The sequence below is a fragment of the Perognathus longimembris genome, chromosome 5 (genome assembly GCF_023159225.1).
Source record: "Perognathus longimembris pacificus isolate PPM17 chromosome 5, ASM2315922v1, whole genome shotgun sequence".
NCBI lineage: Eukaryota > Metazoa > Chordata > Mammalia > Rodentia > Heteromyidae > Perognathus > Perognathus longimembris.
The window spans coordinates 61,693,205-61,765,293 of record NC_063165.1 but is presented as its reverse complement, the minus strand read 5'-3'; positions in this window follow the sequence as shown (position 1 = coordinate 61,765,293).

Below are 72,089 nucleotides of genomic sequence, written 5' to 3'. Positions count from 1 at the left end.
TAACCACTGAAGCTTCTTGTGCAATGCAGGGACCATGAGGCATGTCCTTCAGAGGACATTCAGGTGCCCAAGGGAAGTGCACACACTTCACTCATTCAAGGAAGACCCTGAAGAGCTGTTGGCCAGAGAGAAAGGGGCTTTTGTAGAAGCTGCATTTAAAGTAGCCTTAGGTCTTAAGGAGGTTACTCATAGATTAGAAACAAGCTGAATTTCATGGGAAACAGAAAAATACAAAGAGAAAAGAGCCCAAATACAGACACTCTCTGGAGTTCAAGGGATGAGTTTCCACACAGCAAAACAGAAAGCTCAGATCTGCTCCCAGGCCCCATTATCAGTCAATTCAACTTCACACATCAACCTATCCCCAGGTCTCTGTAGGGCACAGGCCTTGAGGGAAACTTGGAACCTTCTCTAGTCATGGGCCACACAAGCCCTCCTCATACCTTCCAAATGGAAAATGTCAGGTAACCAAGCTAACACAAAATACGATGCACAAAATAATCTGACTTGGTCTTTCATTGATATCTGAACAGGAATAAAAGATATGTCTGCAACCAGGCTATAGGGGGCACGTTTGTGTCACATTTCTTCCAAGAAGGCAGCTTTCCATCATAGGAAAGAAACAGGAAGCTCCTTCCTGTAGGTAGTATCAGGCCAGGTCCTCTCCCTCTGAAAAGCAGAGTCAGGTGGGTTTGACCTCTTCTGAGCTATTAGGAGTGTCACTCTCACTCCATTCTCACTCCCTACTTGTTTCCTTTCCAGAGTCCCATCTCAACAGTTCCAGGAAATACTAAGGGGGAAAGCTAAGAGGAATGCAACTGACCAAGTTGGGGGTAAGTAGCCAAACTCTTCACCCAGAGGGACATTCTGAGATGCACTGCTCATGGCTTCTCAGTGGCCCCAGCAAGCTCAAGACTGAGTCATCTCTAACGGATCAGCTCACTAACACCTCCTGCACTCCTTTCTCTCCTCACTCCACTTAGTCACCAACCAGTTCAATAGCCCTGTGAAACCTGTGAAGGCTGTAGACCTAGAGTGACCCAATAAAATGCCCAATCCTAATCCAAATAACTTGTAATCATAGGTGACATGTCAAGTTAGGGAGAAAAGCAGGAAACAAGACTGTTTGTCCACTGATACAAAGTACAGAGTGTCTTTTACTGCCAGGAAGAGGGACAAATATATTCAGAAGGGAAACTAAGACAAGAAAGTTGGACAGAGAAAGAGAAGAGGATGGGCACTCAGAAATCTAGAGAGTTCCCATCTCTGAAGATCAAAAGCAGTCCAGAAAGATAGAGGCTGATAAATGTCAGCCATTCCCGGAAAGGCAAGCCTGGCTAGAAAAGGCAGAACAAGGCTGCCTACATTCTGTCACACGAGAACAATCTTACACTTCTGCTCTTCCCCACTGTAAGGGACCTGGGGTCTGGGGCCTGGGAAAACTGAGGCCTGGGGATGGGCTCGGTGGCCTGAGGCCTGGGAAAACTGAGACCTGTGGTCTGGGGCCTGGGTAATCTGAGGTCAGTGGCCTGGGGACTGGGGTCTGGGGCCTGAGGCCTGGGTAAACTGAGGCCTGGGGCATTGGGATGGGGAACTGAGAAACTGAGGCCTGGCTCCTGGGTTCTGAGTCTTGCTTCTTAATGAGGACATTCTGACCTGCCTTCCATGGAGCTTCATAGAGGGTTTCTGGTGACAGCAAGCCACTTTTGGCCTAATGGCGACCAACACAAGGCTATGCTCACATGTTGCCTTGCCATCATTCACCAGCCTCAGGCCCCAGACCCCAGGCCCTGGCCTCAGGTTACCCAGGCCACACACATCAAGCCTCAGTTTACCCAAGGCTCAGGCCCAAGACCCCAGACCCGAGGCCCCAGGCCTCAGGATACCCAGGCCCCAGAGCCCAGGCTTCAGTTTACGCAGACCCCAGGCCCCAGGCCTCAGTTTACCCAGGCCCCGGACACCAGGCCTTAGGCCCCAGAACCCAGGCATAAGGCCTCAGTTTATCCAGGTCTCAGGCCCCAAACCCAAGTAACAGGCCACAGGCATCAGTTTAACCAGACTGCAGATCCCACGCCCCAGGCCTCAGTTTACCCATGCCTCACGGCCAAGACCACAGACCCCATCGCCAAGGCCACAGTTTACCAGGCCCCAGACCCCAGACCCGAGGCCCCAGTCTGCAGACCCCAGGCCACACCCATCAGGCCCCAGAATCTAGACCCCAGGCCCCAGGCCTAAGTTTACTTGGCCTCTTGCTCAACGCCCAAGGCCTCAGGCCCCGATACCAGACCCCAGGCCCCAGGCCTGGGAATCACAATTTGTTGACCAGCTTAGGACACCCAGAGAAGACTGGAGGCAGAGCACAGAGTTCCCACCAGGCAAGCACAAAGCTGTGAGTTTAAACCCACCAAGTTTAAGCCCTGAGTTTAAACAAAAGGAGGTAAAGCTAATCTATTCTTTATTCACTGTTTCCAGTAGAGTAATAGTCTCTTTAGAAACATTCTTTGCGATTTAGGAATTCAGTGTTGGAAGTACTTTTTCCCTGAAGAATTACTGGTTTATGATATTTGCAAGTATCACTGGTGTGAAAACATTGGGAGAGCCCACCAGAGTAATAATATCATGTAGGTACAATGCAGTAATATCATGTTTATTGATGAGTTGTATGTATTTAGCTAATACTATATTTTAAATTTAAATTTTTGTAACTTTGTGTGTGTGTTGGTACTGGGGCTTGAACTCAGGGCCTGGGTGCTGTCCTTGAAAGCTGTGTGGTGGAGGTTAGAGGGAGGTGTCCCTCTGGAATGGCACAGCAGGCACGATGCTGTACTCCCAGCTGTGCTGCCAACCAGGGAGTCTACAAGGTGACAAGTCTTTGTCAAACTCTGCAGAAGGATCAGTGCACCTTAAACAGGAGGGGTGTCTCTCCCACTGTAGTAGGACCGGTCAGACTGAAGGCTGGCATCCTGCCACTTTGTCCAAGTGGAATGGGAAGTGACTGGAGAATGTCCTTGCACTATTAACTGCAGGGTTCCACTACTGCCAGAGGCTTTATGACAGAATGAGAGGGGTGGGATTCAGAAGGCATTCTTCTAGCAGGTGTCTAACTCTGATTTTTTTTTTTTTGTCTGCCCATATCCTACTAACCTGTGATAAACCTCCAAGTCAGTGATGTAGCTGACATCAGCAAAGGGCTTTTCTCTGACTTGCTTTGCCCTATGGAATGTTGAGCATAGGAAGCACACACCACTGAGTGAGTTTTCCTTATAAAATGGGAGGAGATTTAAAGTTGTTCCCTTAGTATCTCAGAAACTTCAGATTGGATACAGCATTTTCAATTCATCCTGCTTGAGGTGGAAGGCAGAAAGCATGGTGTATGAAACTGCTTTCTCCAAGTTCTGTTCCCTGACCACTGGCAGTACTGTGCAGAACTTGAGAAACAGAGCTGATCATGTTCTTTGCACTAACTTCCCCCTCACATTAGCCAGTGATGTGGGCCAGCCAGTGGGATAGCCAGTTTAAGAGGAAATCTTACATTTTACCAATCCTTTATCCCAAAGCAGTTCCACTTTTCCTGAAGAGCAGAGCGACTAGGCCAAGGCAGGAACTTTTAAGCAACATATTTTGATAGAAGAGATGGTCTTTCTTACACATGTATATATGACTAAAGTAGAATTCCTACATGTTTCATCTTTTTTTTTTTTTTTTTTTGCCACAGCTGGGCCTTGAACTCAGGGCCTGGGCACTGTCCCTGGCTTCTTTTTGCTCAAGGCTATCACTCTGCCACCTGAGCCACAGCGCCACTTCTGGCCATTTTCTATATATGTGGTGTTGAGGAATCAAACCTAGGGCCACTAGGCCATATTCCCATACCCTACATGTTTCATCTTTAAAAGTTGGTCAGAGAAGTTTATTTCCTTTCCAAAGCAGGAAAACAAAAGCGCTGCCACCTTCCTAAACATCCATCTGTGAATAATGTGTAAGCAAAAGAGCACTAGCATCATATATATATGTATATATATATATATGTATGTATGTATGTATGTATATCAAGTATATGTTCAACAGCTATTCGATTTTATATGTGTCCTATGATAGGAAAATTTTGCCTTTCAGGAGTTTTCATTGTATTTTTATATAAAAATTTGTAAACATAGACACCCCATAAAATTAGTTGCCGTGATTCAATTATTAATAGATCAAATACCACCATCTATCTGAATTCATCCATATCCACCCTCAACTTTAGAATCCCCTTTCTTTTTTTTTTTTTTTTTTTGTGTGTGTGTGTTCTTTTTTGGTACTGGGGACCGAACCCAGGACGTTGCACTTGCTAGGCAAGCGCTTTGCCACTGAGCTACATCCCAGCTAGAATCCCCTTTCAAGCCACTACTTTGAAAAGAAAACTGAGCGCAACTCGGGAGGCCCAGCAGCTGTGGGCCCTAGAGCCTGAGCAGATGCCGCCCCGGGCCACCTTGTCCACACCCCAGAAGTGATGCTTGGCTCCTGAGAGTGCAAAGGCCCAGGCAGCTCATGGCCTCTGGTGGGGCCTCCTGAGTCGCTCCCACCCTGTATCTTCCTTTTGCCGCTGACATTTGAGGGGTACCAGAGGCTTAGAAGCTACAGAAGGACCCCAGTGGCTTCCTCCCTGCTGGGTTCCTGCGGCTGGAGCTCCCTGTGTCCTCCGGGAGCAGAGCCATGGGTTTTCCATGGAGTGGGTGACCCTGGACTTATCTTCAAAGCCGGCCTCTGGTTTTTGCAAAAAAACAAGGACATCCTCCCCTCCATCCCCCTCACAAGCTTCCCTTCCCGAGAAGCCAAAGCTGTAGAAATAGGGTTTGCTGGGGGTGAGGGCTTCTGTCTTTCTCAAAACTTTCTCTGGAGAAAAGGAACCAAGAAGCAAAGGGCACGTAGGTGCTAAGAGAATGGGGTTGGAGGCTGCTAAGGAAGCTGCAAGGGTTCAGGAGAGGCTTCTCCCTCGGCAGGCCATGGCTCGGGGTGCACACCTCATCTTTCAGTGTGGGGAGAGGGGGCACCAAAATGAAGGCCTGTGAGAGACCCGTGGCTGGCTACCCAAATGGCTACTTGAAACCCAAACTAGGAAACCTGGGGTGGACTGGGGGAGGGTAGCCTCTGACGCTCTTTCCTCCACTATCCTGCCCAGAATATTCCATTGCCTCTACTTTCAAACTATATTTTTCAGGAATGTCCAATGTGCCTGACTTGTTCTCTTACAAATGCTGCCGGAAAAAGCCTCCCCTCTGCCTCTCCAGTGGCTCACCTGGGTTGTTGGTCACATGGTTCCTGTGGGCTACCTGGCTTATCTCAGTCTTAAAGGGGCAGGCCTGGTGGTTCTGTGGATTGTAGCTTAAAGCCTACATAAGGTCCAGGATGAATAAGGTAAAACCAGTTGTTAATATGTCCTTTAGGAGCTATGTGGTAGGCCTAGGCTGTCAGGTCAAACTTGCCTGCCCTCTATGCATAACCTCTCCTTTTTCATTCTGGCTTAGGAACAAAAAGGCCCCACACGTGGCTGCCTTCAGAGCCTCCATGAATTAATGCCTACCTAGTATTACAAAAATTGTCCTGACAAATGCAAAGATTCCTAAGTACTTCCTGGTTCTCAGTGAGATAGGTTGGTCATCTTTCCTAATCCCTGAAGGACTGGCCCCCATCCTATTGCTTCAGGCTCATACTGCAACCAGGTAGGAATCTCAATATGGGAACCTGCTTTGATATGCAGGCAGGACATATCACCACAACTAGGCCCAGTTGTAAGCAACTCTTTGTGGCCCAAACAGAAAAGCCCCAACTTCCTAGACCTAGTGGTGCTTTCAATAACCTGCCTCCTTGCTCAGACCCCATATAAGCCTGGTCCCCAATTCACCCCTCGCACAACCTCCAGTCCCGCAGGAAGGTCTTTGCCCCTTGCTCCTCAATAAACAGTCCTCTCCTGTTGATGATGGGAGTCCGGCCTATTCCTTTTCCGTTCTCCTCCATTTTCACAACATATGCCTACTGGTATTACAGAAAAACTGACCTGACAAATACAAAGTTTCCTAAGTACTTCTTATTTCTCAGTGAAGTTGGTCATCTTTCCTAATTCCCAACCTTGACTCTGAAACCTCTAGACACTTTCCTGTATTTCTGCTCAGCATTCCCACTTTTCTCTGAGATTTTACTTGCCTTTTGCCCTGAGCCTCAAAAGGATGAGACCACAACCCGTTCAAGAAATAACATGAATTTGCAACTGGAGGCTAGTAGCAAAAAGGTTACTTCACTAGAGAATAGGTCTACAAGCATGTATGGCGGGAGTGGGAAGTTATGTTTTCCACCACTCAGAAATGAGAACTTTAACCTCTTCACTGAGACTGTTAGAAAATAAGTGCTACTTCTACATCTGCTCTTGTGAGCAGAACTTTGGTGAGGAAACATAAGGCATCAGCTTCATATGGGTGCATAAAGCTTTGTTGGAGTTGATGTCAGAAGTGATTCCAAAAGACATATCTAAATCTCTGGTGGGATGCTGGGCTCTGTGGCTTTAACTTTCAGCTCAACTTAAGTTACACCTGCAGGGTACACAGTTTGGATGCTGTGGACGGTGTGTAGCTGTCAACAGTAAAAGAAAAAAAATCACATCTAATGTATTACTTACACCTAAAGAAAACAAACATAGCAGAATGCTTACAGAGAGTAAATGGAAAGCCTGCCAGCCCATTCCTGTGGCTCTGTCCTGAGGGTGATCTCATTTGAATTGTCTCATCTGTGGGGCTCGATAACACATGTAGTGGAGCCAGGTGTAGCCATCCAACCTTTGGTTCACTAGTCCCTCTCTAAGGCTTTAATCAACAGAGGCCTCCATATCATTGTCTCCACTGAATGACATTTTTCATAACCAGCTGTCTTCCAGGTGTCAGAGAGCCAACTGAAACCTGATAGTGTCTTCTTCTCCTCCCTTACTGCGGACTACCTTGAGATGGCCCTTTTCACAGTGCCTGGTGTTTTCATGTTTCAAATTGCACTGGCCAGAAACTTCACCTTTGATGTTACCCTTCTACTCCTAACTGCCCTGATATGTTCACATCTTTGGCAAATCCAGTCATGTTAAAAGTCCTAATTTCATGCTTAGCTTGAGATCAGTCATTGCCTGGCTCCCAGTTTCAACTCAACTGAGCGTTTAGTGTCCTGACAAGCTTTGTAACATCTACCCAGGTCCTCATTGTAGCCAGAGTGCTCTGAAACGTCTCCAGCTATATGTTGCAGAGCCCCTATCTGACCTTGAAGACCTCCAATGCTTGAGGTCTACTTGGTTCTGTCTCCTGTATTTTTTTCTGCCCAGCTAGTTCTAACATGCTAGTTTAAAGCTAGTCTTTTGTTCAACTAGTATCTGGAACTGTTTGCCACATGTTTGTTGCTAGGACTACAGTACCATTTACTCAGGCCTTGACTCCAAAGCAAAAGACTGCATGTGTTCCAACACAGCACAGAGTGCTCTAGATAACTTGAAGCTGCTGATGTGAATTCTTGTGAGGGAATTGTCAGTGTGTGCATCCCACAGATTTGCTTTAGATCTTCAAGTGTCTTTAAAACAACTCTTGACACAAATATTTCAGGGTCTTTCTGGCTAGCTTTGGGTATGCTGTCTGTAGTTACCTCAATTGGGTGATGAACTTGGCTTCAGGTGTGTTAGGGAGAATGAAGCTTCAAGTTAGAAGAGGGAAATGGGTTTCAAATGTACTCAAGTGCATCAAGTAATGAAAATGAGTACTTGATGTGTGGCTGTACAGCAACCTAACGTGTCCTCCGACCCTGTTCATGCCAATAAGATAGAGGAGAGTTGTGTGACAGATCTCTGGTCTTGCAGGCTTTATGTTGGAACAGAAAGGAGAACTAGATGGTTTTGAATGTTTATTCAAGGTCCATCCACCCACTTCCTCACTTTCAGCCCTCCCACTATGTTCCTAAGCTTCAAGGAAATAAGTTTTTCTGTTCTCTCACCTGATTCTCTCCATTCCCCCCATGTACGGTCCAGTGCCAGGTGCTAGCAAGGTCAACAGGGAGCAAGGTGTGGGTACTGCTCATTGGGAGCTGCAGGCTTGCTGTGTTGGCTGGTCCCTCTGGAAGGAATGCTGGTTTAGTATGGAGACTTTCTGTCACTGTCCTTTCAGAGCTGTTGGAAATTCATTTCCCCTCTCCTCCCCAGTTCATCTTTACTCCTTGTAAATGAACTCAGTTATAAATCACTCAGCCCCTGTCTCCATCTCCAGATGCTCTGATATGGGCTGCCTCTCCACAGCCTGTCTCTTGCTATAGAGGATGTCTAGCCTGTGGTGGAAAATGTCTACTCACTGACCAGAGTAACATGTACAAGGGCTTTTGTTTTCTTGGAAGATCTCCTTGGTAGCTCTCACTTTAGCCTAAATTGGATGGAGGGTCAATTCAATCTAAGTTGAGACAAAGGGTAGGGTGTGGAGTTACTCACCTGAGTCAAAATTAGTTTCAAGAAAATGGAAACAAGGATTGTCTTTTCTCCTGTTTTTTTTTCTTTCTTTTTTGTTGTGTATGTTTGTTTATAGGTCTTTGGGAGGGTAAAGGGAGGCACAGAAATGGAGGGACAGAGGGCGAACAAATGCAGCAATGGTACTCAGTGGACACTTTGAAAATGAACTATACAACTTATGGGTGGGATTAGAGGGAAAAACAGGGAGAGAGGGAGGGAAGGGGTGACATTGTTCAAAAGAAATCTTTGCCTGACTTAACTGTAACCCCTCTGCACATCACATTGATAACAAAAAAAATATTAAGGTTAAAAGATACCTGAGAATCTGGGGGGTGTGATTGCCTCCTCTAAGTGTAATGCTACTGAAGAGCTGAGCTCTGCTATTTGGCTTCCTGCCTGCCCTCATTGAAGGACTGGTTAGGAAACTCCTAACTTGTATAAATCTACCTAAAAGCATTACCCTTTGAGTTCTAAATTCCTTAGAGGAAACAATAGGTGACTTTTTGGAAAACTCAGTCTATAGTAACCAAAGGAAGTAATTTCACTGTGGTATTTCTATACATTCCTCAAGTATCTGAAATTCTTATTCTATTCTGAATCCCCCTTCCTAACCTGAGTACAATTCATTTATGACCCTTTTCCCCTCAATGCGCCAAATTTATCATTTTCTCCCTCTCACCCTGCATTTTCTCCTACCTCCTGCTGACTTCCAGTCCTCTTTCAGATTTGTAGATTTTGCAGAAGAAAAACTATGTGTCTGATTTCACTTTAGTGTTAACTACTTTTTGGAAATATTCCCTAGTCCTGACAGAAGTGGTTACTGCATCCTTCCTGGGGCTTCTCAGTAAACTTTTCAGTTGAGCAGCCCACTGTGGAATTGGCTCAGGAAAACATGTGAAGCTCCAACACCTGCAGACAGTGCTACACTGGCTTGTAATTCCCTGAGGGTTAAGGAGCCGCCCACGTAAGCTCCTTTTGAGTATGAGTGCACTTAGTGTAGCCCACGTAAGCTCCTTTTGAGTATGAGTGCACTTAGTGTAGTGAATCTACTTCTAAGAACATACTGCTGGCAATATCAAGACTGTCACACAGTGAAGGAAGCACAGCCTATTGAAGTTACTTACCTCTCTTTAACTGATCACTCCCTAGGCAGCTGAGTATTATCTGAAGATGGACACTGTGCATGATTTAGCAAAGAGCTAACCTGTTGGAGATGAAGTATCTTACTTAATAGGCTTTTGAGATCTAAGCCTGTATTCTATATTGGTTCATTCGAAACCTCTTCTACTACTACCAGGGGTATTTTGTTCCTGTCCCTACTCAATTCCTTTTGGACATTGAGCTCCCATGTGTGGGAGGTTGCAACAGCTTTTCCTATAGTCCCATGCACTGTGAGAGACTGCATGTTAGTGTGCCAAATCCAGGTACTAGCGTCCTGCTCTTGCCCACCTCTGCTGGTATTTATGTTTCATCCCTAAGAAGGTCAGAGTCTTCTGCCCTCAGGCCATTTGAGTACTTTTTTGGTTAGGTACTGGCTGTGTGTTCTTGGTCCTCTTTACATTAGAGGCCTGGGATGGGTTCAAAAGCCATTAGGTACAATCAGGATTCGAGCTTGGGTCTTCCACCTTCATAGCCCAAGCCACTTACAACCCTTGGGTGTGTTAGTAGAATAGTCATTACCTTCCACTGAGTGGAAGCCAGAGGGGCTTTTCCTAACCAAATACAAGGATGGGCTCAGAAGTCCCCCAATTGAAAAGCTTTGTTTGGACAAATATTCAAATAACCTCTGTTTCATATTCTCTTCCACAACCAAGCCAAAAACATTCATAGTGTGCTGTCCTACTTTGTGTGGCCAGTGTGATCTCGGCTATGGACACATTGGGTTCTGGCCTATGTGTCCATGGTGTGGAGTCTTGGCTCTCTGGTGACCTGTGTTGCAGGAGGCTCTGCTCTGATGTTCATGCTAGAGTCCATTACTGATGACAGTCTCCATTCAATGGGAGTTCTGCCTTTCAGGCTCCTTGTATACACCTCTGGTCTCTGCTCATTGTTCTCATCAGCCCTTGGCTCCCTTGCCTAGCCCTGGTGCTTGAAGAGCCTCTAATCCATAGCTCATGTGCTTAGGCTTAAGTCTTTAGAACTAGATCCAGTTCTTATTCCCAAGTACTAGAGGGAATTATGAGGTTTCAGGGAGAAGATCCTGAACCATCTAAGAATCCCCTAGCCTCAGCCAGCACCTGTCACCATAGAACGCTGCCCTGGGCTCCTTAAAGCCATTAGGGCTGCTTCGGACATTCTGTTTTTTTGCCCTCCCCATAGTCTGTATCTGTGAATGTGGATAGAGGCCTAGCAACTTGCAAAAGCAGAGCATGTAGAGATTGGCAGTGTGTCTTGTTGTTCCCATGAGAAGGAGGCCAAGTAGCTGAACACTTTATTTCTTTTTTTCTTTTCCTCCTGAGAAATTGGGTGGAGTGAACTGGTCCCCAGGTGGGCCTACCATGAAAAGACCTCACAAATGTGTAGGCTTGTGGAGTCAAGAAGTATTAAGAGACAGGGAAGTCTTTCAAAATATTTAAGATGTCTTCAAAGAAGCAGGGAAATTTGCAAGGTTCAGGTGCCATCTTAATTTCCAGCCTTTTAAGCCTGATAGAGGCCAAACATCTGCTAAGCTTAGTATGCATTTAAAAAGTCTTTCCTGGCAGCTTGGAGTGAGGCTTAGTGGTTGAGTACTTGACTAGCATGCATAAAGCCCTGTGTTTGATTCCCCATTACCACATAAACAGAAAAAAGTGGAAGTAACTCTGTGGATCAAATGGTAGAGCACTAGCTTGATCACAGAGAGGCTCAGCAACAGAACCCAGACCCTCAGTTCAAGTCCCAGTACTGGCCAAAAATCTTTCCTAGTAGTCACAAAAGTGCTCAATCAGGCACCAAGCCAATATAGTTGTCACAAGGACTAAAGGTGGTTCAGTACAATCTTGGCTGCTTGAACTAAAATATTCTCTCTCTACAGAAGGTCATGATTCTCCTATCAAGTGAAATTAAAACCCTGTGGGAGCTACTAAATACATATTTTGAGAACTTCAGTTCACAAGCCCTTCCCCATCCTTCAATTGCTGGTCACGTTGAAGACTAGAGCCTCAGACCAGAACACAGGAAATTGAGGGCCACATTTCCCCCTTGCTAGTAGAACAGTGGCCTAGTTGTTTGTGGCCTGAACAGGGTCATGGTCAAGGGACAGGTTCACAGGGAGCTTGAGAATTCAGTGGAGTGCATGATACAGGTCTAGCAGGTCTGTTAGCCTAATGTCCGAGTCCCTGCCCCTGCCTCTAGGAATTCATAGGAGCCTATTACATGGATCTGCAGGTGGAGTTTCACCTCTATGAGTTTTCACAGCAAGATGCCAAAGATGACACCAGTTAGCCTCAGTATCCATTGTTCAAGAGCAACAAGCGAGAGCCTATACTCTTGTGTTGGCCCAAAGGTTCACTAAAGGAATGATTGTGGGATGGCACTCCAGGGCATTTCCTGACTTCAGAGAGAAATAGAAGTTCTCAGCACCCATGGTGGCCATTTGAACATGCCTACAATGTTCAAACACAGCACCTCACAGTAAAGGGCATCCTGTAAAATAGCCACAGGAGCCTTCACTTCATTTCCAGTTACTTGGCATTTTCTCTGACCTTGGACACTGGATGGACTGATGCAGTACTGTGTAGCCAGAGGATGGTATAGATTCTATGCGGTGCTGCTGTCTCCATGCACCTTAGGGTGGAGCCTCGTTCTGGGTGAGGAGCCTAGTTCAGGCTGCTTGTGCCCGATTCTGTACAGGGAAAACAAGTCTTGTTCTCAGGTTTGTTTTCAAAATAGTGGCTGGAAAGGGGATTCTCAATTTGAGGGTGGAGACAGATGAATTCAGATGGTGGTTCTTGATCAACTAACATTGGGAATATGGTATCTAATTTTTGGTTGTGGCCTATATTTACAAATATTAGAAAAAATACAATGAACTTTCTCAATTCAGAGAAACCTTTTCTTATAAGACATGTATGACATCACACATCTTTTGAATATATAATTGATACGTATATACAATAAAGCATACATTATTTCTATTATACATTCTCACGTGGAAAATTAGCAAAGTGGGCGGTGCCCTTTCTTTCCTGCCTTGGAAGGTAAATTTCTATGAACAGCTTATAAAGATGAAACACATAGAAGTGCTACAGAACCTACTGTATACCTATGTACATGGGTGAGAAAAACCTCTTTTCTATCAAGGTATATTGCTTAAAAGTTCCTGCTTTGGCTTGGTGCCTTGGGTCTTTAGGAAAACTGGAACAGGTTTGGGATAAATGATTTGTAAAATATAAGGTTTTATGTTAAACTGGGTTTTCAAGATGAAGTTATGCCACACCCTAGACTCTTGAAGAAATAACAGGGCTTGGGCATATTTTGAGATTATTTGTGAATTGTTCATCTTACTTGAAAATCCACCTCAGGCACATTTTATCCTATTTAAACTAGCCAGTCATAAGCAGAGCAGATTGTAAACCTGAGCTCAACCAATCTGAGCAGAGGGGCAGTGCCTGCTTCTGTGTGAGGGACAAATATCAGGAAGAACACTTGCTCTGTGGCCAATTTTTGGCTAGTGTGAACCCTTCTGTGTGGAAGTAAATTTTGCTTGGCTGAGAATTTATTTTTGTCTCAATACATGTGACTGCAATAGTTCGTGGAGAATGTATGGTAGAATAAAGGAAGGCCTCTGTAACATAGGTGATAGTTCACAAAAGGAGCTACTGATTGAATAAAAATGCAGATGATGAAAGCTGCATGTGTGCACCAAGGAGAAATCTGGGATTCTCATAGGAGACGGATCTACAAATATCTCAGCCTTTCCATTAAATTGGCACCCTTGATAGTAGCTATAACCTTGTATTGAAGCAGACAAACTTACCCTCCAGATGAAAGGATTTTCCTGCATCCAGTTCCTGGAATGTGGATCTGGTGCAAACTAGGTGGGTCTAGTGGAATTGCTAGCAGGCAGCTCACAAAGCATTACTTTAAATGATGCAGAATTGGTAGTAGGATTCTTGTGACTGCAAAGGGAGGGCATTGCCTAGCTCGAGGGGCCCTGGTGATCTAAGAGGCTCTGCTGTAAGAGGATGAGGCATGGCTGCTATGCAATAGCACTCTAGTTTCTTCCTTCTACTGGGGTGCTGCCTGTGCCACTCCACTGTGGAGTAAACAGCTTTGAAGTTGAATTGCTACTAGATTCCATAAGCAGTCTTCTAGTTGGGGGTCTGTTAATGCATAATAAATCTCTTGGTTCAAAGAAAGGGTTTGTGAGCCCAATATGAGTGCTGATAGCCAGGGAACAAGAATTCAGGTTAGTCTGAAAATGTTCCATTGACGTCATTAGTACAGTGATGGAGACATCAAGTGGGTGAGTTATAGCAGAGGGAAAATATCTTCTATAGATTTTAGATGGTACACTAGACTAGGTTTTAGGTTGCAAAAGCTGCTTCACCTCCACAAAGATAATTAGCTCAGATAGAGGTCTGGTGGTAAAGTGGCCATTGAAGAGTATACAGATGAGTCAGGATAACTTCAGCTGCCAGATCTGTAACATTCCACTCTCAGGAACTTCTAACCTGTCCACAGGATCCTCCCAAATGTGAAGACAGAAAGCCACTCCCTTTAAAATCAGGAGCAAGACAGGGATGTCTGCTCACTCCTCTCCTCTACAACATAGTACTAGAACTCCTAGCCAGAGCAATTAGACAAGAAGAAAACATAAAGGGGATTCAAATAGGAAAAGATGAAGCTAAACTTTCTTTCTTCGCAGATGACATGATCCTATAACTAAAGAACCCCATAGACTCTACTCCCAAGCTACTAGAGCTGACCCAAAACTTTGGCAAAGTAGCAGGACATAAAATAAACCCTCAAAAACCAGTGGCCTTTCTATATACCAATGACCAGAAGACCGAGGCCAAAATCAAGAAAGCAACTCCTTTTGCAATAGCCTGAGAAAAAAATAAAATACATAGGAATAACTTTAACCACAGAAGTGAAAGACCTCTATGATGAGACCTTTATAAACAAAATTTAGAACTAAGAAAATGGAAAAACCTCCTATGCTCCTGGATTGGGTAGATTAATATAGTTGAAATGCCAATATTGCCAAAGGCTATCTACAAATTCATTGCAATACCCATTAATATCCCAACACTATTTTTTAACGAAATAGAGGAAGCAATCCAGAAATTCATATGGAATAGTAAAAGACCGTGAATGGCAAATACAATCCTAAGCAGAAAGAACAATGCTGGAGGAATTAAATACCAAACTTCAAGCTCTATTATAAAGCTATAGTAATAAAAACAGTTTAGTATTGGCACAGGTACAGGCCTGAAGACCAATGGAACAGAACTGAAGACCCAGAAATGAACCTGCAGATCTATGCCTACTTAATCTTTGATAAAGGAGCTAAAAAAAAAAGGATGGAAGAAAGATAGTCTCTTTAACAAAAGGTGCTGGCAAAACTGGCTCCACACCTGCAATAAACTAAAACTAGATCCTGATATATCACCCTGCACCAAAGACAGAACTTCTGTTTCAAGGGAAGTGCTTCCAGTCTGCATTTCACTGGTGTTCTACATCATGGCCACCAGGTGGTACCAAAGGGCTCCCTTCAGCTAGCGGCCAAACAGCAAGGAAGGAATGGGCTAAGGGCTCTGAGGGACTGTCTTTTGGATGGATTTGAGGAGGACAGGAGGGAGGCTTGATATACTTTGCTTTTCCTTTCTGTAGGAGAGTCTTTATTCTGGGTGAATTACAATATTCCGTTTCCTAACCTCAGATAATTTAGAACCACAGGTGACTCCTGTCTCTTGGTGGGAGCCTGGCTAATGAGCAGGGCAGTCTACTCACAGTAACCTCGGCACATCACTTGGGCCACTCTCTGCCCCAAGTCTGGTGTTGTACACTCAGCAGACAAACTGTCCACTCCGTGTCATTAAGAAGTTTGTGTTGGTTAGTTGTGACCTTAAGAACAATTCTGTCTTTGAATTTATAATACTTGAAACTCTCAAAGTTTCTCTTAGGAACTATAATTTCAAAACCTCAATGGGTCAAAAGCAAAGGTAAATTAAGGGAAGGGAGGATGCACTCTGAAGGTGCTTGCCATGCACCTCGATCACATCTCCCTCGAGTTCCTTGGAGAAAATTCCTTCCCAGCCACCTTGACAGAGAACTTGTCCTTCTCCATTGGTATCCACTCAACTGGGTGTGTGCTGCTGCTGTTCTTTCTTGTCTCTTCTCAAAGATCCATCCTTGTAGACCACATAGGCACCAAAGCATGTCTAGCTTGGTACAATATTTCCCTGTACTTGACTCTTCACTAAATTCCAAGGCTACAAAATCCTACCCAGGAAAAGCTTAGGCAACAAGCTGGAAGGATGGGACTTCCGGGATGTCATCTCTGTCTGCACTGCTGGGCAGAATTGGCAGGAAAAAGAGCAAGGAAGTGAACTGAGCAAAGCAGCGGTGGAAGGTGGAGGTGCTTTGCAAAGAATTGAGACTTCCATCCTGTTTATTCATACCCTTAACCACCTTTGCCAGTGTGAAAACTTGGGTTCTCTAGTTATGAGACTCTCACCCCACCTGTGACTGTATCTTAGGGAATGACATGAAAAACCCAAACCACTCACACAACTGAATCCCAGGAAATCATCTTGGCTCATAATGAACTGACTCTTTTTTGGCAACTTCACTTCAACGGAGTATAGTCATTAAATGGGGAAATGTTTGTCTGCTTACCTTCTTGTTTTAGAATAACCCAAGACTCTCCAGTCTTACCTAAAAACATTTTGAGAAAGCACTATCTTGATCGAGAATGCCTTGTTAATTTGAGAGACTGACATACATGAATATTTCCCTCATTTTAAAGCTGACACTCAGGAAAGCTATGTCAACATTCTGTGCCCTGGCAGAAGGAGTTGGCTGTCATTGCTGAAGGGATAGGTATCCCTGGTGACTGCTATTGAAATGCTGTACCATAGTATTTTCAGGACACCATCGTGGGGGTTGGCTATAGGTACACCACACTGTTGGTGTCAGGACTTTTGTGTCCTTGCATTTGTCCTGTACAATTAATCTGTATGTCTGTTGTCACTAAAGCTAAGTTCTGGAAAATTTCATGGGCATCTCTGAATTCAGACTCTATGCAGTATAATCCTGACCGGAGGCCTCTTGGTTAAATGCTTCTGTCCTCTTTGTATTCTTTCCAGTAATATTGCAGACCAGCTCTGCCAAAAGCTGTGTACTTGCGGATTCAGAATCTAAGCTTCAGTTGTGTTTTCCTACCAGGGGACAGACATAATCTGTAAGTGATGGAAAGGTTAAACCTGAAAGTATTGTCTCGATGAAAACCCGTTCTTGCTTCTGGAGCAAAAATTGTTTAAGAATCAAAATTTCGGGGCTGGGGATATAGCCTAGTGGCAAGAGTGCCTGCCTCGGATACACGAGGCCCTAGGTTCGATTCCCCAGCACCACATATACAGAAAACGGCCAGAAGCGGCGCTGTGGCTCAAGTGGCAGAGTGCTAGCCTTGAGCGGGAAGAAGCCAGGGACAGTGCTCAGGCCCTGAGTCCAAGCCCCAGGACTGGCCAAAAAAAAAAAAAAAAAAAAAAAGAATCAAAATTTCATTGGAAACTGAAGGTGGATAGTGTTTAATACTGCAGTGGTTGAGAACACCAAGGATGTTCAGGACATTGATCAAAAGGATCCACCTTGCATGAGAGTGAATGTGGGCAGATGAGATGACCAGAAAGGAGAGGCTCCATCAGATTTGTGTTTCTACAGAAAATGCCTAAAAATGGGCTACAGGATTTTGGTCATGGTATCCTAATTGTCTACAGACTTGGCCTTGTTGAAGGAAGAGCTGGTGAATCTGGAGAAGTTGACTTGGAAGTCATATACTGAATACTCTATTTGAGCAAGTAAGTGGGGTGGGCTGTCCTAAAATAGACCCAGTTCCCTTGACTTGGACCTCTTGGGTTCAATCTCATCCCTCATGCCCATCTGTGATCAAGCAATTTCTGCGGAGACAAATGGGTTTAGGCCTTCTTAAGGTCTGGATTTTCTGTGCTTGCTGTCCTGCATTATTCCTTCCTCTCATCTTCAGCTGGTGAGCAGGTTCTATTTCTATTCTCTAATTAGAAATGGTAGGCCACTGCATACCTTGGGAATGGCATAGGTCAAGCTGGAAAGCAGAGTAGTGTTTCACAAAAACAGTATGGAGAAACACAGTATCTAGATCTTCATGTGATCTAGGAAATAACATGGGTGGTTTGGGAGATTGCTGACATCATTGAAACAGAATCACCCCTAAATCCATCAAAGCTGAAAATCAACCTACCTATGTGTTATGAACACCTCTGTTCCTCTGGTTGGTACCAGATTTTTTTTGCCTCTTTTTTATATTTGGAAAAGTAGAGGCAAGAAGCCAGAGAATGTGGCTGGATATCTTAACTCATTTTTCCCCAGACTTTTTTAAAACTAGAGATAAATTGGGCTTGTTTAGCATTTTCCTTTCACTTTCTTCCTGTTAGGGGTATGGCTACTGGCAGCCCTGAGATATTGCTGTAGGGCACTTAGGAGTTTCATGGAACTTCTTACCTTCAGAAGACTATTGCTAGGTAATGTTGTGGCTCTTCTGACCTCAGAGTCAGACGACCTTTGTCCATTTGGCCTAAGATCTGTTTGGGACATTGTATAGAGTAAAAACCTGCTATAGCATTTTTCAGGACCCTGTCCAGTGTGTACAGATTGCAAAGAGGCTTGCAGGATTCTAAGGTAAGGACCCAGGAATAGCTTAGTAATCCCAGAGGAAGCAAGTTTTCCCACACATAGCTATTGAAGGCAACTTATGTGCAGTTTTGGGTTCCTGGAACTACTGAAGAATAGAATCTGACTTCATACTGTAAAGTTCTTTCCCCTGCTGCTCTGCTTAGTTTGGGAGGAAATGCCAACTAAGCGGAGCAAGGTATATTTGGCAGAACCATAGGGTGGTGCCATGGGAGCTGACATGTAGGCACAGGTCGAATACAGTGGAGTAGGTTCCCCAAGTTGGTTGCAAGATGTTGAAATATGGACACTCTCCAGTGGAAAATAAACACCATCCCACTTCCTGTTAAATTCTCATATGTTTGAATTACAGGAAGTAGCATTGCTCAGCAGAGGCCAGGGTGTTGAGCAAAACTTGGCAGGAATGGGTACAATAGCTGAGTCCCTCAGCCTTGGGATGCTTCAGCCCCTAAGGTAGTAATTGCCTCTTGTCTGCCTTTGGCACGCAATCTGAGAAATCTAGGTGGCATTACATGTGCACTTGTGCATCCTACATATGCTTCAGGATGTTTAAAACTTGTTTATTGCCATCAAGGTTGTAAGTACTGATTCATGATCATGAAGTGACAGGGGCGGGGGGGGGTGGCGTTGTCTTCTGCATTGTTGACTGACTATTCCTACTAGACCACATTTCCTGACTGTGAGAGGACAAGAAATGTCTGCTGCCATTGCCATAATTGAGAGGCATTTTGATCTGATTTGAGCTAAGCTCCCACTGATACCTAATAATCTTGGCAGCTATTTTCTCACAGTGCCATATGGATGGAGTGCTAGATGCTTGTACATTTTTCTTAAAGTTGAGAGGAGGATATTTTTGAATACAACTCTTAGAAATTTCTCCTGAAAGAATCCCTTCCTCAATTTTTAGGTGCTAGGCCAGGGATGTCATTGACTTGGTGACTGTACAGGAATTTTGTGGTAAAACTCACAGCTCACAGATGACTTTGGCACATCTCCATATGGATGTCTTATTCTTGGGTCTGAATCTAACTCTTGTTTTGGTCCTCTTGAGACTCACTTTGTGTCTTAACTAGAATGAGAGAGTATTTGATCTGTTGATGCCTGCACTGGCCTAGATTGCTATGGATGACATGAAGGGTACCCTTGAACTGTATTTTCCTTGAGCTCTGAGAAAGCCTTTTGTTTTCCAGTGGCCCCAGGAAGTCTGGTGGTTGGAAGTCAACAACCAACTCTTTCTTTTATACAAGATCTATAGATCAGGGCTGGGAATGTGGCCTAGTGGCAAGAGTGCTTGCCTTGTATACATGAAGCCCTGGGTTCGATTCCTCAGCACCACATATATAGAAAACAGCCAGAGGTGGCACTGTGGCTCAAGTGGCAGATTGCTAGCTTTGAGCAAAAAGAAGCCAGGGACAGTGCTCAGGCCCAGTGTTCAAGGACCAGGCCAAAAACAAACAAAAAAAAAACCAACAAGATCTATAGATCAGATCTACTTAGATGGTATATCAGAAGACAATTATTTTTAGTCTTCCCATGTTCCTTAGAAAAGGGCATTTTTGTGGACAAACTCGGTGATAGTCCCTTCATCTTCTAGCTAGGTGGATAAGATTTTATGGGCAATAGAGGGTATGTTCATACCACATGTAATATCAAGCCATCTACAGGCCAGTGGGTGTATAGTGTATCTGTTCAGTTAGCCTCACTTTTCGTTCATTAGCTGTAATCTCCCTGGCTAAAAGAAACTGACTTTTGTCGGGTTGGTACTTCACACCTTCAGGTCTCTCTGTGTTCCAGAGTATGGCAGAAGCTCTTTAAGAATTTGTGGTTCAGCTAAATGAAGGCTGATATTAATAGTAGGGAGAAGAGTTATTAGAAGTTGAGCAAGCCTCTCTTCTGTGCTGTCCACCCATGGGCATGGGTTTCTTCAGTAGGAAAAAGGGTTGCCAGGATTGAGGTTGCTAATGCAGATCACCTCTCCTGGTGAGCTTCTAGGGCATTTTGTGTCTGACACAACACAGCTCCGTGGTTATCCTTGGTGGCAGTGACGAGATGACTCAGGGATATCAGTAGCCGGACAGAAGGGAGGAAGCCAAATGCATCTTCAGGTGTTCTTAGGTTTGAATGTGAAATGTCTCCCCACAGGTTCACATGTTATGAATTTGGCTCCAAGGTGGTGGTGCTATCTTGGGAATTCTGGACATTTTCGGTGTGGTAAACAGAGAACTAGTAGGGTGTGGGAGGGGCCCTCTTTCTTGGCCGCATGATGTGAGATGCTCTGCTTTTCCATGCTACTTGGTGCTTGTTGACATTTTATATCTAGTCGGTATTTCTACTAGTCATAGATATGAAGATTTCATGAGGTAAAAGTAGATCGATCAGTTGCCCTAAGTGATGCTGTCATAACCTCCACACATGTTGACCAGTATAGCTGCAATCATAGTAGTTCAGTTGAGAATGCAGCCTATGCTCAGAATGGATAACATAGCAGTCACGTGGAATCAGCAGTGGTAACTCCTGACACAGAAAGGATAGGACCCAGTGGCATTTTTTATGTTGACCCGAATGCAGAAAAAGAATTGCTTTGTCATTTACAAGTGGAGTTCCTCGTACGGCCCTCCTAGTTGCCTAGGTGCATGCCTTTAAAGGCAAAAATGCATTGTACAGAACGTTTTTAATGGGAAATTTTGAGAATAGCAATAGACGATTTATCTGTTCTTGTGGGTACCAACAGTTGGGTTGGTTCTTGTTCATCTTTGCTTATTCAGGATGTATTTCAAAATCTAGAAAGCTCCTAGAGAAACTGCAAGATTTGTGAAATGTGTAGATTCTCTCCTGAAAGCAGATTCTTGTGTAAGTTCAATACAATTGACCTTTAAAAGTGGGTAACTCCTTGGTACAGCTTTGTATAGAAAGGTTTATCAGGATGCCAGACTGAATGCTTTTAGCATCCATCTGTGCAGGGTGTTGCCATGGACACATTCCTGCGTAGTGCAGAGTTTGGTGGGAGACCAGTGGAAGCTAGCAGAGTTCTTGCTTTTGTATCATTTCTATCACAGGACAGCTAATAGCAAAAGGCTATATGATGGAATAAGTTTTCTATTGATTTCAGAAACAGGATAGCTTGGGTTTGTTTTCTGTTTGAAACCATAGATTTTTCCTAAATGAACAGAATCTCCAATTTGGTGAATGCTTTCTTCAAACTGTTAATAATTTTCATTATCTTGAATTGCATTTTGGAAGCTCCTTTACCTGTTTTGTCAAAAAAGTTCGTGTATAAATGATCATGTCTCCATGTCTCTTTGCTCAGTATTGATGTTGGTTTCAAGGGCTTGTTATATAGCCTTCTGGTAGAGTACTTGTCTCAGCAATACACAGTAGAAAATGCCAGAAGTGGTGCTGTGGCACAAGAGCTCGAGTGCTAGCCTTGAGCAAAAAGAAGCCCGGGACAGTGCTCAGACCCTGAGTTCAAGCCCCAGGATGGGCGAAATAACAAAAAATGGTTTCAGGTCTCTGCTGTACTTGTCACACAAGCTGGGGGTCTTACAGCTCAGGATGTAATGTGAATAACCTAGATCACCTGATGTGGGACATTATCTATATTGTCAGATGGATGCTGAGTGACAAATAAAAGTGTATCCCAGCAATACCTTGCTATTTTTGAGTCCTGAATGGTTGGCTTAAGGAAATAAAGTCTATGCAGTCCTCACATGCCCTAATTGTAGGTCTTATGATTTTAGTCATGTGGATTTGGGCTGGCAGCGGATTCAGAATTTCATGATGGAGTTTGAGGGTTACTTGGAAAGGGGCAGGCCGGGACTCTTGGGGCAGATGTAGAATGTGTCCACAGGCATGTCTTCAGGAGAGACCCATCTCTGCTTTTTTTTTTTTTTTTTTTTTTTTTTTCTTTTGAATTCTTTTTTTTTATTTTTTATTTTTTTTTTCTCAAATTTTTATTTTCAAACTGACGTACAGAGAGGTTACAGTATCATACGTTGGGCGTTGGATACATTTCTTGTACTGTTTGTTGCCTTGTCCCTCATGCCCCCCTCCCTCCCCCCCTTCCCTCCCCCCCGCCCAGTTGTTCAGTTCACTTACACCAAACAGTTTTGCAAGTATTGCTTTTGTAGTTATTTCTCTTTTTTTACCCCGTGTCTCTCGAATTTGGTATTCCCTTTGAATTTCCTACTTCCAATACCAGTAAACACGGTTTCCAATATACTCAAATAAGATTACAGAGATAGTGTAGGTACAAACATAGGAAGGTGATACAAAACATCATCAATAATAGAAACTACACATTCACATAGGACGTTGAAAGTAGTTATAACTGTGATATATCACTTGTTTCCATATCATGGAGTTCATTTCACTTAGCATCATCTTATGTGTTCCTAAGGGTATAGCTATTGGGCCTTGTGATGCTCTGCTATGGCTTGTCTAAACCTGTACTAATTATTCCCAATAAGGGAGGCCATAGAGTCCATGTTTCTTTGGGTCTGGCTCACTTCACTTAGTATAACTTTTTCCAAGTCCTTCCATTTCCTTACAAATGGAACAATGTCATTCTTTCTGATAGAGGCATAAAATTCCATTGTGTAAATGTACCACATTTTCCTGATCCATTCATCTATGGAGGGGCATCTGGGTTGGTTCCAGCTTCTCGCTATGACAAATTGTGCTGCGATGAACATTGTTGTGCTGGTGGCATTACTGTGATTTTGTTTGTGGTCTTTTGGATAGATACCCAACAGTGGGGCTGCTGGGTCATAGGGGAGTTCTATATTGAGCCTTCTGAGGAATCTCCATACTGCTTGCCAGAGTGGCTGAACCAGTTTACATTCCCACCAACAATGAAGTAGGGTTCCCTTTTGGCCACATCCCCTCCAACAATTGTTATTATTAGTTTTCTTGATATATGACATTCTTGCTGGGGTGAGATGGAATCTCAATGTTGTTTTGATTTGCATTTCCTTTATGGCCAGTGATGTAGAGCATTTTTTCATATGTCTATTGGCCATTCTCATTTCCTCATCAGAGAAGTTTCTTTGTAAGTCTTTAGCCCACTTGATGAGGGGGCTGTTGGTTCTTTGCAGTTTTGTTTTGGAAGAAGGTAATTTTTTTAGTTCTGCATATATTTTAGAGATGAGGCCTTTGTCTGTTGAATGTCCGGTAAAGATTTTCTCCCAGTCTGTGGGCTTTCTGTTTATCTTGAGAGCTATGTCCTTTGCCGTGCAGAAGCTCTGGAGTTTGATGCAATCCCATTTGTCCAACCTTTCTTTGATTTGTAGCCTTTCAGGGTCTTTGTTAAGGAAGTTCTGTCCTGTGCCAAGGAGCCCAAGTGTTTCTCCTACTCCTTCCTTTAGTGTCTTCAGGGTGCCTGTTTTGATTTCAAGGTCTTTAATCCATTTGGAATTGATTTTGGTGCAGGGTGATATATAAGGATCTAGTTTTAGTTTGTTGCATGTGTTGAGCCAGTTTTGCCAGCACCACTTGTTAAAGAGGCTATCTTTCTTCCATACTATTGTTTTAGCTCCTTTATCAAAGATTAAGTAGGCATAGTTCTGTGGGTTTAATTCTGGGTCTTCAATTCTGTTCCATTGGTCTTCAGGCCTGTTCCGGTGCCAATACCAAGCTGTTTTTATTACTATAGCTTTATAATACAGCTTGAAGTTGGGTATTGTAATTCCTCCAGCACTGTTCTTTCTGCTTAGGAGTGTTTTTGCTATTCTAAGTCTTTTATTGTTCCATATGAATTTCTGGATTGCTTCCTCTATTTCATTAAAGAATGGTGTTGGGATATTAATGGGTATTGCATTGAATTTGTAGATAGCCTTTGGCAATATTGCCATTTTGATTATATTAATCCTCCCAATCCAGGAGCATGGGAGGTTTTTCCATTTTCTTAGTTCTGACTTAATTTCATTTTTCAAGCTTTTAAAGTTCTCTTCAAAGAGGTCTTTCACTTCTTTGGTTAAGGTTATTCCTAGGTATTTTATGTTTTTGGGGGCTATTGCAAAAGGAGTTGCTTTCCTGATTTCAGCCTCGGTCTTCGGGTTGTTAGCATAGAGAAAGGCCGTTGATTTTTGAAGGTTTATTTTATATCCTGCGACTTTGCCAAAGTTTTGTATCAGCTCTAGTAGCTTGGGGGTAGAGTCTATGGGATTCTTTAGGTATAGGATCATGTCATCTGCGAAGAGAGAAAGTTTAACTTCATCTTTTCCTATTTGGATCCCCTTTATATTCTCTTCTTGCCTAATTGCTCTGGCTAGGAATTCTAGTACTATGTTGAAGAGCAGGGGAGAGAGTGGACATCCCTGCCTTGTTCCTGATTTTAAAGGGAATGGCTTTAGTTTTTCACCATTTAGAGTTATGCTTGCTGTTGGTTTGTCATAAACTGCCTTGATTATATTCAGGAATGTTCCCTGGAATCCCAGTTTTTCCAGGGCTTTTAGCATAAATGGGTGCTGGATTTTATCGAACGCTTTTTCCGCATCCAGCGATAAAACCATGTGGTTCTTTACCTTGCTCCGGTTGATGTGGTGGATTACATTAATTGACTTGCGTATATTAAACCAGCTTTGCATCCCTGGGATGAATCCAGTTTGATCGTGGTGTATGATTTTTTTGATGACTTGTTGAAGTCGATTGGCCAGAATTTTGTTGAGAATTTTTGCATCTATGTTCATCAGGGAGATTGGTCTGTAGTCCTCTTTCCGTGATGAGTCCCTGCCTGGTTTTGGGATGAGGGTTATACTGGCTTCATAAAATGAGTCTGGCAGTGAACGTTCTCTTTCAATTTCATTGAAGAGTTTGAGAAATATTGGAGTGAGTTCTGTTTTGAAGGCCTTGTAGAATTCTGCTGTGAATCCATCTGGACCTGGGCTTTTCTTGGATGGGAGATCATTTATTGCTGTTTCTATTTCAATACTGGATATGGGTCTGTTTAGAAGGTTTAAATCTTCATGGTTGAGTTTGGGGATATCAATTTTTTCTAGGAAATCATCCATTTCTTCCAAGTTCTCGAATTTGTTGGCATAAAGGTTTGCAAAATAGTCCCTTATTATTTTCTGAATTTCGGTTATTTCTGTGGTGATGCTACCTGTTTCATCTCTTATTTTGTTTATTTGAGTGTGCTGCCTTCGTTCCATCTCTGCTTTTTTAGGATCCTTGACTGCTAGAATTGGGCCCCTCAATCCTAAAATCTTCCCACAAAATCGACAGACACTGATCAGTTCAAGTAATCTACCTGTATTGATCATCACATAATAGAAATATGGTGATCTCCTTTAGTGGGGAACCTGATCTGTTTTACTGTGTGGCTCTTCTGTATAGCCACATTTTTAACTTGCCAGGTATTGTATTTACCAGAGCACTGTGACCAGAGCAGAAGTTAAAAATCCCAGTAGATTCCCACTCTGACCTCATATAGCAGCATCCCAGAGAACCTGCACAGAATGAAATAGGTTCTGTTATAAGACAGTATCCAAGTACGTGCATGGTGTATCCTACCAGCAGTCCTCTGGATTATCCTGTATTGTTACAACCAATGCCAGTTCTAAAGGTGTCTGTGGATCTAAAACTGGATGAATCAATGATGGTCCAGTGGTAGATATTTCACTTCTCTGGCATAGTGCATGGAATCTTTATTGTTTTATATGATCACTAGTTAAGTCCATCTCTTAGGTGGTTAATGGTATATGGCATTGGTACTTACTTCCTTGGTTCTGAAATTACTCACATGGTAGAGATTTGGTGAAGGTTATGTGCCTCCCTGGTGATCATATCTGGTTTGGAGGCCTCAGCCAGTTTTTTGTTCCCTTCACACATCTCTGGTCTGAAGAAGTTGGCTGTTGACTGTAGGAAGACTAGGAAGACTGTTAAGAAGTAAGAGTATTGGGATTATGTCTCTTCAAAGATGAAGACTGGTTAGGAGTGAGCCTTGGGCAGGTGTGCAGATAGATCCAAGCACCAAGCCTATTGCAATTATTTTTGCAGCATTGGAGAAACCCAATGGGCTTAAAATTTCTACTTGACGACTGTGGGTTTTCTTTGCTCTTTTCCTGTACCTGTGCCTGACCTCATTGACTAGCCTCATCTCCCAGAAGGCAGTGACTATAAAACTTCTCACCCTGGCCTTCTCAGCGCAAAACCAATGTAGGCTCCATTTGGCCTTCATGACCTGGACTTCTTTTCTACTTGTAGGAAGTCTGGGATGATCCTATTCTTTTGTACTTCTCCAGGACATGTTGGCTTGAAAAAATATTTTTTGTGGTCTTCCCAATGGCCCTAGTTTTTCCTCGTGGTTCAAGCCCTGAGATAGAAACAGTGAACCTTGCTAGATCTTGTTTGCTTTTCTTTTAGACATGTCTATAAGTTGAATTACTGCTTCATATTTGGCCAGGAAACTGCCATTGCAGGCTAGCCGTGGTAAGGGAGAGTCTGGCAATATCGGTGTTGATGGTTATTAGGGAGTACTTCTCAACTTGTTGTGCTCCCAGTATGTAGAGAGAACTTGAATTATCCAAAAATGGGCTAAGGACTGTCTCTGGTATCAACATACAGGCATGGGACCGGGAAGTCCATCTATATTCAGGCAGTCTCTGTAGACGTGGGTGGTGTCTCTAGTCTCATACCTGATTTTACTTAAGGTTTTGTCTTCCTGTTGTTGGCATCATGAAACCTTCCCTCTGTCCAAAATACTTTCTTGATGAAGTTCTCATCCTGTGACTGGGAAGAATAGATCATTGTAGCTGGAAGATACATGTGTGGGTGTGGATGTGGGGTGGGGGTGGGGCGGGAGATTTGTGTCTAAGCTGGCCATGATGTCAGCTTAGGCATAGGTCATGTAGATGCTAAAATCTGGACTGTTAAAATTTCATTTCAGTGGTCAGCCTGGGAGATGCCCAGTGCATGTTAGGTTGGCATGGCCTAGTTGGGATCTGTGTCTAAGTGCTTGGAGGTATTTCTGGAAGGATGTAGATCTCTTCTGTCTCCGGAAGGTTGGCCCAAGTGTACACCTGCAGGCTGCTCAACTGCATTAAAGGATAATAGAGGTGCTGACTGCATGTTGCCTTACCATTCTCATCTTCTTCACACGTCATTACTACTTGTACCTGCTCTGTGAGGACCACCACATAGCAAAGGACATCTGCTAACTTCCTCTGTTGGGCAGCACTTCTGCTGGTTTAAGTTGCTTATTTGGTAGGCAACATGGAAATTTATGAGAGGTCATCTGTAGTCTTGGCAAAGTTATACTTATGAGACTATTGTACCTACCCAGTGTCCCCTAACATGGGGCACATGAGTATCACATGCCCTAGGGAGTAACCTAATTTCATTTTATTCCTTTATATGGAGCAATAACTTTTCATGATCTCCTAGGAAAATGAGTAGTTGGTTTTTCCCCCCAGTGGTGGCACATCTATCTACTACCAGAACTAGTGGGCATACCAGAGTAGAACCTCTAATCTTATGTGGATGCAAGTCATAGATATCTCATTGGGTAACTGAGGGTCACAAGAATGAAGAGTCAACCTACTTCTCCTAAGTCCCAGGGCATGTATTCTAGCTTATTGGGAAAGAACTCTTGTCTTTTAGCTTGATAGCTTGTCTTTTAGCTTGGATATATCTGAACTTTATGTGACGAGGACATTGCCATCTGATTCCGCTTAGGTGGCTTCTCTTCCTCTGTAGATACAGTAACTGCTTCCCGTATTGATCAGTGAAGTTCAACTTGGGCACCAGGAGCTGTTGAATGATGCTAGGTCACAACATTTTCAGGACACCTGGATGCACTGGTGGTTAAAGAATGAATAGTAGTTCTAGACATCTCAAGAGACATACCTGGAGTATCTTTGTTGAAGATTGTTTATGGGTAGAAGGGACTTGGACAAGGCTGGGAATATGCAAGTTTCTTCATGTGATGAAGCTGAACTACTTAGGATGGCTTCTGTGGGCAGGTTCTCATTAGCAGCAAGATCAGACTGACAGTTACACGATGGACATAATGGACCACAACGTCAGTGCACCAAGCAATCCTGTTCTTTTATGGAAAACAGGGGAGATTACCCTTCACCAGTCCTTTGGAAATGGTCTCGGATTTAGGAGAGTGTGATTGTAGATAATTGTTGAATAAGAAATGGGAGATGGCTGTGTTTTCCCTATTCCAGGTACTGTGAATTTGGTTCATTGGTCTGTTCCAGAATCTACCTATAATGTGATCCTGACCATATTTGGCTAATGAATATTTCTTGCAGTGGCTTCAGAGCACTGATTCCTCAGAGCATTGGCATTTCTTTGCTGTCTCTTGGGATCCATCCTCTTAATTATGTCTTCAGTCACACTTAGGAGTGTAGAGACTTGGCAAGTGAAAGAAACAGATGATTTGACACGAGGACTCTTAGTTCATCTATGGTGTTTTTACCTGCTTGGAAGAAGGCATGATGTTCTTTGAAGGCCAGATGATATTTGTTTACTCCTTGGGATTTGCTCATGCCTCTGTTTTTGCCCCACAAGTTCTTTACACAGAATTGATTCCACATTTTATGTTGAATTAAAAACTTGAAGGCGGGGGGAAGGGGGATCGAGGGAGGAGGTAACAAACAGTACAAGAAATGTATCCAATGCCCAACGTATGAAACTGTAACCTCTCTGTACATCAGTTTGACAATAAAAATTTTAAAAAAAACTTGAAAAAAAACCTTGAAGGCTTAAGAGCAGACAAAGAATCAAAAAGGGGTCGGCTGGCAGACTTGACTTGCTTTACTCTGAAATACTTAACATGGTGGAAGTCATCCAGTTTGTTTCTACATCTAGTCTTTCCATAAAAGACTTCCGAGTTCTCTTTAGTCCAAGATGTGGCTGTTGGCAATCTATCCTGTTGTTTGAGTTTTAGGAAAGCTAACAGCTTCTTGATGCCATGCAGTTGGTTGTCCTCCCCTCAATGGTCTAGTGACCACAGCTCCAATGAAGACTTCTGGATGCTTGTGGCAGCCTGATTCTTGTATTGTCAGGACTCCATCAAGTGTGGATTCTGTAATGTGTTGCATTGTCAGTCTCGCAACCATGTCAGCATCTTGAAATGATTCTCCATAAAGCTATAGCATAGTTTCACTTGTGAATGGCCTTTGAAGTAGTATTCCTTAATTTCCAGAGTGCTTTAACTATGAAAGACATGAGTGTTGTCATTGTAAGGAGCTCTTGAGCCAAGATGTCTTGCTGACTTGTGGACAGATTTGCAGAAAAAGGCACTTGGTCAACACGTCAGACCTTGCATTCCTGGGTCTGAGTCTTGTCCTAAAACTTAGGTATAGCACAGGTGGAAAGCCTGGGGGGAAGGTGGTCCCTCATCATAAACCACAAGACATTTGGTCACTACATTGTACACATTCCTGGAAGAACACAGAACAACCCTCAGCTTTCACAATTACGTGCAGCATCCAGATGACAGCAGTCTATTATGGCTGAGTGAACTGTTGAATAGCATTTCAAGGAAAATGGGCAAATGTTGCTTAATCTCTCAACCCCAGACAAATAAGCTTCAGCAAACTGAGTGGGGCTGTGTGATCTTTGTGAACTCCTTTGGTGCCTACTGTTGATGCAAAGCAGCCCTGCTTTAAGAAAATCAATATATGTTTGCTCTGAATGGCTATGGCCTAGCAGCAGATTCAAGTTAGGAATGACATAGTCTTCCTTGGCAGGGCTACTTAAGCTTTTATAGTCAAAAAAATGAAAGAAAGTAGGTGCCGACTCCAGAGAGGATTCTGATAATTGTCTTTACAAGGCAAGAAAATCTATGGGATGTACAGATGTTGTCTTCACAGGGTAAAGGAAGCTTAACTAAGTTGGATGTTCTTCAGTAGAGATGTGGCTTTTCTTCAGAGAGCTCTGCTCACAATACCATTTCAACTTGAAGGCATTGACTCTGGCCCTATGTAGCAAAGACCTCAGAGCATTTGGCCTTTCTGTGCAAAAACTGAAAGCTGTGGCAGGACGTGTCTACCTACCTCGTTAGTCCTGCTTTCTTCTGATGGATGTCCTTTTACCACTGGGACCTGTCCTAAGCATTGTCGATTTAATTAGCATCTTCTGGATAGCAGAGGTATATTCCATTGTGACAAAAACATGTCTGAAGACATCTAACTGGTCAAGGGGGAGGCGTTGGCAGAGAATTGTTGAGTGAGCCTCTTCAGGAGCCACTCTGTCAAAACATGCCACAGCCCTCCGGTGGTGTGCTGAATGGGGTGCTAGGACATATGCTTTTCCTCCATAAATTTAGGAAGGTGGGAACGTAGAATATTCTAGAGAGGATGTGTCAGTTTCTCCAGTGAAGATACTTAGACTCAATTGGAATAGACTATTCTTGAGAGGATGTGTCAGTTTCTCCAGTGAAAACACTTGGAATACTTTCTGTAGTTGGGCCTGGGACTTATTTTCCTATTTTTCCCTTCACTACTAATTCTTGTGGAACTTGTGACTCAGTGTTGTGTTTTCCAGGCTGGGACATGCACAAAATCATCTACTGAGGTCTGAATGCCCATGAGAGTCACGTCCTTGTGTGGGCTCATTTAGCTCATATCTAGATCCTCTAGGCAGAGGATAAGAGACATTGTGCCTTGTTGATGGGCCTTGTCTGATTCAAAGTGACATGAGAAATTTGGCCAAGCCAGCTTCACAAGTGTTACTCTTATGGATTCATGGTGCTACTACTGCATTGTGACAGAGAAGCAAACATCAGGCAACTTGCTTCCAGAAACTGTGTCTGATGTTTGTGGGTGCTTCTTATCCACATAGCTCATCCTGGTTCTGGGGGTCATGCCTTGCTGGGAAGTGCTTAATTATTATAATAGCTAATATGATACGCTTCCTCAGCAAGTTACCTGTGGCCTGAGTCCTCCCATGGCAGCATTTATTTGGATGTCAGGTATGAGAATGAACCATGATGTTACTAAGAGTCCCCGGTTGGGTAGAGACGTCTTCAGACCCATGCCTCATTGTTAGAAGGATGGAGCATATGTTCTTAGCTTGTTGTATGCCTCTAAGTGTTCCCTGAACATTCTTGTCTGAAGAATTCCATCCTATCTCTCACCAGAACAGGCTACCATAGCTGGTGATAATAGAAATAGGTAACCAACTGGTTGTGTGTAGATCTAAGCTTGGCTGCATTTGTTGTAGACTCCCGGACTGAACTGATAGGGAAGAACTTGACGATGTCCTGTAACTTCCAGAGCATAGCATGGATGAAAGCAGCCCCTTGGTCAGTTATGGCTGCCTTCTTGGTTGATTGTTATTGAGCTAAAACTTCTTCGTGTGCTAGGCTTCCTATATTTGCTGTGCTATTTTGATGGAGAATCTTTCTGCAGGTGTATGTGATGTGTTTATATTAATGCTCTTAATGTGCTTATATTAATGTGCCTCTTGAGTTTCCTATCACAGGATGAGACCTCTGCCTGCCACTCACGTTGTGTTCCTTCCGTATCTGATTACTTGTGCTATAATGTACCCAAACAGAACATGACTTGTCCTTAATACAAATCTGGGTTTCCAGGACCAAGAATGCCTTTAGGAGCCATCCTTTCGCCATTGCTGGGTAAACAAGCTCATGGGACTTGACATTGTAGTGGGACTGAAAGAGATCTTCAAAATCAAAATGGCAACAACAACTGAAGGATGGAGGGCAATTGATGTTAGAAACTGAGGAGACTTTAGTTCTGGGTGTTTCTGAGACCTGGTACTCTCCCACATGGAAAGTGAAGACTTGGTCAGGCTTGAGGTTGTTGCTGAAGATAGCTTCTAGTGAGGGCATAGGGCCTTTAGTGTCTTCCACACTGATCTGTGACCACTACTGTTAGCAGGTGTATGATTTACTGCTTGGTAGGAGTCAATTGCAGCTTCTGGATGTGGCCCATTCAGATGAGCCTGGCATAAAATGGTTTGAACCTTATCAGAAGGGAAAGGACATTGTCACCTGAATTTATGTAGGTGACTCATTTGCAACAAGCAATGATCTTGTAATGTTGGACCCATGTTGGCCAGGTATGTTGGCTGATTGAGGAGGCCATACCATCTGTAATATCCAGCAGGTCTAAAGGGTTTGCAGGATGGCAGTCATAGGCAGGCATAAAAGATGTCACCTTCTGCCAAGGTAGCAAGATTTAGTACTGCATTAGATGTTCCCATTCATGAAAGAAAATGTCCCAATTAAAGTGTAGCATAGTGAAGACTGAAGAGGTAACCCGGTCTGCTGTAGCTTGGACATTGAATTGCCCTTAAAGAAGCCATGGTTGGAAGTGGCTATGTAGCTCAAAGTGTTAGAGTACTAGCTTTGAGCAAAAAGAGCTCAGGGAAAGTGCCCAGGCCCTGAGTACAAGTCCTATGAACAAAATAGCCTTGGTCAGTACTGGTCTGTGTCTATTTGGGGGAGGGGGTCAATAAACACAAATCTCGGCACAGAAAGGTCCCCTGGTGGGGTCCACTGAGCTTGGATCTAGCTTAGGATAGGCAGACTAACTCCCCTGTCATGGACCAGAAGCCACTGCCAACCTTTCTTGTGGTTGCTTCCATCATCTGAAACCCAAAACATGCTTAAGTACAAGCATGAGGGGAACGTCTCTGCCATTTTACCTAGCTTCTTTTCATACTCCTCTCTGTACTCTCATGTTTGGGGATAGAGGTAAACTAGGGAAGAGATTACTGGCTAAACAGTGGAGCCAAGGGGGTGCAGCTTACTTGTGTCCTGTGGTCATGCTCTTGAAAAATCCTCATACAATTGATAGTTGTTGAGAGTTTCCAATCCCATACACTGGTGTGGCTGACAGAGCCCAGGGAATAGCTATGGCTTCCTGGCCACTTGAGGCTTCATGCTTAAGTGCTTCCCCTCTACCAGGATCCAGCTATGCTAGGGTGATTTTCACAAAAGTTTATAGAAGACTTAGTCATGTGGTACATCTCAGGAACTGTGTTCTGTCTTTGTTTCCCCTGCCCATCCCCCCAGTGAGACACTTCATAATGACCTATATGATACTTTCCCCCTTAGAGACTGATAAGTGGTCCAAGCTTGATATCTCTCAGGATCTTTAGAGCTAAATTCCATGCTCTGCATTGGGCTCACATTGGTAGATTTCTGCATCTACACTACTGCTAGAAAGAATGACCTTAGGTAAAGATGTCTGAGGATATATCTAGAAGCAAAGCAAAACTGAAGACTATCTGCACATGACCTTGCAGCAGCAGGGTGAATACCATATCTTCTTGAGAAGGGATCTGGGTGATGTCTTGGAGTGCTACAGACCAGTATCCGGATTTTCTCAGTTGCTGTTCTGTTCTCACCATCCTAGCTCTGTCGTTCCCTCTCTGGCTGAGCTTAATGTCTGTTCTCTCCCCTTTCTACATATAGCATTTGTAACTGAGTCTACTAGTGTTAAGCAATGCCAGTATTGGCAGAACCATCACAAATGCTGGCTGTGAATATCTGCTGACTTTCTTCTGCTCTTCTTCTTTTAGAGGGAAGAAAATCTAATTAGGGAGGTGCTTTTCCTAGAGTGTTACAGTAAGGTTACTTTCTAGAACATTTTCTTCAGATTGAATAGACTACCATTTCTAAATCTATATTACTAATCTTGGTGATCTGTACAAAATAGATACATTCTGGTTTTTAAGTATGGAGAATGTGATGAATCCTTGGATTGTAGCTGACAGGACCACCAAGGGATAGAGTCAACTAACTTGGGAAGATTTCCAAGACAGGACTGGGTCTCACCTCAAAGCAAAATAACAAGCCCAGAACATAGAGCCAAAAAGACATGTGTACCCACATCTATAGGAGATTTGGAGGCTCTAAGCAAAATACAAATTTTACTATGTTTATATCTTTTTTACTGTCAGCAAATAGCCAAATGGTTACCCTTCTCTTTTGGCATCTTCAAGAGTTAGACATTTAGAGAGAGAAAAGATCCTTTAAATGATGTGTGCTTTGGATGCACTTGGACCAACTAGGCTATTTTCTGGTGGTGATTCATCCATAAATCTTGTGTCTTTTATTAGCTCCCATTTGCCCTTTGACTCTGGGCCCACAGAGTTGTTCAGAGGCTTATAGTTGTACCAGAGCATGAGATTGCTTCTGGCATTTGATGTTTATAAAGTAACATCAGTTTGGGGCATTGTTCTCAAGTAATTAGAGGGCATGGCTTCCTGTAGTTGGATTTGTTCTTGCTCTCCCATCGGTTTGGAATGAAATACTTGCCATTGTCATTAGCTACCTTCGCCATGATGTCCTTTTACATGGTAAATTGTCTGAGGGGGATGCAATATATAACGTGGTAATCCCAGATTCTGGGAAGGCAGATGTTGGAAGTTTGCATATCGTGGAGAAGATTAAGTGGTCCTTGCCATGAATCCTATGTATGAGATGTAAGTAGTAGGATCCAAGCCCATCCCCTGCCCCCAAAGGGAAACCTTCTCTGAGAAATAAAACAAAAGGGGGCTGAAAGTGTGGTTCAAGTGGAAGAGGGTTACTTAGCAAGCAAAATGCCCTGCATTCAGAATCCCTTTAGTACCAAATTAAAATGGAATTACTTCATAACTTGTATGAAAACAGGGGAAATTGACTAGCCATCTGATTCATCTTGTTAGCATACATAAATTGTACAAGGAGGTTTCATTGTGATATTTTCATAGGTGCCCACAGTGTACTCTGAACAACCTTACCTCCTGCCCTTCTGCCCTCTTTTTTGCAAGTGTTTGCTGCTTTTCACCATGCTATCTTGATATACAACACATTTTGATCTTGTTTATGCCTCAGAACTATTCTCTTTTCTCCTTCCCCTGTCAGTCTCCTTCTTAAGTTCATGGTTATCATTTTAGATCTAGCTTCTACCTATGAGTAAAACAATGAGTGAGTCACTGGTACTAGACTAGTTTCTGAATTGTGTATATCTGCCCCACTTTCTTTAACTATTGCTGGGCATTTTGGCTGAGTTCATATTGTGAACAGAGTTGTGATTTTTAAAAAAGTTAGGTAGGCATCACTTACGTAGTTCTTCCCCTCCTCTGGATAGAAAGGCACAAGAGTGGTATGATGGAGTCATAAAATGTGTCTATTAGTTTTAAGATGACCCTATCTACTGATTTTTTAATTAATTCACATTTCTACCAAAACAGGTATGAGGGTTCCATTATCTCCTGTCATTGCTGACATGTTTGTTTATTTTTTTTTCTATAGTCATTCTGGCTAGGATGAAATGGAATCTTTCATTTATGTATGCATTTCCTATAAGGATGTTGAATATTTCTAGTTCTTTTGAAAATGTTTCAGTGCATGTGTTCATTTATCAGTTGGACAGTTGGTTCTTTTGGTGTTTAATTTGAGCTCTTTATATACTTGGATGGTAAATCTTTATCCGAAGAGCTAAGAAACATCTGTGCTATTCTTTGGTTGTCTTTTTTAGGTTATTATTTCCTTCATGCAGAAGCTTTTAAATTTGATTAGTTCTTGTTTTTACTTGGTGGGCCATTTGGAGACTTCAGAAAATACTTGCCTATGTGTATATTTTCAAGTATTTTTTTTTATCTTCCTATACTAGCTTTAAAGTTTTCAGGTCTAACATTAAGATCTTTGACCAATGTAGAAACTTCCTTATCGAGAAGTAGGGAACAAGTTTGTGTTTTACGTGTAGATAACTAATATTACTTGAGGACAAGGCTGTCATTTTCTAAGGTTTGTTTTGGCTTGTCAAAAATCACATGACTGTTGCTATATGGATGCCTTCTGGGCCTTCTGTCCTGTGCCATTGTTCTTTGTGTCTGTTTCTGTGAAATACCACTGTATTTTTGTTACTATATCTTCAGAGCATAATGTGAAGTGTGGTAGTAGGATACCTAGAGCTTTGCTGCTTCTGCTCAGGAGGACTTTTTCTGTTTCCATGACTGTCAGTACAGGTTTTTCTATTTTTTGTGAAGAACGACCTGAAAATTTTGATGGGGCTTGTGCTGAATCTATAGAAGACTGTCAATAGCATATCTATGTTGACAATATTCCATCTGCTCGAGGTCCCAAGACTGGAATATGAGTTTTCTGTAGGCACCATTGCCTATAGCCAAAAGGCTTCTTAAATCATCGACTTAAAATAAGGCTGTCTATAGCCATTTTCTCTGCAGGAGCGGTAACATTTTTTTTTAAAAAAAATTTACTTTCCTTCATTAAAATGGTAGATTGTTTTTCTTTAAAAGCTTGTGATTTTCTGGAGCTTACTGAGAACTCTTACTGTATGGTAGAAATCCATCATTGTTGGAGATTTGGTAACCCATTTTCTCCCCAGTTTATAAGCTGATTACCTGCTGGTTACATCAATTATAGATTCCCAAAGGAGTAAAATCGTAACTAAGGCTTTGTATTGATGGTTGAGTTGATGCTTATGTTCTCAGCTATCTTTTCCATATGACTCAGGAGACTTCCTATACTTTCCCCCAAACAACTTAATGTGTCTGTTATATCCTGTGAGTTCTAGAATTATCCCTAGTTCTGGTTAATCTCTGGTCAGTCCCACAGAGATAGTGACTGGAAGCACTGGGCACCAGCACTCTGTTCTCAAGGTTCTTATCATCTTAACACGAGTCAAACAAACAAGACCAGAGCAGGAAGAACTTAAGATCAACAGCCTCAGTAATGCTTCCATTACTGACTTTCGGGTGTTTGTTCCTGCTATACATGTTTGTGCTAGCAGTATATATCAGGGCCTGGCTCATATTGAGCCAGCACTTCTTGAGTTGCCTAGAAGTCTTGACCTTAGGGAGTCCTTGTTCCTAAACTTTCTTGTTATACACAAGAATTGAGCAATTCTGTTAAGCAAAATTCTGATTTTCAATCACCAGGAGGTCACTATGAGTAAGGAGTTTCTGTAAATCCCCTAAACAGAGGGTTGCTAATTTTTGGCCTGTGGCTATGTTAGTGGGTTAGGACCTGTTGTGTGACTTTTATTGGCAGCAGTTATCTATCTCCTTGCTCCTTCCCTGAGCAGAATCATCTTGAGATGGAATGTCTGCTCAATTTCTCCCTCTGTTCTATTCCAGATCTTTTCAAGAATACTTCCTAATGGAGTTCATGCTGTAGTTGGCTACTTAGTGAAACTATCCTGTGATAGCCTTGATGCTTACCACCATGGTCAAGCCTATGAGCTGGCACTGAGCTGTACAGGCTGACCTCCCAATCTCCATTCACATCTCTGCCTATCAGCTCTTTCATTATTACCCACAAACATGATTAGGTGTGTCAATGGACCTCCTTCATGCAAAACAGACACAATATGTACTATCTGAAAGTCTGCTTGTTGGTGCTTTCACTCCCATACCCTTTCAATATGTCCAGTGAGTGGGAAGATGATCTAGTGACTGTCAACTTTCTATTATTGCTGGCATACTCTGAAAGCTGTACCTCCTACCCATGTTGGCATATTTCCTTCAAGTAAACACTTTTAAAAGGTGTTGTGGCTCAACAAAAATTGAAGCAATAAGAAAGGGAGTATCTTAGGATTCTAACTTCACTTCATTCAATGACTGTTTCCTGGGGTTATTCAGAATTGATATTGATTATTTCTCATTTCTGGTGCTTTGATGGTGCTTGCCAAGCTTTGTGGGGTGAACTGTTCATGAAGTAGGTTGTTATCTGAGCCCTAAACCCACTTGGTCATAGGGTGCATTGACTTTGGTATGTAGTGGAGCCTAATGGTAACACAGAGACTCTCATTCAGGAAAAGAGGAATGAAATTATTCTAGTAATGTAAGTACCTAGATATGGTCTCCTTAACCTATGATTGCATGACTTTCCATACGTGTTTGACCTTATGAGTTCCTTGTCATGAAAATAATTTCCTTTTTCAACTCACAAGAAATAAGTAGCTCCACTCAGGAAAGGTTATGCTCTTCAGTAGGTAAGGGGTCAACTGGAGGGAGGAGTGCCCAAAAGTCCCAGAAATGGAAAAGGATACTAGTTTTTCTGATAGTCTATCTACAATGCTGGGAGTTGAGTTTTCCGTTTCACAAGGCTCAAGTGGACAAGCATCTTAAAGCTACTGTTGAGTCCACGCTTGCTCTGGATTACACTTCAACCTGGCAGCATATGGATCACTTGGTAAATGGATTTGAGCCGTACCAAATTATATGTAGGCCTCCAGAGGTTTGTGTTTCCTCCCAAGTCCAAAAATGCATGAAAAACTTCAGGATGTCCTGCTTCTTGACACCAGGTGCAAGATAGAGCAACTTACCACTGATTTCAGAAGATGTTCCCAAAGGCCCAGGCCACTGGTACAGCAGGACCAAACCTTTGGGAAATACCTGACTTCTAAATTGTAATACTTGTATGTCTTGCTCAGTCATGTAAGGTATTTATGAAATTCTGTAGACTCAATGGAGTAGAGAATGAGAATCAATGTAATCACAAATGTCATAAAGGCATGTTTATGCCCACAGCATGACTTTATGTGAAGGCAAACTTTTGAGTATGGCAAATAATTGGTTAGCCCTTACTAGCCCACTGTCTTTGTATCTCATAGTATCATTTCATCAAGGTCATAATAGAAAAATAAAAATAAGACTTGGAAATGCTTAGTTTCAATGGATTAAATTTTTGTGCCACTCCTGGGACTCAACTCAGGGCCCAGGCACTGTTTGAGTTTTATTAAGAATAGTGCTCTGCCACTTGAATCACAACCTCCCTCTGGCCTTCTCATTGGTTGATGGAAATCAGAGTCTCAGGGACTTTCTTGCCTAGGCTGACTTTCACCTGTAGTTCTCAGATCTCAGTCCCCTGAGTACCTCGGATTACAGGTATGAACCATGGGCATCTGGCAGAGACTATATTGTAGTCTATCACTTTGATGTTTCTTGCCTGGTCTTATTTCCTAAAAGTGGCCACTGAAAGCATCTTTAATATGTGTTCACATTTACATGAACCAGGACAACTACAATTACATTTAGGCAGGGTGTAGTGGGTCAATTTTATGAAGGTCTATATTGACTTCAACATGAAGTCAATACGTGTAAGTTTCTTCACTGAAATAAAAGAATTGTTTTAAAGAAATTAATGAATTCAAATCTTAGTACTGCATTGAGCACCTTAAAATTTACTATCTATGGTCCAGTTTTGCAGCTCTTTAGAACTTGCCACGTGCAACTGGGGACTGAGGTCTTGTTAACCAGCTCCATTGACTTCTTATGGCTTCCTGACACCTAAGGTATAATGCACTTGCAGTGCACACCACCGTTGCTACAAACTGCAGAGCTCATTGCCAAGTCCACCTTTGCCCAAGGAAAAACAGGAATCATTGGAACAAAGGCTTCCTGGATCTCATTTTATGTAGGTAGTAGTTGACGTTCTGTAAAGGAACCCTGCATACATCTCGGACTGTGTTGGGCTCAGCATCTAATGTTTATTTACTGAAATTCTAGAAATAACAGATACAAATGATAGGAAATGATTTTCCATAGTCTCAAAATGGTAGAAGTAAGCTCTTATAGGTCAAGGTATGACTGACTTGGCTTTGTCTCAAATCCATTTGATTTTCTTTGGACTCTGAAACATATGTAGGTGGTTCACACATATGAATTTTGGTCTGTTATTCAAGATGATCCAAAAGGTAAATGCCTGCTGTGGAATACAGTGAGAAGGATATTTCCTTTTTTTTTTTTTTTTTTGCCAGTCCTGGGGCTTGGACTCAGGGCCTGAGCACTGTCCCTGGCTTCTTTTTGCTCAAGGCTAGCACTCTGCCTCTTGAGCCACAGCGCCACTTCTGGCCATTTTCTATATATGTGGTGCTGGGGAATCGAACTCTGGGCTTCATGTATAGGAGGCAAGCACCCTTGCCACTAGGCCATATTCCCAGCCCGGATATTTCCTTTTGAAACAGAAAAGTTACTTCTTTATTCAAGCTTCTCTAGTGAACCAATAGGATATATAAAACATAATTATGGAGGTTGACAAGTTCTAATCTCAGCCATTAGCGAGCTGGAGAGCCAGGGAAGCTCAAGATACAATTCATTGTGGGTACAAAAGCCCAAGGACTAGGGGATCTGGTGATGAGATTCTTTCTTGGAAGCTGCTTGGGAGGCTAAATTTCCTAAGTGGTGCAGATGGATATCCCAGCTTAATGTCCACTTTCAATAATTTATAAGGGTAGATCCTTTTCAAGGATACAAATGCTAGTGCCTTCCAGACACTTGCTCACGTGGAGAAGTGTTGACTGGCTCTCTGGTTGTGCCCTGGCCTAGTTATGTAAGCTTACTTGTAACACTACCCAACAGTACTTTTGCCTTAAATATTGTAAACCTCGTAACTTCAATCCCAGTGCTCCCTAGATGGGGTATATCTCACACATACAAACTTAAGAACATGTTGACAGAACTTGGGTTCTGGACCATGATTCTGAGCACTTGTCTAGACACAGCAGTTTATAACTGGAGAGAATCTTGGACACAACGAACTTGAATGGGTCAGAGATGTCTGCTCAGCTTCCAGTAGTGTCATCTGCAGTTTGGAATGCTCTGAGGTTTATAAACTTTTCTGTTAGTGATATTTTAAAACATCAATACTATAAACTCAATTACAACCAAGTTTTAGGCTTGTCTCAACCAGAGAGTTTTATCTCAAGGATTCTGTAGACTGTTGATTTAGGAGAACACAGTGAGAGCGGCTGGTGTTCTGGGGAGAGCAAAATAGTAAGGGAAAGCCAGGACAATGGTGTGTACTGAGATTACCATTTAGGGCCCAAACTGGGAAACTGTGATAGACAACAGCAAACAAACCAGAAGACTTGGTGTTCTACAACAAGGGTTGCTGACACCTTCTCCTGCCTTTCCACCCTGTGGACTGGTGAAGGCTCTCTGTTTATGCATACGCCTGTGATCCCAATATATACAGAAAAATGCTACTGAGCATTTCTGAATGGGAAGGCATTTGGCTGGGTTTTCCCTAAATGTGCCCTCTTTTTCAGTATGGTTTGGAAGAGAGATGGCACAATCACATGGAGCATTCCCTTTGGAACAAGGAGAAACTCAACAGCCACATTCCAAAGAGCACTCTGGTACTCAGGTTGATACAGATGCCAAAGTGCATCTTCAGTGACTGTCACAGGAAGGAGCACAGAGAAGAGATGTTTGAAGACAAATTATCTCTGACAGTTTGCTCTTTACCCTGACAGGAGGATGGCTATCCCAAAGAAGGTGAGCCTTGTGGGTTTGAAACCCTCATTCCATTTTTTCACTACCCCCCACATACCTTTCTCTGAAGGAAGAGATGAATTAAGGGACCCTACGTTTCGAGACCGACTTTCCACCTGCTTTGTGTCTGACCAAGAAACCATTACAACCTTGACTAGCCTGGGTTCCTCCAGGATAAGAGAGTGGGACATGTGTGAAACAAGGTAAACAAAATCTCAGGTAATTTCTGATGGATTGGTGACTATAGAATTCATAAAAGTCTTTTCCCTTCACCGAACTCCAGTATAATTCTCATGTTGCTCTCAATACTTTGTGTTTTGAAGAGACACCATCAGTTGTGCTGAGTATCCATTCTGTATGATGAGTCGTTCTTATTGCTTGTGTCTTGACGTGGATCTGAACTTATCCTATGTGGTCTTCACTGACCAAGGCCTGTGTGTAGGGACTGATTGTTTTAAAATGCAGAAAGTTTTCTGCCATTGATACTTCAAATATTCATTCTACCTTATTCTATCCTTCTGAGAATATCAATATGCACCTGTTAGTATGTTGGGTATTCCAAGGATTTCTGGGACTGTTGAATTTCTGTTAGGTTGTAAAATCACAAACAAAGTACTGTTTGATTTACTCACCTGATTTGAATCTGCTGCTGAACCCCTCTAGGAGTTGGAAAATTCGGTAATTGTAGTTTAGAAGTTTAGAGTTATTATGTGGTATGTAAGGACTGTTTTCAGTTTCCTTATTGGTACTGAGATACTGACTCTCAACTGTATTTTATTTCAGTGGCATGTAAAATGGCTGAAGTTCTTATCTAGTAAATACAACATACATGCTTCCTCAGTAATCCTGAATAGTGGAGTTGTGGACTTCCTGTTTTGTGGGCCACAAGTTCCTATTTCTTTGCAGATCTAACAGTTTTAAAGTTGAATGTTTGACCTCACTCATAATGCTGGGGATTTGCCTAATAGCCACTGTTTTGACTAGGTCTGTACAGAGATTCATTTTTCCCCCAGTCATTCATAGTCCTGAAGTAATGTCACACCTTGATAGTTGCGTAGCAACTATTTTGACCCTTTTCTTTCCCTCCTTCTGTGATGAGTGTGGAGGTGAGCTAGAAGTGAGCTAGAAGTGAGCTATAAGGGGTTATGCATGTTCTTGCTGGACATGTGCCATGAATATGTATATGGCCTTGAAAGTTCACTTTGTCAATGCCGGCAGCCCTCATAAGTCCTAATGTTTAAGAAAGATCTTCTAACAAGTCATATAGGTTGAGAATGATCCTTGCCAAGAAACTGGAAAAATCTGGTGGCAATTCAAATAGGAAGAAAGGAGCAAGACCCCCTTAAGCAGAGTTATGATATTACTGTGTGTTACATGGGAATTTGATCGTGAGATAGAAGCCACATTTTGACATGTTGCACTGGAAGTCTTTAGTACAAAGCTGGTGACTTCAAGTGAATTCATATCCCCAAAACTTGCATCCTGGAATGTAGTTAATACTGTTAGGAAACTGAGCCACCAGGGAATTAAGAGCAGACGGCAGTCTCAACCAAGCAGATCAACTCTAATGGAGAGTTGAAGAGGGGCATCATGGTGACCAGAGGAAAGTCAGGGACAATAGGCATGGCATAATGGTGGTAAGGTTGGGGAGCTAGCCAAATGATGGTACAGGTCTCACAGGTGATGTTACATGGATGCAGTCTCCATACTTAATTCACCACAGGTTTAATGTACATAAAATCAAATAATTAATTCTTCAATGAGATGGCTGTATCCCATAGGACCACTAACTTAACACAGGTAAACTGACTTTGAACAAAGTAACATGGACCTATTGTTATATCCAAGAGAAGTAGAATTAAGGGCCCCATGACTGTAGGTAGTAGAGTTGTTAATCACAGGGACCAATTAAAAAAATTTTGGAACCAGTTCAGGGAATTTTCCAACCTTTGCTTTCTTGTTTCTATGTTCTGTCTCATCATAGAGAGGCTCTCCCATATTAGACTTGTTTGGTTAGCATTTTGCTACAGCTATTCCAAGTTCTCCCCTTTGGTTTTGCCTGGGCTGATCCCAACTGCAGTCTGAGGTGTCTCCAGCAATTAATGTTGGCTCGGTATGACAAATACCGACATAGTAAGGTGGCTTTGAACTTCAAGATAACTTCTTAACTCAAATGGAATCTCCGGGTTGGAAGGGATGGTCTGGATCCAAGCTGGGCTGTGGCAGTTTCTTCCAGACCTGTTTATGCGCCACACACTGAGTAGCCTGTAAGTTCTGCAGAAACATAAGGAACATTATTAAGGTTAGCCAATATTTCAGAGTGGACCCTGGGGATTCAGGGAGGAGAGAGTCTTCCACAAACATTATTTGCAACAGGGTAAACCCCACTGAATGGGGAAAAATACCACGTTTATAATCACAACCATAGCTGTTCCCTGTATTGGGGGAAATGCCTCTAACCACCCTGAAAAGCCATCAGTGATAGGAGGTGCTTATAAGCTAAGGCAGGGGGAGAGGCTGTCTTAAGTGAAATCTGTCTCTAGTGCTCTTCTGGAGTGCTTCCTGGGGTCCTGATTCCTGGGGTGGCTTTTTACCCTGTGGTGCATGAGCCTGAGCACAGCCAGGGCACGGTGGTTATTACGCCAGCTGTCCTAGTTTAGGAACAAAGTAATGTCCCTTTACAGGGCTAGGTCATAGTTGTTCCCTGGTGAGTTGCTTTATGCACCTAGTAACTCAAGGTTTTGCCCAGCGTTTTGGCAAGGATATCCTCTGCTGTGGCAAGATCCACCACTCTTCAGAGTTCTGTTTTTCATCAAGCTACTTGGCTAAATGTTATTTTCCTGGGTAAAGTGGCTTGGATCACACTCTGGGGTAGGGAACAGTCAGTAAAATATTTAGGGTTCCCCCTCTTCATAAGGCAGTTTCTCTGGCAGTGGCAATGCCTGCATGTTCCTATTACAACTACAGCATCCCCTTTTTGATACTCTGGACAATGTACAAGGTGGGTGACTTTTGTTAATCAATTTCCTCCAATAGTGCTAGGATTTCCTGGGCAGACATAGAAGGCTTAGGCCTTTAGCCATGCCATAAGTGAGATCTCCACACACAGGGGGTCTTTTTACTTTTTACCACTGTTGCTACCTTCTTGATTTCCAGAGCCTATCTGCCTCTTCCCTTTCCTCACAGTACTGTCTCTACTTTGTGAGAGGAGTCAAAGCAACAGGGTTGTAGATGGATATTTTTGTTCCGTCATCTTTTCATCCAGTGCTACTAGGTCACTGTAGATCTCTAGCAATACTTCTCGTAGAAGTTTCTCTGAGAAAGTTCCAGAAGGTTTTGCTCTCCTGGGTAAAGCTCAGTTAGGTTTTTAAAGGTACAGTAATAAACACATCCTCTGTTCTTAGTGCAGTCAGAGCAGTTTCTGGCTCAAAGGTAATTAGGTCCCATCATATGGCAGCAAGTTCCAGGGCAACAGAGATGTAACTGATGAGAAGACAACAGATGAGAGTTCAATATAGAATGTGGAAACATAGCATTCCTCTAGTCTTTGACTTTTAAAAAAATGTGTGTTGTACTTGAAACTGGACAGTATATCATCGAATTTTTTGGCAATATGTTCTCTGACATCTATGTCCAATCCCATGAAATTTGGGGCAGTTGCTTTTCCTTCCTGCTGCATATCTACATAAAATTTGCACGATTAAGTGTGATCTTGCTACTGTTCCTGGAGAGAGAACTTCTTTTTTCTGCTCAAAAGGATTCCTGTTCATCCCAGAGTGCTTGTGTTCTTCAGGGTGAGGTTTCATACAATTTTCTTTACACATGCTCTCTGGATGGTGACTGCATAGGCAGTATTTATCCTGCCCATCATGTGCCAGGGAACTGCCATTGTGTCTAGGATTTCTATGCCTGGGCTGCCAGTGAAGGGCTTGGGATTCAGAACCAAGTGCTTGGAGTCTGTTTGTATTTACCAGTGGGCTCCCCTGGCATTCAGCTCAAAGCAAGTGTTTTCTCTCCACACTGCTGCTCATCAATGCAGCTGCTCTGTGCTTTCCTGGGGACTTGACATGGGTGTGTGGGCCCTGTCCACGTGACAACCCTTAGGTGTAGTGAGTGACTTGACGGAAACCCATGTGAACTTTGAGCAAGGAATCTTTGGAAGATGTTGCTTGATGTCTTTTTTTTTAAAATTTTATTGTCAAACTGATGTACAGAGAGGTTAGTTTCATACGTTAGGCTTTGGATACATTTCGTGTACTGTTTGTTACCTCCTCCCTCATTCCCCCCTACCTCTCTCTTTTCCCTTCCCCCCATGAGTTGTTCAGTTGATTTACACCAAAGAGTTTTGCAAGTATTGCTTTTGTAGCCATTTGTCTTTTTACTGTGTGTCTCTCGATTTTGGTATTCTCTTTCAGTTTCCTAATTCTAATACCACTATACCCGGGTTCCTATGTACTCAGATAAGATACAGAGATAGTATAGATAGTGCAGGTATAACCACAGGAAGGGGATACAAGAGGGTGGTCATCAATAGAAGCTACGGTTTCACATCATATGTTGAAAGTAATTACAACAGTGATATAACAGTCGTTTCCATAACATGAAGTTCATTTCATTTAGCATCGTCTTATGTGTTCATAAGGGTATAGCTGTTGTGCTCTTGTGATCCTCTGCTGTGATTAGCCTAAACCTGTGCTAATTATTCCCTAATGAGGAAGACCATAGAGTCCATGTTTCTTTGGGTCTGGCTCACTTCACTTAGTATAATTCTTTCCAAGTCCTTCCATTTCCTTACAAATGGGGCAATGTCATTCTTTCTGATAGAGGCATAAAATTCCATTGTGTATATATACCACATTTTCCTGATCCATTCATCTACCGAGGGGCATCTGAGGTGGTTCCATATGCTAGCTATGACAAATAGTGCTGCAATGAACATTGTTGTGCTGGTGGCTTTAGTGTGTTTTTGTTTGTGGACTTTTGGGTAGATGCCCAAAAGTGGGGCTGCTGGGTCATAGGGGAGCTCTATGTTTAGCCTTCTGAGGAATCTCCATACTGCTTGTCAGAGTGGCTGAACCGGTTTACATTCCCACTAACAATGAAGTAGGGTTGCCTTTTGGCCACATCCCCTCCAACAATTGTTATTGTTAGTTTTCTTGATATAGGACATTCTTACTGGGGTGAGATGGAATCTCAATGTTGTTTTGATTTGCATTTCTTTTATGGCCAGTGATGTAGAGCACTTTTTCATATGTCTCTTGGCCATTCTCATTTCCTCATCAGAGAAGTCTCTTTTTAAGTCTTTAGCCCACTTGTTGAGAGGGCTATTGGTTCTTTGCAGTTTTGTTTTGGAGGAATGTAATTGTTTTAGTTCTGCATATATTTTAGATATGAGGCTTTTGTCCATTAAATGGCTGGTAAAGATCTTTTCCCAATCTGTGGGCTTTCTGTTTATCTTGTGAGCTATGTCCTTTGCCTTGCAAAAGCTCTGCAGTTTGATGCAGTCCCATTTTTCCATCCTTTCTTTGATTTGTAGCCGTTCCTGGGTCTTTGTTAAGGAAGTTCCGTCCTGTTCCAAGGAGCCCAAGTGTTTCTCCTACTCCTTCCTTGAGTGTTTTCAGGGTATCTGATTTCAAGGTTTTTGATCCATTTGGAATTGATTTTGGTGCAAGGTGATCTATAAGGATCGAGTTTTAGTTTGTTGCATGTGTTGAACCAGTTTTGCCAGCACCATTTGTTAAAGAGGCTATCTTCCTGACTATTTTTTTTAGCTCCTTTATCAAAGATTAAGTAGGCGTAGTTCTGTGGGTTCATTTCTGGGTCTTCAATCTGTTCCATTGGTCTTCAGGCCTGTTCCAGTGCCAATACCAAACTGTTTTTATTACTGTAGCATGATAATACAGCTTGAAGTTGGGTACTGTAATTCCTCCAGCACTGTTCTTTCTGCTTAGGATTGTTTTTGCTATTTGCAGTCTTTTATTGTTCCATATGAATTTCTGGATTGCTTGCTCTATTTCATTAAAAATGGTGTTGGAATATTAATGGGTATTGCATTGAATTTGGTAGATGGTGTTTGGCAATATTGCCATTTGATTATATTAATCCTCCCAATCCAGGAGCGTGGGAGGTTTTTCCATTTCCTTAGTTCTGCCTTAATTTCATTTTTCATGTTTTTAAAGTTCTCATCATAGAGGTCTTTCACTTCTGACAAGAGGCCTATTGGCCTCCTGGCAACAGAAGAGTCACAAGCCATTTGATAGTAGTGGAAGAAGCTGCAGGCAGCTTCTCACCCTCTGCAGTTCCTACTTGTGCTTCTGTGTGTGTTGCTCCATGTGTGAGTGTTATGATGCCCTGTCTGCCTTCTGGTGTTATAGTTGCAGTATTTCAGGAACCAGGGTTGTTTTAATCCCTTAGTGGTTGGGAAGCCTTCAACAGTGACTACAAAGGCCTGCAAGAGTGTATTCTATATTTTTAACAGGTTTATTCCTTATAATCTTGATGGCTCTATAATATACTTGGCTCTGAGCAGAAGGTGCAACTTGTCTGTGTGTTCATTGGAATTTACATGAAGATCTTCCAGATGCCAGGTGTGACGCTATGGATGCGCACTCCCACATACTCGGAAGTCTAAGGCAGCAGGAGCATTGCTTTGAGCTGAGAGCTTTAGGCTACATTTGCATAGTGAGACTATTTCAAAGAAAAATACGTGGAAATTCATTAATAAGCATTTTCTGAATTTTCAAATCAGGGATGCTGTTCTGTGAAAGTCTCTGTAATCCAGAGTGTCTCCTGAGCTGCCTCTGTACAGATGTTTCTAGTACATTGTCTGTGCCCAGTTCAATCTTCGGAATGCTACTTGAAGTTTATCAGGCAATATGGTCTCCTATGAGTAATTGTTGGGTAAGCAGAGGTAGTGGGCCCAGCTCCCTCAGGAATGGCCCCATTCAGATCCAGAGCACAAGCCAGCCTCTCAGGGATTTAGACCTTTGCTATGGAAGATGCTTTAGGAAGAAGGTTCCTGTGACAAAGCAGCTGGCTGTCCCTCCAGAGCCTGTAATAGCATCCTGTAAGAAAGTACTTTCCTGAGACGTGGCCTACTATTTCTTTCTTTTTTTTTTTTTTTTTTTGGCCAGTCCTGGGCCTTGGACTCAGGGCCTGAGCACTGTCCCTGGCTTCTTCCCGCTCAAGGCTAGCACTCTGCCACTTGAGCCACAGCGCCGCTTCTGGCCGTTTTCTGTATATGTGGTGCTGGGGAATCGAACCTAGGGCCTCGTGTATCCGAGGCAGGCACTCTTGCCACTAGGCTATATCCCCAGCCTGTACTATTTCTTGTGAGTCATCTCTTGCCTTCATGAACCTCTTCAAAACAATATTGAAGGGGGAGAATTTGGAGATTCTATCAGTGAAGAGCCTCAATATATATAGTAAAGAATTCTTTTAGCAGAGATAAGAAGACATGTGTTCCCTCCCTTCGAGACACAATTTGCCTTTGGTTGTGTGTAAAATACGACCTCTGGGTTCAATCATTCAGTCTCCCTGATGGAACCTCCTGGGACCTCCTGACAGGTGAACCCTGATGGCTAAGTGGCTCTAGTCATCCATCTAAAGATAGATGTTCTTGGTCAGAAAGCTACCAATTATCCACTGAGCAGCTTGGTAATGGGAGGTACTTCATTAGGCTTCATCCTTCTTTATCCTATTCTTTCAAGTTGGTAAGTAGAGATAATCTAAAGCTCTAGTCTAGTTCCTCGGGACACCTGGGACAGGTGCAATGTTCACTGGGGGACCTGAGTCACTGAGGTCTTCACCTGGTTCCCACATTCATGATTCTGTGATCTCAGGTGACACACTTTCTCTACTCTGAGTTCATTTTGCTATGTTGAAGAGCTGAAGGGAAGTCCCAGCAACTCATCTCTAACAAAGAAAAATTTTCCCCCTGCTGTTGATCTCAGGTGAGCTCCAAATTTTTACCCTGAGATGACAACTGAGATATGTCTACCTTGTGGCCACAGCAAGAGTTTCGTCTCTGGGTAACAATGGTTGAAGGCAAATGGAAGGTTTTGTCCAACTAGGAAATTTTTACTTCATAGTTCAATGATACACAATATAGGGAACCATTTAGTCTGCCAAGAATGGTCATAAACCAGCTCCCTCTATCAGTTTATGACAGCTCGGGGCCTTTGTATGCCATGGAATCACTTTACTACCCTGTAGGTATAAAGGGTCTGGCATGTGGCTTTTTTTCTTGCAGATAAGTGTCTTCTAACTAAAGCCAATCCCAGGCAAAATCGTCAATCTTCCAACCCTTGCTACTTGTGTAACTAGCATTATATGAGATTTACAAAATCTTATTGCTTGTCAATGTGCAATAAGATGGATTTTCCTTTCCTAGCAGTTCTTGTGGCCAACAACGATGTGTGAAACAGGTCCCTCACCATCGTTCTCTGATGCTTGAGGAATGAATCCGTGTAGTTAGGTTGATATGCCAGTTGAGAATCCAGCCACAGACCTCCATGAGCTGCTTCTCTGACTTGCTTATTTTTCTCTATTGGTGCTCTTTAGCTTCCATACTTATTTTTGGAGTTCTTCTTGGTCTCAACTCAGAAAATGCTGTACTGCTTGCCTCCCCAAATGTTTGGGGTCATGTGAATGGAGCTGTTACTGTTGAAGGATTCTAGATTGCTTTAGCTCTCCAACATGTTCCTGAAGAAGTTTCTCTGGACTTTCAGAAACTGTTCTATCTCCCCAGTGAAGGTCATGGATAATGACCTCAAATGACAACCTCACCAGTAGACCCAAAAGTCTTTGCTCTGGGCGATACATAGATGACTGTGGATTGCATCATTTTTCTTTTTTTCTTTTTTCTTTTGTAATTACAATTATCCTTATTAGGTTGAAACTGTGAAATACAGCTGACACATTAGGATGAACACATTTTTTTTAGAAGTTTGTTTATTTATTTATTTATTTATTTATTTATTTATTTATTTATTGCCAGTCCCAGGGCTTGGATTCAGGGCCTGAACAATGTCCCTGGCTTCTTTTTGCTCAAGGCTAGCTTTACCTCTTGAGCCACAGCACCACTTGCTGGCCTTTTCTATATATGTGGTGCTGAGGAGTCGAACCCAGGGCTTCATAATCTCAGCCCAGGATGAACACATCTTAATATTCTCAAATGGAAAGGTACTGCTTAGCAAAGGAGACAATGCCCCTGGGACTAACATCAAACAAGAGATATGTTATTCCATTGGCTCAGATGCCTTATTTTGAGCTGAGGATCACAGAATTTCTTAACTCCCAGGTAACTGAGATTATCCACATGGACCTCCTAGTACCATCAGGTAACTGATGATGTAGCAAATGACTCTGTAGACACACCTGGTCCTCTCAGCAGAATAGAACTCTATACGTAGTGTTGGAATGTGATATTCTTCCTATCTTTGACCTATGTCCCATTTGAATAACTAATGCCCATATTGGACCTTCTGCCATAGGCACCATGAATGCTAGAGAGCCTGCTTGACTTCCTAAGTACCTACTCACTTCCAAATTCCCCTGGATTGAATAGGAAAGGGAGCTTTTGACCCTCCTCTCTGCATAGCCTCCAATAATAAAATTATCTAGAAGTCACCTACATCCGATTCTGTGCCATCCTGAAGTGGAAGGAGCTGCTTCATGTCTTTGGCTTCATAAATCCACAGCCATATTGACCTCCTGGGTACTATCAGTTCAGCCTGCTTCTGCTGTTATCCTTCTCTGCCTGGTGCTCTTATGTCTTATGTCTTTGTATGGAAGTGGATCCCAAGGCAAATTGGATGGTAAAGTTTTTCTGTTTCTATTCCAGCATGATTTTAAAGTATTATGTTATGAATGACATGGATCTCACTGACTCCCCCAAGGATTGCTTTGAGTCCAGAATTCCTGGAGATTCTGTATCATGTAGTGAGACCATGTCTGACATATGCTCCAGTCCCGTTGAAGCTGTAGTTGAAGGACAAAATGCATTCTAAGATCACATTCTTCGTCTGTAACATTAGGCCAATTCTCACCCTGCTATGTGTTTGGATTAGACCCTGTCTTGATTTCATAAGGAAGAGGCTGCCAAACTACTTTGCTAGAACTCTATTCCAAAGAGGTATGCATTTGTAGAGAATACTCATCCCCAATGTCATCCTCCTTCTTTTCAGATGATTTTAGGTGGCCTCACATATGCTTCATTACAATATGCTAACTTTGTCTCAAAATATGTTCTTGCTAGATCCCAGGGCACTTGTGTTGCTCAGGGGAAGTTCTCCACATTTTGACCCTATTTCCTCTTGGCACACCCTTTAGATGGTGACTGTACATGTAGTACTTATCATGGCCCAGGAACTAGCATCTTGCCCAGGATTCCTGTGCCTGGAGTTCCCATGATCTTTGCATGCTAAATTTTCTTCTCTTTGGTGCAGTGAAGAATTTAGCTCTACAGCCCAATGCTCAGTCCCAGTTTAAATGTACTGGTTGTCACAAAATTGGCACTTGGCCCAAAGCAAAAAGTCACAATGCATGTGACAGTGGAAGCGACCAAGAACAGCTTCTCAGACTCTGCAGTTTTTTCTTTGTGCTTCTCTGCATATGTTGCTCCATGTGCCAGGGTAGTGGTGCCTACTGTATAGATAGAGTGAAAGATAGCATCATTTCAGCAACCAGTTTTTTTAATTATTAAAATCCCCTTAGCATTTAGTCACTTCTAAAGCATTCCTAACCACTGTGTGGTTCTTTCTTTAAAAAAAATGTATTCCTTGTAATCCTGATGGCTCTAAAGTAGAAGCTTCAGTCTCTGTCTAGGACTCAAAATCTGTGATTGTGCAGTGGAATTTAAATGATCTGCCAGGTTGCCAGGTGTGACACTGTGGATGGGTACACACAAGCACTTGGGAGCCTGAGGCACGAGAATTGTTTTCAGCCCAGAGCTCCAGGTTAGGTTGCATAATACGGTGACACTTGGTCTAAAATTACTTCCAAATACCTGGAAATCAATTAAGGATTGGTTAAAATTATAGACACGTGCTTTCAATATATAAAGCAGAATGGGGCTTCAGAGCTACCCAATATTGTATCCTGTTCTTGGAAACCTGGAGGTTTGGATGTGCTGACTCCACACAGCAGGATATTGAGGTGTTCTTTCTTCCTGCTTCCTCAGATACCTGAGAAGAATTGGCTTGGGCCAGGAGATCTAGAGGGAAGTATGAGTGTCTGTTCAGTGTGGACTCTCAGTGAATAGGACCAGCAAAAACGTCCATTACCTTTCACAGCAGTGTTTTAAGAGAGTGGGCAGGGGAGGTTTGAAGCTACATGTGTTTTCAGTCGTCACTGGCGCATAGCACATTACACCCAGGAAAAGTTGGAGTTAACAGAAGGGCCTAGGGAGATAGAAAGGCTTTGTTTACTGCTGCATTTGATTCTTGGCTCTTCTGTGTGTGTGCTAAGGATCCCTGCTTGCTTATAAGGCATAGCTTATGAGAGAGATTGCATCAGCTGGAAACCTTTATTTCTTATCAAAATCGGGGTCCCTGTTCTTTCCTTCTGCACTTTTGTGTGGGTCTGAGCTTCACGGGGACTACTTTGGGTGATGGCATAGGGCTTGGGCACTTTCCCCAGCTTGCTGCCTCTAATTATACATGCACCTTGGTGGCTGAATTTTCCCAGCCCCTCCTGTGCAGTCTAGCAGTCATGCTGTCCCTGTTGGGAGCCTGATGTGCTTTTCTCAATCTCAAGTCCCAAGTTGATGACATTTCTGATCTCCCATATGATTAGGAAGATTATTATATAACAGTGCATAAATTCTTTGTGCGATGAACACTTTGCCATGTTAGGTTGTTTTTATAGATTCTAGACGACTTCAGGCCTATAGTGTATCAATGCAAGTAGGCTCTGCATTATATATACATTGCTATTAGGTGAGTTTGATCACTTTTGGGGTATATTTTGTAAATCACAGAGGTGAAATGATATGGGTAACATCCTATAAGCCTCTGTAGATGGCTCTTTGTTTCCCAGGCATTTCCATAAACATGGTATCCCTGTCTGGTTGTGATGAGGCTCAGAATGAAACTAAGTACTGCAAGAGAGATGGCTGTGACAGCCTCATCACTCTAATTACCTTTCAGTAGAAGCAGATACACTACCCACTTCAGCAGGGATTTCCCTGTTGGGTATCTCTGTGATATTCTTTCCCTGTCATTACTGGGAGGTGTTTTGTTTTTTTTTTAATATACTCTGGTTACTCATCTGTACTTAAATAGGTCTCTACTTCTCATGATCACCACGAGAATTGAATTGAGGAGTCGAAAACATGAGGTTAGTTAATTCCCTGCATTCAGGGATGAGGTATTCTTTAACTCTCATGCATTCTATCACAACAAGTAGGCCAGAGAACGTTTAATACTGTCTGCTTCATTTTATCTCACTTGTCTTCAGCATATCTAGTATAAGTACTGTAAGTCCTTCAACTCTTTACTGCTAATAGCAAGTTAAGAACTTCAATGGAGTACTATGCAGCCGTTAAGAAGACTGTATCTATGTCATTTGCAGAAAAATTGATGGAACTCGAGATGCGTCTCTTAAGGGAAGTAAGCCAGTCACAGTGCATCTAGACATTCATTGTTTAGAAGAATAATATGCCAGAAGAGATGGGGAAAACATTTCGGGATGATTCCAGGCATAATGGATGAGACCTCAGAGTTTCAACTCTCAATTTCTTGGCATACATCAGTGATTTCCAACTACTTAGGTGAGGACTGAAGGTACAGGGATATCTGGAATCTGGGACCTTGGGGATGGTTGTAGAAGTACTTTCTTGGAACTTTAACCCTGCTCACAGTGTGAAGTGAGTAATATTCTTATTATGTACAATTCATGTCAACTATGACTGCAGGTACCTTTGCCACGGCAGCATTACAATGGCCACCACTAAAGTGTGAAAGGAATTTAATTTTCCTAGATAGCATTCACCCTGTTCTTAGAATTCACTCATTGGAATGGACACATGATTACTGCTCCTTCCCTATTCTATATGATCACATTATTGAAATAATGTCTCTATGCTGAAGAAAGAATGAGGAAGGAAACTCATTCCCATGGAAGCACAGCATTCCCACGTGGAAGTAGGAGAGGGGCTTTTTATGTGCCCTCCCAACAAAATCAGGTAAGTATGATGTCTGAGTAGCAGGTTGGATGCCATCTTTGCTTGTCTTTAATTTATTTGCCCTGTGATGTCAGAGTTCACTTGGGTGGTTAGTGAAAGTGGAATTTTACAGAGAAAGCCTGTATTTCCAATGATCATTCTTATGTGGAGGTGAGTTATTTCCACAAATCTGATTTTTCTTGTGTACACCAATCATTTTAGTTCATAACTATAGTCTCTACTCTGGTGTTGAGAGATAGAGTTGGTAATATTTGACCTCTATCCTTTTGCTTTATTCTGCATGGGACAGGTGAATCTGTAGCCTGGAAATATTCACAATGAGAAGTATGAGTAGGGTTTATAGGTCCAAACAGTGAGAATGGAACCACTTGAAAACAGAACAGTCCCTTAAACTTTCAAGTCTTCTGTCCAAGGGAAGGAACTGGGAACAGTAAAGATGAACTAGTGATGGCCTCTCAGAGCCTTGGCTTGAAGCTTAGAATACTTAGGGTTAAGAAGGAACTGGATGGGCTGGGGATATAGCCTAGTGGCAAGAGTGCCTGCCTCGGATACACGAGGCCCTAGGTTCGATTCCCCAGCACCACATATACAGAAAACGGCCAGAAGCGGCGCTGTGGCTCAAGTGGCAGAGTGCTAGCCTTGAGCGGGAAGAAGCCAGGGCCAGTGCTCAGTCCCTGAGTCCAAGGCCCAGGACTGGCCAAAAAAAAAAAAAAAAAAAAAAAGAAGGAACTGGAAACGAAGTATGAGGGAGGAACAAATCTCAGATGCTGCTGTGTGGAAGCTCAATCTTCGAACTCGAGAGGGGCTTTGTCCTCTTCTTCTTTGTGTTTGTGTTTCTCCTGAAGGATATCGCTTGTTCAAAACTAAAAGCCCACCTTTTGTTCTGAGTGTGTCTGTAGCACTGGCGGGGCCTTCCTTGATGAAGAGTGAGTGGGTGAGTGCACACCAGCACAGTATTCCTGGGTATATTCTGAAGGACACATGGTTAGTGACCTTGAGGCTCACTGACCCTCAGGGGTGTGCTCTGGCACAAGCCAAAAGGGTAGGGACAGAGCTTCCTTGGGACATGGACTTGAAATGCAGCATTTTTCCTTCACAACTGTGCTTATGGTTTACAGCCTGTGGTGCTGGACCCCGCCTGACATCTGCTGAGCCGTGGTAAATTTCTCTGGCTCATGCTCCCTTGTGTCTTGTGCATCTCCCAGACTTGTTGTGATTTTACCTGGTTATAATCAGTTTGCAGATGCTTCTTTTTTTTTCTCAAATTTTTATTATCAAACTGATGTACAGAGAGGTTACAGTATCATACGTTGGGCATTGGATACATTTCTTGTACTGTTTGTTGCCTTGTCCCTCATGACCCCCTCCCTTCTCCCTTTCCCTCCCCACCCCCAGGTGTTCAGTTCACTTACACCAAACAGTTTTGCAAGTATTGCTTTTGTAGTTATTTCTCTTTTTTTTACCCTGTGTCTCTCAAATTTGGTATTCCCTTTGAATTTCCTACTTCCAATACCAGTAAACACGGTTTCCAATATACTCAGATAAGATTACAGAGATAGTGTAGGTACAACCATAGGAAGGTGATAGAAGAACATCATCAATAATAGAAACTACACATACACATAGGACGTTGAAAGTAGTTACAACTGTGATATATCAATTGTTTCCATAACATGGAGTTCATTTCACTTAGCATCATCTTATGTGTTCCTAAGGGTATAGCTATTGGGCCTTGTGATGCTCTGCTATGGCATGCCTAAACCTGTACTAATTATTCCCAATAAGGGAGGCCATAGAGTCCATGTTTCTTTGGGTCTGGCTCACTTCACTTAGTATAACTTTTTCCAAGTCCTTCCATTTCCTTACAAATGGAACAATGTCATTCTTTCTGATAGAGACATAAAATTCCATTGTGTATATGTACCACATTTTCCTGATCCATTCATCTATGGAGGGGCATCTGGGTTGGTTCCAGATTCTCGCTATGACAAATTGTGCTGCGATGAACATTGTTGTGCTGGTGGCATTACTGTGATTTTGTTTGTGTTCTTTTGGATAGATACCCAACAGTGGGGCTGCTGGGTCATAGGGGAGTTCTATATTGAGCCTTCTGAGGAATCTCCATACTGCTTGCCAGAGTGGCTGAACCAGTTTACATTCCCACCAACAATGAAGTAGGGTTCCCTTTTGGCCACATCCCCTCCAACAATTGTTATTGTTAGTTTTCTTGATATATGACATTCTTACTGGGGTGAGATGGAATCTCAATGTTGTTTTGATTTGCATTTCCTTTATGGCCAGTGATGTAGAGCATTTTTTCATATGTCTATTGGCCATTCTCATTTCCTCATCAGAGAAGTTTCTTTGTAAGTCTTTAGCCCACTTGATGAGGGGGCTATTGGTTCTTTGTGGTTTTGTTTTGGAAGAAGGTAATTTTTTTAGTTCTGCATATATTTTAGAGATGAGGCCTTTGTCTGTTGAATGTCCGGTAAAGATCTTCTCTCAGTCTGTGGGCTTTCTGTTTATCTTGAGAGCTATGTCCTTTGCCGTGCAGAAGCTCTGGAGTTTGATGCAGTCCCATTTGTCCAACCTTTCTTTGATTTGTAGCCTTTCAGGGTCTTTGTTAAGGAAGTTCTGTCCTGTGCCAAGGAGCCCAAGTGTTTCTCCTACTCCTTCCTTTAGTGTTTTCAGGGTGCCTGTTTTGATTTCAAGGTCTTTAATCCATTTGGAATTGATTTTGGTGCAGGGTGATATATAAGGATCTAGTTTTAGTTTGTTGCATGTGTTGAGCCAGTTTTGCCAGCACCACTTGTTAAAGAGGCTATCTTTCTTCCATACTATTGTTTTAGCTCCTTTATCAAAGATTAAGTAGGCATAGTTCTGTGGGTTTAATTCTGGGTCTTCAATTCTGTTCCATTGGTCTTCAGGCCTGTTCCGGTGCCAATACCAAGCTGTTTTTATTACTATAGCTTTATAATACAGCTTGAAGTTGGGTATTGTAATTCCTCCAGCACTGTTCTTTCTGCTTAGGAGTGTTTTTGCTATTCTAGGTCTTTTATTGTTCCATATGAATTTCTGGATTGCTTCCTCTATTTCATTAAAGAATGGTGTTGGGATATTAATGGGTATTGCATTGAATTTGTAGATAGCCTTTGGCAATATTGCCATTTTGATTATATTAATCCTCCCAATCCAGGAGCATGGGAGGTTTTTCCATTTTCTTAGTTCTGACTTAATTTCATTTTTCAAGCTTTTAAAGTTCTCTTCAAAGAGGTCTTTCACTTCTTTGGTTAAGGTTATTCCTAGGTGTTTTATGTTTTGGGGGGCTATTGCAAAAGGAGTTGCTTTCCTGATTTCCGCCTCGGTCTTCGGGTTGTTAGCATAGAGAAAGGCCGTTGATTTTTGAAGGTTTATTTTATATCCTGCAACTTTGCCAAAGTTTTGGATCAGCTCTAGTAGCTTGGGGGTAGAGTCTATGGGATTCTTTAGGTATAGGATCATGTCATCTGCGAAGAGAGAAAGTTTAACTTCATCTTTTCCTATTTGGATCCCCTTTATATTCTCTTCTTGCCTAATTGCTCTGGCTAGGAATTCTAGTACTATGTTGAAGAGCAGGGGAGAGAGTGGACATCCCTGCCTTGTTCCTGATTTTAAAGGGAATGGCTTTAGTTTTTCACCATTTAGAGTTATGCTTGCTGTTGGTTTGTCATAAACTGCCTTGATTATATTCAGGAATGTTCTCTGGAATCCCAGTTTTTCCAGGGCTTTTAGCATAAATGGGTGCTGGATTTTATCGAACGCTTTTTCCGCATCCAGCGATAAAACCATGTGGTTCTTTACCTTGCTCCGGTTGATGTGGTGGATTACATTACTTGACTTGCGTATATTAAACCAGCTTTGCATCCCTGGGATGAATCCAGTTTGATCGTGGTGTATGATTTTTTTGATGACCTGTTGAAGTCGATTGGCCAGAATTTTGTTGAGAATTTTTGCATCTATGTTCATCAGGGAGATTGGTCTGTAGTCCTCTTTCCGTGATGAGTCTCTGCCTGGTTTTGGGATGAGGGTTATACTGGCTTCATAAAATGAGTCTGGCAGTGAAAGTTCTCTTTCAATTTCATTGAAGAGTTTGAGAAATATTGGAGTGAGTTCTGTTTTGAAGGCCTTGTAGAATTCTGCGGTGAATCTGTCTGGACCTGGGCTTTTCTTGGATGGGAGATCATTTATTGCTGTTTCTATTTCAATACTGGATATGGGTCTGTTTAGAAGGTTTAAGTCTTCATAGTTGAGTTTGGGGGTATCAATTTTTTCTAGGAAATCATCCATTTCTTCCAAGTTCTCGAATTTGTTGGCATAAAGGTTTGCAAAATAGTCCCTTATTATTTTCTGAATTTCGGTTATTTCTGTGGTGATGCTACCTGTTTCATCTCTTATCTTGTTTATTTGAGTGTGCTGCCTTCGTTCTTTGGTCAGGTTTGCCAGGGGTCTGTCTATCTTGTTGATTTTTTCAAAGAACCAACTCTTTGTTTTGTTGATTCTTTCGATGGTTTTTTTCGTCACTAATTGATTTAATTCTGATTTGATTTTAATTATTTGCTTCCGTCTATTGACTTGGGGTTTGGCTTGTTGTTCTCTCTCCAGAAAATTAAGGTGCTTCCTTAAATTACTGAGTTGCTGTTTCTCCAGTTTGTTGATGTATGTACTCAGAGAGATAAATTTTCCTCTGAGTACTGCCTTTGCTGTGTCCCAAAGGAGCTGGTACTTTGTGCCCTCAACTTGGTTGAAGTCCATAAACATTTGAATTTCTGTTTTAATTTCTTCAATGATCCACTGATGGTTCAGCAGTGTGTTGTTTAGTCTCCATGAATTGTGGGATTTTCTGTGGTGGCTGAATGAGTTGAGCTCTAATTTTATTCCATTGTGGTCTGAAAGAATGCAGGGAATGATTTTGATACTTCTGAATTTGTACAGATTTTCTTTGTGCCCTAAGATGTGATCTATTTTGGAGAATGTTCCGTGTGCTGCCGAAAAGAATGTGTATCCTGTCCTTGCTGGGTGGAATATTCTGTAGATGTCGATTAAGTCTAGTTGGTCTATGCAATTGTTTAGTTCTGTGGTTTCTTTGTTCAGTTTTTGGCGTGTTGATCTGTCCAGAGGTGATAGTGGAGTGTTAAAGTCCCCCACTATCATTGTGTTTGGGTCTATGAATGTTTTTAGAGCAAGTAGTGTTTGTTTGATGAAGTTGGGTGCTCCTGCATTTGGCGTGTAGATATTTAGGATGGTTATTTCTTCCTGTTGGAGAGATCCTTTTACTAGTATGTAGTAACCTTCTTTGTCTCTTCTTACCTTTTTTAATTTGAAGTCAATTTTGTCTGATACTAGGATTGCAACTCCAGCCTGCTTATGGGGGCCATTTGCTTGATAGATTTGTTTCCAGCCTTTCACTTTTAGAAGATGTTTGCTTTTGCTGGATAGATGTGTCTCTTGGAGGCAGCAGAAAGATGGATCTTGATTTTTGATCCAAGTTATGAGCCTATGTCGTTTGATTGGAGAATTAAGTCCATTAATGTTGACAGTTAGGATTGAGAGGTGATCGTTTGTTCCTTTCATTATCACTGTCTTGTTTAAAGCTGTGTCTTCCCATTTCTTGATCTAGTGTTTACTAATTAGGGTTCATTTCTCTGTCTGTGTTGGGATCTTGATTATTTTCCCTGTATAGTACATCTTTAAGGATTTTGTGTAAAGCTGGTTTGGTGGAGATATATTGTTTCAGTTTTTCCTTATTGTGGAAGACTTTTATTTGACCTTCGGCTATGAAGGAGAGTTTGGCTGGGTACAGAATTCTTGGTTGGTAGTTATTTTTATTTAGAGTTTGGTATACTTCATTCCAGGCTCTCCTTGCTTTCATGGTCTCTGCTGAGAAGTCTGGGGTAATTCTGATTGCTTTTCCTTTATATGTGATTGTTTTCTTTGCCCTAACAGCTTTGAGTATTTTTTCCTTGCACTCTGCTGAAGCTGTTTTGATCACAATGTGTCGGTGGGAAGTCCTATTCTGGTCTGGTCGATTTGGGGTTCTAAATGCTTCTTGTATCTGTATAGGCCTTTCCTTCTGGATGTTTGGGAAGTTCTCAGCTAATATTCTGTTAAATAGGTTGCCTATCCCATTAACCTCTTTCTCCAAGTTTTCCTCAATACCTATTATCCTTAAATTGGGCTTCCTGATTGTGTCTTGAATCTCCTGTAGCGATCTGTTTTGTTGCTTGGACTGGATTTGTATTGATTTTTTATCTTTCTCCATAGAATCTAAGGAATCTTCAGCTCCTGAGATTCGATCCTCTGCTTCAGTTAGTCGGGACTGTAGGCTAGCTACTTGATTTCGAATCTCTTTTCCTTCTGACTGGTCTTTCCTGATGATTTCCATGTCATTTCTTAGGTCCTGTATGGACTTCTTTACTTCATTAACTTCATTACTTTGGTTTTGAGTGTTGTCTCTCAAATCTTTAAGTTGGGTAGCTATCTTTTCATTTGACTCTTGAAGCTCACTTATCTTTCTATTTGTGGATGCCATGAAATTCTCCATTAATTTTTGCTTTGCCTCCTCACGCTCTAACATAATTGACTGAAGAGATTCAAACTTTTCATTTATCATGTTTATCAGTAAACTTTGTAGAGCATTTTGGGGGTTTTCTTCTATGTTTTTGATTGACTGCTCTGCTTCCTGCTTGTTTTGAGTGGGGGATAAGACTTCATTATTTGCCATCTTTCTTGTGTTTCTTCTGCCCATTTGAATTGGGAATGCCAGTCTACCAGCACCTGTGAGCACTGTTTAAGACCCAAAGCAGCCCTTACCAAGCACTGTTGTGTAAATCTTACAATTTCACAATTATATACAGATAACTTGTATACCTGTCTATAAAGTTAGATTTGGTGTTCCTAAAGAATACAATTTCAATATAACATCCGATCCTGGGCCCTGTATTCAGTAGTTACTTATTTACTGTTACAACTCTATATGCAGTTCTTGTTTTTATATTAAGTTCTTTTAGGACTGGCTTTCTCTATGAACCCCTTGCCTCACTCGTATTAAGCTGGGATACCCTCTATCCAATAACCAGGAGTCAATGGAACCTGGAGGTCCAGGCAGTAAGTCAGGAGGGTAAGTTGGAGGTAGTAAAGAGAATAGAGTAAAGTGTATTGGGGGGGTGATTTTGGTTTAGTTTCAGTGACGTGGAAATGTGGAGAAGAGTAGAATCAGTAGAAAGAACATTGATAAAATGACAGACACTGGAGAGTTAGCAGAAAAGGGTGTAGGTGTTATTTATAGGAAAGTAATTTTTAAAGGAAGAGGACGCAACGAGAGAAATGAAGTAAAAATACTGGAAGACAGATACACAAAACAGAGAAAAATTATTTAAAAAGGAAGCGTAAGTAAATAAAAAGGAAAATAACAGAAAAGGAACAACCCAAACAAATAAACAAACACAAAAAAAAACTTGATAAAACAAACCAGTAAAAATGGAAAACAAACAAACAAACAAAAAAAAAACAAAAAAAACAGCCAATGATGTTTCAGGTGTGAAAAAATTAAAAAGAAAATTTAAAAGAAAAGTTTAAAAAAAATGTTTGAAAAGAAAAAGAAATCAGTCTCTGGTTTCCCTGCAATAGACTGCAGTCTATTTTCCTGATTGGCTGGTTTGACTTGATTTTAGTTGGCAAGGGGTGGTTCTGTTCTGACCTTCTCCCCTGTTGGTGCAATCGTGGGTCTCTGAGGTTCGCACAGCTTGCAGGCAGGCCTTGGGCGTCCTCTGTAGATGGGGAGGTGAGCAGTCTCAGGAACTGTGGCTCCTCTGTCTGCTGTAGGGCAGCTGCCTTTGATGCCTGGACTTGACTAGGCTGTGAACACAGCAGGGCCGGGTGCCTCTGGCCTGTTTTGCTCCGCTGAGAGTTGCTTGCCTGAGGGAGGCGGCCTCCTTGGCATAGGTAGCTATGGAATGCAGCTCCGTTTTGGGCTGGGAATTAGCTTCCTCTGTGACGGGACCGTTTAGCTGTCCCCGGAACTGTTTGTTCCTCCTTCTGTTGTTTCCGTGCCCCTGGTAGCTGCTCGCAGCTTTTGCTTTAAGTTTAGAAATTCCGGCGGGCAGGGCGGGGCATCTCTGGCTAAGCCCCGGACTCGCCTCCTGCCAGGGCAGGGGGCGTTCTTCTGGGCGGGGCTGGTTCTCACTGATTCTGCCCCTCCTGCCCTTTTCAAAGATGGCTTTTTTGACCTTGCTTTCCCCAGGCCCGCTTCAGTTCCAGTCTGGTCTGACGCTATGCCAGTGGCAAAGATGGCGCTTTGCTCTGGCAGTGGGGACAGAGATGCCTTCCAGAAGCTGGACTGTGGGCACAAGCGAGAATAATTTTTTTGTGGGGTACTCACGCTGTCTCTGCGATGTCAGGTCCTCCGTGCTCGGCTGCCGTCTGGAGTATTTAACGCTTTAGCTGTGCGGAGTGTGGGGGGTGGGCTATGCCCGGCACTGTGCCGAAGCCGGCGCTGGCGCAGCGGCGGGACGCCGCCCGGAGCTCAAATCTGTATTTTCAGACCAGCAAAGTCGATTTTTCCTTCCTGTTCAGAATCCCTGTACTGTTAGAACTTACTTTGGCTGTCTTTCTCGGAGAAACAGTTTCTATGAGGTGAGAAAACTACGATATCGGAGGGAGCTCTGCAAGGGCTCAGCCGCTCCTCCACTGTCTTCCTCTGGATCCCCCAGATGCTTCTTTAAACTGTGTGTAGTTGGTAGTTGTCAAAGTAACAAAGATGAGGAAGACAATTCCCTGGGAACTGGGAATGGCATGAGCTGAGGTACTTCTGCAATTGACCCAGAGGTTTCTCTCATCTCCATGGTTCCACCTAGACCAGGTCTCCACGATAAATTAGGAATCTTTAACCAATGTTTATTTTAGTTGGAAAGATTGAATATATTTCTGATTGCTTTTGGGGTTGGAGATTTTTATATATACAAAATGGAAGCAATCAGACATGGCCTGAAGTACTTGGATGGGGAGGTTTCTATTAGCAGATCCCATGTCATGAGCCACTGACATATCTTGTACACTGTCTTAACTATAAGGTTAGAATTGTTTCAAATGACAAAACATGTAACATTGATACTTGAGTGGAAAGCATGTATGATGTGTAAAATATGGAGGTTTGCTATGTGAGTGACTGAAGCTCTTTTCTGTGTAACGTGGCATTTTCCTTCTGACAAATCAGGCCAATGGAAGTGCAGCTGAAGAGAACCCTTTGAAAAGGAAACCAGGGTGTCTAGTCTGGATACTATACATTCTGAATCAGTGACATGTGCATGTGAAACAATGCCAGCAAACCCAGAAGTAAAAGAGTAGGGAGTGAGGACAAAGGTGGGTATGGTCTTTCACGGTAAACTCTAGGTCATTTGTGACTTGTGTCTCTGGTAACTCTGGAAGGAAGCCAATAGAGTGGAGGTGTGAATTTCCACGTCAGGAAACAGGACCTTGGATCAATGTCATCCCAGTTGTTTTCTGTTCTTTATCAGCTGATATGTGCCCTTGTGCTTGGAGCTGAGCTGCTTTAGGACATTTTCCAGAAAGATCTAAGATACTAACTTGGATGTAGGTCAGAGGGAAATGTCCTTGGGTTGGGACAACTGGCATGATGCCTTCCATTGCTGTGCTGAAAACAAGGGAGTCCAGGAGATGTTAGCAAGCCCACACTCTACAGAAAGAGTTCAGTGCTCCTGGGATGAGCTTTGGTCAGGAAGAGCAAGGGGTCTTTCCCCCTGATTAGAGCTAACTAGACATCATAGCTGAAGACTGACATTCGGCTGACTCTTGGTATGACCTTGCCCTTTCTTCAGCCCTGAGAGTGCTAATGAAGCCTCCCACAGGACATTCTCTAACATTCAGTACTGAATCAAGGAGAGCTGAATAGTGCTCTGCTTGCTGTAGAATCTCACCCTTGTTCAAGGTGGTCTTAGATGCATTGGGTAATATAAAAGGAGGGAATCCAAAGCTGCTCTCCCGCTTGTCCCATGAGGTGTCAGGGTTTCTACATTTGTTGTCCTCAATTAGTTTTCCACCATGATGTGTGTGAGAACAGCAAGGGGCTCTTCTCTGAATTTCTCTGTCCTCTGGGCTGTTGAACATGTCAGAAGCAGTCACAGTTGAATTTGTAAGTAAGGAGCAGGGAGTTGTCCATGAGGATGGATTTAAGTCTGTTCTCCCAGAATCTCAGAAAACTCACTGATGGGCATAGCATCTTGGAGGTGGACAGGAAAGGTGAGGAATGCAGAATTCATAAATGTGGAATCTTTTTTCCCAGGAGCTTTGCATTTCCAACACTAAGAGGAAAGGATGGGTCATGTCCATATGGATGGCTCCCTTCCCATGTGTGGGAAGACCCCCGGGTCTCCAGTGCAATTGGCACGCTCCTGAAGGCTAAAGTGTAAACTAGAATGTTCTTCTACTGAGTGGAAGCAGCTTCTAGTTTTGCTCTCTTGTAGAAATCCCTTTAGATGTGCCCTTATGTATGTTTTGTGCAGGGGACACGGCTCAGATAATGGTCACCATACCAGTATATAAAAAACCCTTGGGCTTCTTGTAGAAGGAACTTTGTCAAGATTACAGGGAGAAATGCCCACCTCCTTGGCAGCTAGAATGACTTCCAAGTCAGGAAGGGAAAGGCACAGGTCCGTGTGAAGTATGTCTTTAGATGCGAGCATAGCCACTCTATTGTGGAGAAACTGAGAATGCTCTGTGGTGTTCTTATCAGTCTCCAGGATCATAAAGGGAGAGTAAAATTGTTAGAAATTTCACTTGTTCTGTTACCTGCTGTGATTTGATTTTGCCTGGTAGCAGAAACCAGTGAGGAGTTGTTTGTGGTTATATGCTATTCCATTGGGAAGTTTCCAATGTTAAATTTTTTAAATCATTTTTTTATTAATTAAATTTTGTTGACAATATGTTATGCAAAAGGGATACCGTTACATAATAGTACATATCTTGTGATATCTTACACCCTCATCTTTCTTTCCCTTCCCTAGAACAGGTAGGCATATATATAATACCCAGTGTACCAAAATCATATACAATAACCACGTGGCATTCCCCAAAAGAAATTCAACTAGAAGTTTATATGTAACGTCAACAATAGAGTCCTCCTGTGTCTTTCACTTGGAGTTGTTTTTGCTTATCCTTGTCTTATATGATCGTATGTACATAGCTGTTGAGCTATTGTGAAATTTTGTATCTACAATGAAGGTACTCACTATGGAAACTTGGAGAAAGGAAGACATGGATCTTTTCTGAAAATTGTGCCTATTCATTTAAAACTTACAGAACAGTTTAATGTTTTCAAACTCTGTATTCTGGATTGATAAGTTTCTGGAATGCTATGAAGAGGTGGAGGATATTTGCTTTGATGTTTCTCAATTTGTGATGTATGTTTCCAGTGCAAGAATATATACGGGGGACTGTTTGATAAAATAGAATGGAAATGAGGCTCACTCAGTCTTCCATAGACACACTAACTGAAAGAATGAAAAAGAATCACATCTTACAGTGGGGAAGAGCAGAAGTGTAAGATTGTTCTCATGTGACAGAATGTAGGCAGCCTTGTTCTGCCTTTTCTAGCCAGGCTTGCCTTTCCGGGAATGGCTAACCTTTATCAGCCTCTATCTTTCTGGACTGCTTTTGATCTTCAGAGATGGGAACTCTCTAGATTTCTGAGTGCCCATCCTCTTCTCTTTCTCTGTCCAACTTTCTTGTCTTAGTTTCCCTTCTGAATATATTTGTCCCTCTTCCTGGCAGTAAAAGACACTCTGTACTTTGTATCAGTGGACAAACAGTCTTGTTTCCTGCTTTTCTCCCTAACTTGACATGTCACCTATGATTACAAGTTATTTGGATTAGGATTGGGCATTTTATTGGGTCACTCTAGGTCTACAGCCTTCACAGGTTTCACAGGGCTATTGAACTGGTTGGTGACTAAGTGGAGTGAGGAGAGAAAGGAGTGCAGGAGGTGTTAGTGAGCTGATCCGTTAGAGATGACTCAGTCTTGAGCTTGCTGGGGCCACTGAGAAGCCATGAGCACTGCATCTCAGAATGTCCCTCTGGGTGAAGAGTTTGGCTTCTTACCCCCAACTTGGTCAGTTGCATTCCTCTTAGCTTTCCCCCTTAGTATTTCCTGGAACTGTTGAGATGGGACTCTGGAAAGGAAACAAGTAGGGAGTGAGAATGGAGTGAGAGTGACACTCCTAATAGCTCAGAAGAGGTCAAACCCACCTGACTCTGCTTTTCAGAGGGAGAGGACCTGGCCTGACACTACCTACAGCAAGGAGCTTCCTGTTTCTTTCCTATGATGGAAAGCTGCCTTCTTGGAAGAAATGTGACACAAACGTGCCCCCTATAGCCTGGTTGCAGATATATCTTTTATTCCTGTTCAGATATCAATGAAAGACCAAGTCAGATTATTTTGTGCATCGTATTTTGTGTTAGCTTGGTTACCTGACATTTTCCATTTGGAAGGTATGAGGAGGGCTTGTGTGGCCCATGACTAGAGAAGGTTCCAAGTTTCCCTCAAGGCCTGTGCCCTACAGAGACCTGGGGATAGGTTGATGTGTGAAGTTGAATTGACTGATAATGGGGCCTGGGAGCAGATCTGAGCTTTCTGTTTTGCTGTGTGGAAACTCATCCCTTGAACTCCAGAGAGTGTCTGTATTTGGGCTCTTTTCTCTTTGTATTTTTCTGTTTCCCATGAAATTCAGCTTGTTTCTAATCTATGAGTAACCTCCTTAAGACCTAAGGCTACTTTAAATGCAGCTTCTACAAAAGCCCCTTTCTCTCTGGCCAACAGCTCTTCAGGGTCTTCCTTGAATGAGTGAAGTGTGTGCACTTCCCTTGGGCACCTGAATGTCCTCTGAAGGACATGCCTCATGGTCCCTGCATTGCACAAGCTTCAGTGGTTATCTGACTTGGGGTATCATGGACAGGCTCTGTCTGAATGTTCATGATCTTTTCCTTCACAGCCCCATGCTCACATTAGCCAGTGATGTGGGCCCCTACCTGGCATCTCTGCTGTGGTCTCTAGTCCAGAGACCAGGATTGTGAAACCACAATCTGGCATGTCTCTCAAAGGGAACAGTGTGAGCCAGAGTGCTTCTGTGTGGCATGAAAGCACCTGCTAGTATTGCGATCCCGCTGGAACCCTTTTAGATGCACCCCTGGAGATGTTTTCCCATAGATAGTGTGTGCTTTGCTTTCAAATAGTATCTGGCACATCAGAGTGCAAATGCTGGCCAGAAAGAATGAGCTGATGGTGCAAGGAGAGAAATGAAGAGGTATTGTATGTCTTAGGCAGCCACGCCAAATGACCACTCCACAAGAGCTGGGACTCCAGGTCCCTGTGAGTCATAATCCTGCAGAAAGCTTAGCCTGTCTTGGGTGAGAAGTCACCTGCTCTTTTCATTAAAACCTCAAAATCTTGAAGGAATCCTTGTTATTGTGAGACATAGACCATCTATTCCCTGGAAGTGGTACCTTGGCTGGTGGTAGTCTCCTATGAGGAAATTATTTAGATTCCTCATTTTATATGTATAAAATGGCAAAGTAATCATTAAGAAGTTAGAAAAGCACCAGGATATTCATGATAATTGTGCTGATTCCTCTCAAATACAAAAGCACCTTTTATTCAATCTTCTTATCCTGAAATACTATGAGAATGCCACAACTAAGGTGTTTTATTTTTCTTTTCCCACATACTTTCTTCCAGGCTGCCAGTGCTATTCTCCACTCAAAGAGAAGAAACCACTTTCTTGGGAGTCCTCCTCTTGTCAAGGCATGCAGCAGAATTTTTTTAATGCTTTACAGTCCTTTCCTCTGCCTCTCCAGGCCCCTGCCTTGGTAATGGAGGGGGTAACCACAGGTGCTGGATTTGGGGAAGGAGTCATGCTACACTCCATCTCTCCCTCTGTGCCTGTGGAGGACCTTTCAATTACTGCTGGGCCTGGTGACAGCTTTCGGATCCCCTCTTCCTCTCCTGTGGCCCTAAAGGTGTTTTGGGCTGCTGCTGGGGATGGAGGGAGTTTGCTGCTCTTTTCCTCCTCTGTGCCCCTCCAGTGGGGCTCAGGGAGTAGGCGGATGGTAGGGTGACAAGCAATGGCTGTCTTCAGGGAGAACATTGGAGTTTTAAGAGGCTACTGGCAAGGCGGGTGATGTCATGCTCATGGTCCTTCTGCTTGAGGAGCATCCAATAAGTTCTCATGGAGGTATCAATGGTCCCGCCTGACATGGATGCCTGCACTTTCCCTGGATTAAATCCTAGGTAGCAGTATATCATATCCAGGATGGTGAGGCTTGAATTTGCTGGAGCCAGGGGTGCTGTTTCACTTGCTCCAGTGAGGGTCTCCACTCAGGATCAGCACTCATTAAACAAGCCAGAAGTTCTAGTAGCTCTGGGGAGAAGCATTTGCAAATCCAGGACTTTCCTGTTCAGTACCTGACTTTTGAGTGTCTGAACTCTCCCCTCTCTAAAAGGCACAGAGCCCATCACCTTGAGAGTCCAAACATCCTTCTTTTTTCTTTTTCTTTCTTTTTTTTTTTTTTTTAGCCCGTCCTGGGGCTTGGACTCAGGGCATGAGTACTGTCCCTAGCTTCTTTTTGCTCAAGGCTAGTAATCTGCCACTTGAGCCACAGCGCCACTTCTGGCCATTTTCTGTATATGTGGTACTGGGGAATTGAACCCAAGACTTCATGTATACAAGGCAAGCACTCTTGCCACTAGGTCATATCTCCAGCCGCCCAAACATCCTTCTTGGGGCCCTGGAATCTCTGTTGTTCACAGATCTTGGGCCCATTGGGCTAGAGTTCTGCCTTCTCCCTCTGGTTCCTCTTCAAATGTGAATTGTGTGCTTAACCCCAACTTGGTGCCTTGACTTTGCTTCAGGTGAGTAACAATATTTTCTGCCGTGAGGTCACTGTGTGCAGTGCATCTGTTTTGATGATTGTTTCAGCAGATCCTAAGTGCTGTGAACTAAGGCCTGGCCACCACCATCACCTCCATTATCTTGTTGGAGGTGGGTCTACTAGGCCTCTTCTGTGAAGGTATTTCATCACAAAGTACAAACACTCCTCTGTCTCTGCTACCTCCACAGATGTCAAATTTTCCAGTTCCTTGGCAAAGGAAGCATTGTTCCCTCTTTTCACGTGCTTTTACAGCCACCAGGGATGCCTATGAGGAGGTGCTTGGCTAATTTGGTGAGGCCAAAGCCCCCCTCTCTGATGGTTCCCTAGCACCCAGGAGGTCCTTGTGTCAGGAGCAGGTCTCCAGGCCCTGTTTGGACCTGTCCTAACTATTCTCATAGCTGTCCTAGAGTATGCCCTGACCAGGCTCTCTGACCAAAGTTCCATGCTTTCCTCTGATGTGTTTGGCCAAAATCCATGTAAACCTAGCCCATGTCATTGGGAACCTACTCTTTGCCCACTTGCCTTGGAAGGCATGTAAACCAAGCCATGTACGCACCTTTCTCTGAGGAGAAGGTAAGCCCTTAGCCTTGAAAGTGTGGCCTTTGCTCCTCACAAACAAGTGGTATTTGCCCCCAATGGTGTTGCTTGTGCTGATGAGAGTCACAATGGCCTCCTTTGCCAGGATAATTAGTGAGGAGCATCTTCAAGTCAAATTCCACCAGGGTGCATTTGATGATGTCAAGACGTGGCCCAATAGCCCACTGCAGCTTCAGTTGCTCATGGAAATCCAGAGGTCTGCTCAGCATCAGGCACAAACACCTGTGTTCCCCCAGTCCCCCTTGGTATTTGAATTGGCCAAGCCCCACTAGCCAGAAGCCAATGTAGAACACTTTGCATCTAGTTTTCTTGTTTTAGGCTCCTCAGGAAAAATTTATAGCATGAAATTGAGGGGAAATACTAATGGCTTTTTCTTTTCTTTTAATCAAATTTTGCTTTTGCTTTTTAATTTTAATTGAAGACTAGGAGAAACCTTACTGCAATTTTTCTGTCCCACTAGTTTTCTTTAGTATTTCCTGAGATTATGCATGAATGTATGTAATTGTTTCCTTTATCTCAAATATTAATGAAAAGTATCAATTCATCATTGCCTGTACCAGAAAATGCATCTGGTTTGTTTTGTTGTCAAAGATGACACAGAATGATCACTGCATTTCTTGGGGGCATCTACTTTGTCAAATCTATGTAAGGCATCCCTCATATTGCGGTCTCTTATTCCAGAAATACTGTCTAACTTTTGCTTATAGTAATAGCTCTGGCAGACTGGTAGCAACATATTAACTGTCTCTCAGTATATGGCTTTAATATTAGCTCATTTTCTTCTATATATTGCTATAAACATAAATTGTACATCCTGGAATAGAGCATGTTAATCCCTTTAGCTATATTACCTAAGATGTGTTTTAATTCCAAATAGTGCTCAATTCCTTTTAGTATTTTATCCTCATCAAATTTATATTCTTGCTTTCTTAAAAGCGAGTTTATCCTGTTCTTGTTAAAATTTTATTTTATTGTCAAATTGACGTACAGAGAGGTTACAGTTTCATATGTTAGGCCTTGGGTACATTTCTTGTACTGTTTGTTACCTCTTCCCTCAATACCCCCTCCTCTCTCCCCCTTTCCTTCTACCCCCATGAGTTGTTCAGTTGGTTTACACCAAATGGTTTTGCAAGTATATAAAGAAATCTACCTAGAGCTCAAAAAATTACACCCCCCATAACAACTCCTCAGAAAACAACAACACCATTAATAAGTAGACTAAAGAATTAAGAAGAGATTTCTTTCTTTTTAGGAATGTTCACACATTTATTATAACTCCAACCTGAAAAGCAGACATCAATGACAGAATCCCTAAACAGTCACACATTGCTAAATGGAATACTGTAATCGATAGCAAGTCAAGAATGTGAATTACAGCTACATGAACAACCTAAACAGCCTATGGATTAAAACAATGTTAATCAAATGGACCAAACATAAGAGATTATATATTACACTGTTACATATACATACATTTCAAGAGAAAGAGTAAAACTAAAGAATACATTGTTTAGGGTTGAATGTGATAAAGCAATAAAGAAATACAAGGAAATGGTTATCTTAAAAGTTAGAATAATGTCTCTTCCAGGGCAGAGGGAAAGGGCAAGGGCATTAGAGGGTTTCTGGGGAGCTAGCAATATTCTATTTTTTGACCTTACTAGTTTCTTTCTACATAACACTGTAGTCAATTTATGCATTTAAAATATTTAACAATAAAATATTAAAAGTAATTTGATATACTGTAGATAATATAGA